The sequence below is a fragment of the Coffea arabica genome, chromosome 2c, assembly GCF_036785885.1.
Source record: "Coffea arabica cultivar ET-39 chromosome 2c, Coffea Arabica ET-39 HiFi, whole genome shotgun sequence".
In the NCBI taxonomy this organism is placed as follows: domain Eukaryota; kingdom Viridiplantae; phylum Streptophyta; class Magnoliopsida; order Gentianales; family Rubiaceae; genus Coffea; species Coffea arabica.
Window position 1 is genome coordinate 26,371,784 of NC_092312.1, and position 66,311 is coordinate 26,438,094.

The following is a 66,311-nucleotide window of genomic DNA, read 5'->3' on the forward strand; positions in this document are numbered from 1 at the left end:
CAATTGATTTAATAAACTTGAAGTGAAAAAAAAAAAATTGGATAGGAGTTTATTTGGATGATTTATTTGAGATAATTACTGAAGCATATTTTTATGATGTAATATATGTAAGATAAAAAAGTGATTATAATGAAAAAAAAATTGTTGAAATTTGTGAAGCAAATTATTTTATTTCAAATCATCTCAATTCAAACACACCCATTAAGTGAAAATAGATTGCTATTTAGACATGTTACCACATGGTATTGTAATGTCTCAAAATATTCACATAACTATTGTATTATCGTACGTAATTGGAAAAAGAATGGTAAAGTAAATTCACTATAGCAATTAGCAGATGAACCTCAGAATTATAATTTTTATTTAAATTCCTTATTATTTTGCATATATCCATGTAATTGTTCTATCATTATATACAAAATGGTTAACTCTCCACCACGATGTTAAGTACTTAACTAAAGACAACACTCATATTTCAACTAATAACATTACAAAAGTTGCTTTGTGTCAAATTTCACTTTACATAAAAATACAACGAAGTTATATGGATATTTTAAAAATAATAAGGATTATTTAATAATAAGCGTAACCACAAGAGGGTGCAAAGTAATTTACCCTATAACAATAATGAAAATCCCTAGTAATTTTAAAGCTCATAAGTAGATACAAATGTCTAAATTGTTACTCTTTGTCTCCTGTCTTTGATGAAAACCTAGAATAGGTAAGTGTGTAGAAATAAGGGATGGATACACTTAAAATGTAGAAACAAGAGAAATAGAAAAAAAAAAAAACAAGTATAGGAGAATTGAATTGTTGGTAAATTTTATAATTACAGCTTGGACTAACTCCATTTTGCACCCTTCAACTTGTATCACTTTTTTGTTTTGTATCCTAAACTTTAATTTTGGATATTTTATACCCTAAACTTTTAATTTTGGATATTTTGTACCATCAACCCTTAAGTTTGTCCCATTTAAATCCAATAATTAAATATGTTTGCAGAATTAATGAGATAAAAGATGGTGAAAATTAATGATAGCATATAGTTTTGTCCTAACTACTTATATTATTAGCAAAATTAACGAAAATGTATTGTTTTACTTTTGCAACAATATCTAGGCAACTTTTGACTGCTTCTAGCATATTATCATTGATTTGTTACGTCCTCTATGCTGTCAATTTTGCTAAAATTATTAGTAATTAGATTTAAATAAAATAAACTTGAGAGTTTAGAGTGTAAATTATCTAAAATTGAGAGTTTAGAATGTAAAGCGTTGAAAATTAAAGTTTAGGGTGTAAAACAAGTTCGACAGTGCAAAGTGGATTTAGTTCTTATAGCTTTGGTGTATGTATATATATATATATATATACACTTCCACATGGGGAAAAACATTGCATTATGTTGATGTGTTACAAGGGAACTAAAACCGTCAATTTGGAAACGAAGAAATATATATCAACTGCCAAGTCTTAACGCTATGAATGTTGACTAGCTCTGATGTGCGGATAGAGTCAACAGAGAAAATAGAAACGAGAGGCAAGATCAAACTGCCAGGTCCCAATCCCAAAAAAGTAAGAGTTAGAAACAATACCTACCGACGTGAAATTCCAGCTTTTGATGTAAATATACATTCAAAAGAATAGTGAAAGCTGCATAACTGATTTTCTTTTTTTTTTTTTAAACATACAAGAGAACTTATTCCCGATTGCTTCTGATTCTCGAAAGCAAATTCTCAGAATCCAAAAGCACCATCTTGTTGCTTTCAATTTTTAATAGGTCTTCAAAGTAATTAAGAATAGAAAAAAATATATTGTTTAGAATTAAAAGCTATGATCAGGTCAAGCTTTCAAAATCATTTGAACAGGCCCTTTCCACAGTATTCATTGACTGAATTCTAACATAAATAACTACTAATGATTTCATATAGGAAAATTTTACTATAACCGCCGTACACGAGTAATATGACAAATACAAATTAAAAGATGATTCATATTATAATTTTTTGAAAGTCACGTGTTCATATGACATGAGTAAATCTTATACACACTGACAGTATACATACTGTAATCATTCGATCCATAACACATGTACAAAAGTTAAAAATTCAAATTCAAATTTTGTACATTTGTCGTTCGTTCAAAACTGACAGTGCATTCACTATCAGTGTAGAAAAGATAAATCCACGTGAAGTAAGAAAGTTTTATATACGCTGACACTATATACATATCCTATTTTAAAAGTTACTTCTTGTAAATGAACTCTTTTTTTATTATTATCTAATATAATCAGTTGTGAATACGATCGAGAAATGAATTGGATGGTAGGAACGGTCCGAAATGAATTGGATGGTAGGAACGAAAAAAAAAGTGTAAGTGAGAAGTCGAAATGAATTGGATGTTAGGAACGAAAAAAAAAAGTGTAAGTGAGAAGTCGACATGCACAGGTTCAGAGTTCCGACTAATACTACGAATGTTGTACAAAGATACAAAAACGTTGTTGTCTTTGTCGTTAAACTTAACGCTATCTAAAACTTTCGAGATTACGAAGCTTAGCTTAGGAGCCAAATGACCCTACACTTCGATCCAATCCAATCCAATATGAACGCACGACTAAACGTGCCATTCCCGTGTGCTCTTTGACGGCCAGGAAGAGCCAAAGCTGGCGGCTTTTCGTAATTAAAAATCAATCCGTGTTGATAATTAGCGGCGCTTGGCTCCTCCTGAGAAACAAGAAACCTCTAATCAATCAGCCAAGGCTGACAACAATAATATAACTTGTGTCTGATGTTTATCTAGAAGATTTATCAAAAGTAAACAGCTTTGTAAAGTAGGTAGCAGGTCATTTTCTATTAATTATCTCGAGGGGTATACTCCAAATTCTCTTGACTGCGTACCAAGCAGAAAATGCAATTATATGATGAGTGTTTTGGTGTGATAAGTTAAACAGGTTTTCACTATATAGAGTGCGGCAGAAACGACATTTTGGTCAAATAAAAAAAAAAAAAAAAGAGCAGGTATAATTCAAAAGGCCAATAATTTATGGCTATTTGATTTTCCTTTTTTTTTTTTTGTCATTTTTGGGATGGTGAAAAATGTTTTAGGTGTTCGTAGCTTTATAAACAGAATATTTGGTGAGCTACAATATTGTGTTTTGGAAGGATACATTAGTATACGAGCATGTGTGCTATCCTTTAACAAGGTAAAGTTTATCAAAGGTAGACTAACAATTTAATTATAGATTAATCTTCTAGTAATCGGGTGAAAGCTCTTCAAATTCTTCTTACTGCTTGATTTAATCTTTTAGTGGTCAGACGAGAGTTTTTAGAGTTCTCCTTATTGCTAGGTTCAAGGTTTGGCCGAACCCTGCGGTTTCCCGAATCTAGCAGCATGTCGGAGGTGTGGAGAGCGGTTCATACACTGGGAGTTGGTTGTCGTTCGGGAGTGTTTGAACAGCGAAATTATCCCAAATAATAATATTTTGCTTGCATCATAAACACATTTTTCGATCCACTTTTTTATCTCACTCACATACATCATATCACAAAAAGTGCTATAGTAATTATTCCAAATAATATCTCAAATAAAACTCTACCCAAACAAATGGTTTTGCAAGCCTGAACGTGAATGAATTGATACAATAAGTAATAAAGAAAAACCCAGTGGATGAAATAACAATGGTCCAAATAATTGATAGCTGGACCTCAAAGTCAATGGAGATTTTACTAATTTGATGAACATTGCAAGTTGGTAATTGATATATAAGGAGAAGAGACAAAATTGCACTTTTCCTTAGTAATAATGACCACCCAATCAAAAAACAACATTTCAACAAAATCGACGGGACATGAATGCCAGCGCTGGATTGGTCTGTCGGTGGAAGTAGCCTTTTTAGGTGAGTTTCACCTGTGTTCGATCCCGGGCAGCAATCCAGTTGTTATTTTCTTCAGCATCGTCAACATCGGTCGGCCCCGCTCTGCTAGAGCGTTGTGGGATTAGTCAGGTGTAAACCCGAATACCCACAGTGTTGACAAAAAAAAGACAGGAACATGAATTGCTGCATATCTTCATACATGCATGAACTCAAAACATTAAGGTGGGCAAACTTCCATCCCAACCACCCCTGCCATTGAAAGCTTGAGGTTTTTTAAGAAATCGATTATTTATTGGACGGCTTTTATTCATTAATTGGCATACACATTTGATCCGTAATGCAAAACACATTAATTGGCATACACATTTGATCCGTAATGCAGAACATAAATGAATGGACAAATAATTGAGATTCACAAATTAATGATACATAAATATGACCCAATTTCTGGTTGGAGAGGTGGAGAGTCAACCCAGATAAATAGGGTTGTTTGACTTTATTCGCTTTAGAAGAAGGTAGGAGAGATAGAACCTCTGGTTGACCATTTTAATGCTGCTACCATCCATCACATATTTTCTCCCTTTCAACTTTCTGGTTCCTAATTCAAACTGTGGACAAAAAAATGTAGTGCAAATATATGTTTCTTCGATTCTTTCCAATTCTTCTTCTTTTTTTTTAAAATTTTTATTTTGGGGTTTTTCTTGCCACAATGTGTTTTGACTTTTCTCCCCAAATTCAACAATACAAAAGTCAACACTTAAAAAACCAAAAAAAAAAAAAAAAAGATGCAATAAAAAGATTCAAGTATTCAATAATGAAAAACAATAAATTTTGTTGGCCAAAATAAACTTACCGTCGTTCCCATTTTCTTTACTTTGTTGAACATGTATTTTGCTCTGGCAAGCTAACTAGGAGGATCTCACCTAATGACATAATCAATTCAATATAGGCACTTAGCTAGGGCACTGATTAAGTTGACAACACACTATTATATGCTAAAGCACTATTATATAAACAGAACATGACAAGTGAGGCTTCTTATTCTAAGTACTTAAAAGATTAGTCAATAATCTCAATTCAAGAAACCATGTGAGGAGTAGTAATGCCCCGCATTTGATGGTTTTCCACCATCCAAAACAAGCAAAACTTCCGGTCAATAACTCATTGGGAGGTTCCGAATTCGGAACCTTTAATTTACACACAAAAAAATATATATATGGTCATTGAGAATTTTGTTTGGATGCTGGCAACCCTCCAAGGTGCCATAGCTTTATTTGCTGTACAATCAACTGCTAAGTCAACAGATATAATGATGCTAATGACAGTAAGAAGCATAATAATTAATGCAGGATTAGTCCTAAGGCAAACTTAGCAATAGTTCTTGCCTTGCCCTCTTTGATGTTTCAGTATTTAAAATGTTTAAGAAGATAAATTTATTATTTGGCAGAGTACTTAGGGGCAAAAGTGAGACCGTACAGCAAATAAAGCTATGGCTGAGAATTTTTTTTCCCTTAAAAATTAAATTTCTATAGAATTGAAGAAAAGGAGCATGTTTTTATCATTTTGTCCTTTTAGAAACAGTCGATTCACTTATAGGTATCTTTTCTTCGTAAATATTAATTCTTGAGGAACGTTTTAGTTTTTTTTTTTTTTTTTTTTAACTTGAAGAAAGTATTCGCTCCATTTAAATCTGCGCTGCGAAATTAGATGATTTTTCATGGATACCCTAAAAAAAAAAAATACTTTAGGAATATGCCCTTATTCTTGGAAACTTTTATGAAATCCATCCCATGGCAATTTATTGGAGCATAATAGCATATAACATATTCCATGATAAATTTCAATTTGATCTTGTGCAATCTTTTTCACTCTCTCAACTTCCATAAAGATTGTTGTCGATTCAACAAGGATAATATGATACAGTATAGTTCAAGTTAACGTGTTGTAACTCAAATAGTAAGGTGTTTTCATCCTGTGTGTTGAAGTACCAATTCGAGTCTTGTCTGTTTTCATCAGCTAGTGCGTTGATGGTATTGTCTCAACTTTTTGCACCTTAACTTTTTTTGGCGTAGGAAAGAAAATGGGAAAACGATCCGTTTTATCCTTTACATTTTAAAAAAATATTTTTTTTTTCATCTTCACTTTTAAAATAAAGTGAATTCGTTCTTGACATTTAAAAACTAAAGTTATTACATCTTTGAATTTGAATCTAATCACCTAACAACCCGATTACAAATTTCGGGAGTATAATTGGTAAATCACTTAATTAATTCAACTTGATATCCATGCGAAAATTAATGAACCCAAAAGGAAAAAGTAAAAAAAAATTATAATATAAAAAAGATGGATTAATCTTTCCTATATTGTCATTGTATATGCTGACGGATCTGGATATCTGCCATATCATTTCAATTTAAATTTAAATATCAAATTTATATGTATGGTATACATCTAGATTCACAAGTATATATACAAATGGTGCATGAAAAAATTTATCTAAAAAAGAAATCCTACTATTTCAAGACACAGGAATAGACTTTTCGGCTATAATTTTTTATTTTTTTGGTTCAATAAATGTCATGTGAATGTGATGGAGTTAACTGAGTGATCCATCAATTCTATTTCCAAAATTTGTTACTGAATTACTGGATGATTTGATTCATACTAAAAGTTGGTTTCAGAGATATAATAACTTTAATTTTTAAATGTCATGGACAAATTTACTTCATTTTAAAAGCAAGGAATGAAAACAACATTTTTACAAAATGTGAAGGATGAAACAAGTCAGTTTTCCAAAGAAAATCATATATAAATTTCATATTTTTCTCATAATCACAGCCTCCCTAAAGAGTTATAATGGGAATAATCTAGTATGGAATCTATTTCTCCCTCTTATTATTAGCGTTCCGGTGCTTATAATAACGAATCCCAATTGATGCAATAAAAAGGCTCTTAAATTTGTTTTGGTGATCTATTTATTTAGGAAATAAAGAGCAATTACTCACTATTTAATGTTGTGTTGTATCCTTTTGAAGTTCCTAAAGTACTTTTTACCATTCAGATGTTGGAATCAGCAGACACAAATTCATGCAGAAAATCACGTGGCGGCTCAAGTTATCTAATGTTGACGATCATTGAAATCGACTGCTTCGTGTCAAGAACCTCATCTCTTAAGTTTTAACCACTAAAGAATCTCTCGTACGAGACCAAAAGAGAGAGAATCGAACGAGCATTCTGACTAATGAAATGCACTAATTAGAAACTAAAAAATCCTATACTAAGCAACAATAATGCAATTTAGCGGCAGAAATAAATTAAAAGATGATTAATCTTCTTGATTTTAGAAATTTCATATTTGTGCCTATCGTTTAGGATTGTCGTGATTTTCAATTGCTTTTTACAGGTAGACTCTTAGAAATTATAGCAATTAATTTTTTTTCCATAAGAATGGAAAAATGAAAAAGAAAAAGTCCTTTTCCAGGAACATGAATTATTTGGAAGAATTTATGCTTTGTGATCAAATAAAGGAATATTTTGTGAACGATAAATTGGATTGTTCTCCTTATCTGATAAGCACTTGCTAGAGGAATAGTAGATAGGCACATTATGGGGTGTGCTTCCCAAGAAAAAGCTCTCAAAATGGGAACTTTTTGTTTTTGTTTTTGTTTTATATGTCTATAATCATGTAATAAATCTGTGTTCTATTCATGGGGTGTAACTTTTTTAAAAAGACAGACTCAATAAGCAGAATTTCCATTAGACTCGCTTTGATTGAGGAGCTTAATTATAGGTCATAATAAACTCAATATTAGAATTTGAAAAGCAAGATTAATGTTGCTCTTATCAATGCAGACCTGGTGATTTTTATTTGATTAATTTTCACAAAACCCCTCTAGATTTGAAATATGTAACTGATCAGCCACTAAAGTTTGACAAGCCGTGCATTCACTTGTAGTATTTGAAGCTTGATCTGTTTTTAGTCGGTTGTTCTTTTATTGAACAGCCAATTAAAGTCGCGATTAAAATTAGAGTAAATCTTATATATACTGACAGTGCATACAATATCATCATTGGATCCATGACACGTGTGCAAAAATTGTCATTCATTCAACGCTGACAGTGTATACATTGTCAATGTAAAAAATATTAATCCTAAAATTAAAAGTCCAAGATCCTCATACTTTTATAGCTAAAATACTACGCTTGACTTAGAAGGAAGAAAGGATAAAAAGGGTCTAAATGCCACTTTTTCAAACTTGTAGCGGTTAACCTGCATCTTTTTAAACTTTGAAGCATTTTAATGAAAATTGCTCTCTCTTTCTATTATATTCCTTTTTCTTCTCTTGTCTTTTTGGCTACTTTAGGGTTGACCAATGCTTTTTTTTTTTTCATCAATATTCCTTTTTGTGTGATGTAGAAGATAGCTAGAGCCTAGAGTGACGTTCTTTCTCAGCTAGTTATCTTCATGTAATTTGAGCAAAACCAAGTAAAATTTGACCCAACCAGCTACTCTAAGTAGTTGACTATTAAAAGAGATTTAAAATTTTACTTGAATTGAATGTAAGGGATCGAATTTCTTGACTTACATTTTAAAAATCTAGAACTCCTCCCCCCCCTTGGATTTTTCCATTGGTCCCGTTGGATCACCCCTTCTCCATAGTACAGAGTAGGAGTAGGTCTATCGTGTCTTAAAAAAAAAAAAGATAAAATTTGACCCACCCTTGGTTGATTTTCTTTCATGCTGAAGAATTGTAGTTAACTCTACCCAAATCTCATATCGACCTATCTAATCAACTTCACTTTTAATTTTGACAACATTGCCTCCAACTAAAAATATAGGTGGATGAAAAATTGAAATGAGAGGAACTTGGGTACCCTTTAATTGCGACCTCATTAATTTATGATGCAGGTAACTTCAAATCTGTTGACCCAAGAAACAAGGTGCCCTCGTGAGCTGTGACCCTTTCTTCCTGGAGTGGTCCAAAAACACCTTAAAGTATTCTTTCGAGAGAAAAGACTATTATATATTTTTATATCTGTCAGCAGTAAAGAAAATGAAATGGTAGCTTCGTTTCTACTTCCTTGGACGCTTGATGCCCTTGATCAGGGTGGATTGCCATCCCCATCTTGTCATCTTCCAACTCCAACTCAGCAAAAAAAAAAAAAAAAAAAAACTAAAGAATTATGGCTTTCTTGAGTCATAAAAAAAAATAGTGTAGTTTCTTGAGTCATAAAAAAAGAAAAAAAAAGTGTAGTTTCATGTGAACAAGATTGCCAGTCTGTCTTCCATTGACCCACAAAAAAGGGCAACAGATGGAGAGGAAGAATAACGTAAAAGAGAGAATTATTTAGTCCATCCTACTTCAAATCTTATTTAAAGGGCAATCATTCTTCTTCTTCTTTTTTTTTTCCTCTCTCGTTTACCCTTTTTTTTTGGTGGTCAAACACGTGAATTGAGATTTCGGGAGGTCAAACAAAGTTGCATAATTGAACTCTAATTTTGGGATAATAACCCGTTATTTAAATATGATAAAGTCGTTGTTCAATACTTAGGTGACAAAATCAAATTAAAATCAAGACTTTCCTTTCTTGCTCGTATATGTCTAAGTTAAGTTTGATTCTTGGGATAATTTCACAAATCTCCTTTTAGGTTTCTGATAATTTCATTTAGCATCCCTGAATTTTGAAAAATATCACTTGCCTTTCGTACTTTTGATTTTTTTTTATAACATTATTATTATAAACTCATTTCAAAATATATTATTAAAAAACTCATTTTTGGATGGAGAAGATATCTTCATTCCAAAGTGATACTCCATCCGTCCCACTTTGATAGTTCTGTTTCTTTTTTCACACAGTTTAAGAAAAAGTAATTAACTTTGTTGGAAAAGTAAATTTAGATTGCTATTTTCCTAAAATACCCTCACATTAAATATGGTACAACTTTATGGGAACTTGAATTGATGGTAAAAAAAGAATCAGCTCTCATTAAATGGAGTAGGTTTATAGTAATAACTACTTACATTGAATGAGGGTATTTTAGGAAAATTAAAATACAACTACAATCTTCAATTGAGAAGTGTACTATAATTTGGGACAGATGAAAAAGAAATAGAGGACTGTCAAAGTGGGACGGAGGAGTATATTTCTCAATGCTTAAAGGTGGTATTAAGTGAATCTCATGAGAGTTTTTTGAAATTATCCCTTGATTCTTTGTCTCCATCCTTTTTATTGGGCTATGGGATTGCAGAAAAAGCCACAGGAACTTTGGCGTGCGGCTAGTGAAAATGGAACTCCAATCCCTTTGTCCTATTAGCGACCTTTTAATAAACATTATTGTAAAAAGTTACTAAAAATGTCTGTTAAACTTGAGATAAACAAAAGGCTAAAACTTGCAAATCGAGGAACGCACGAGAGGTCTTGAGATTTTCCTATTGCCTCGAGGAGACAAGAATGAGATTCAAACAAAGTTAACTTTAACTTTAACCTTAGGCTTCAAAATATGTATATTCAACAATAAGAATTGGTGTTCGTTTGGTGGGTCGCAAGGACACGTGAAGGCAACTTTTTTATCCACTGACTTGCTTCCAAAACTTGGCTTTAAGCAAAACTGAGATAATCTTTATTTACTTTGCGTTTTTTTTTTTTTTTTGTAAACGAGCATCTAATTTGGCATTCATTAATATATTTAAATTCTACTTTACCTACCCTATATACACATATAGTGATAATTATTATCCTCCCTTACATTTATATACTTTCTCTAATTAATCTTATCCTTTTAAAAATCTAATTCCTGAAGTGAATAATCTTAACGAGTGTTCAATAGGCACCTCAGACGGGTTCATTTATTTTTATCAGTAGACTAAGCAGCCTTTATTTTCCAAATTAAGGAAGAGATGGAAATAGAACGAGATCTTACGGGGCAAGCCCATTCTTCTCTTTTCACGATTAGGAGATATATAGCTTAAATACTTAAAATGAAATCTTGAAAACCCTACTTCGTGGTAACTCATATCTTGGAAGAGAAGCCAACCGTTGTGTTGTTGAAATGATGATGATTGCAACGAGGAGCTAATTCTACTTTATATGTTAATAATAATTACACGCATCTTTCATACCAAAAAAAAAAAAAAGAAAAAAAAGAGAGAAGGAAGTATTCGCACCAAAATTCAATTCATTCAGAGGGAAAAAAAAAAAAAAAGAAGCAAAGTTGCAGTCAAGGCATCTACTAGTAGTAGGGATGACTGATTAACGAATTCCACTTTTTTGGAGTCTAAAGCAAAGTTGATTTCATGGCTTCGGTCAATGTGTAATTTTGCTGCTGCTGCACTTGGAAATGAAAAGGGGTACCAACAAACAGGAATGCTGAGAGTGAACTTTTTTCTATGCCAAAATTAGAAAATCGCGTGTATGTGTCGTGCTGAAGCTAGAATATGCGCGCGCACGTTGAGGAGAATAATTTGTGTCTCTGAATTCTGATCATATCTCTTGACCCCTCAATGCATTTAATTTTGGCATGATAAGGTCCGTTTGGGTTTTGGCGGCCCCACTTGATTCCAATTATTGGTTACTGCCCTGCTAACATTAGCCAACTAATAACTTCCATTTCCTGTCTTCTTTCACCGGGGGGTAGCCTGGGGGGGGGGGGGGGGTTGCAGGGGATAGGAGGGGCAGAGGAGGGCGGGCAAAGGTGGCGGGTGAGAGCTGAGGGGCAGCTGGTGGGTGGTCTTTAAGAAAACACTCTAAAAACACCCTATCTCAAAAAAAATTAAAAATATATATTTTTCTAAAAACACATAAATGGCAAAACACCCCCAAATAACACTCAATCCAAACATACATCAACCAAAAGCCCAAAGGCAAAGTTTACCAAAAAAAAAAAAAAAAGCATGGAGTGCTACTAGAAAAGGCAATAAATGGGATGTAAAACTATTCAAAACTAATTGGCTTTATAAATCCAAAAAAAAAAAAAAACATGCAAGTACAGTGTTTGAATCTAACTTGCGCAAATTTCCACAAATGACAATACATTTGAGTCCAAGTTATTTCAGCAGAGTCTTACAAGTAGATTTGCACTTGGAAAAGAGTTCTTCAGTAATATGCTTTCCGAGGATTGTTCTGCAAGAAGAACAGCAGCATAGTCACGAAGTAAAGTTTAACCCACAAAACAAGTTTAAATTGTAGCAGCAAAGCAACATAACCGAAGAAATGTTAAAGTCATACCAAAGGGTTCGGCCGGTAACGATAGCCGAGCATCATCCGCTTCTTATACTGTTCGTAAATGTCATCCTCGGCTGTCACTTCTCCCGGATTCTGAGCACCAACGCCCAGGTTGTCCTTTTTCACACCACCTGCCATAATTGGATCAGCGATACCACTTCTGGAGCTCCCAAGGCCTTCGCCTGCAATTTCCAAAAGTGTCCACAATATCATGAATAGTACGTACGTACTTCTCTCAACCACAATATTACATCAATCTCTAAAATCAGAATGGATGGATTGCGCCCTGCAGCACCAAACGCACACTTGACGGGTGCATCTACCAAAATAGGCCCATGTACAGAGGTCAAACCTCATTTAGAGGATTGACACCGGTATTCAAGATCCATAGTACTTGATCGCGGTTATACAATTTATCACCAAATATAAAAAGACATAATCTCACTAAAATAGATGAAGAAACCATAGATTCCTTTTCCAGAATTAATATGTCCCGAGGGAAGATATCCATATGCATCCCCATCCAGGGAAAGAGAGAAATTGCGAAAGAGTGCAAGAACCCAGTGATTTTTTATCCATTTTAAAGTGCAAGACAAGGGAAGCTTAAATTAGAGAAGAAATGTAACTCAGCCTGATAGAAGAATTAGGGGGGAAGCAAAAACCAGACATAAGACTATGGTAGATAGGCTTGAAAAGGGTAAGCAAAGGCGGTACCTTCTTTCCAACCCATTTTTGACAGAAGTTTGTGGCCAATGTTATCTGCCTGAATTTTTGCCTTCTCTGCAGCCTCCTTTGCAGCTTTGCGCGCAGCAACATCATTACAACTGGCTAAGAACTTCTCAAGTTCCTCAGGAGGAATATAGTCACCCATGTGATGTCCTTTTTTACCAGAAGCTGAAAAAAAATCGCATTCATGCAATTTTTGCCATTCACATTTTATGCAGTTAATTGATATTAGCAATTAATAGGCATAGATGCGTACAAAGAATATAACTAAAAGGGGAGATCTAGTCCAAGATAAGAAGGTTGAGACTTATATTTTATTAGCATAAATTGTACATACCTTGGAGTGAAGCAGGGGGAGGCATCTCGTCCTTTGATGCTTTTGGTGGCCTAAATTTTTCTTCATGAGCTGCCTTCTTCATGTAATACTCCATCATGGCAATAGGGTCAGCAGCTGTTAGCGCACTAGATTCCCCTACACGTCAAAACTTGAATTAACAATATAGACCAAGCTGCTGATAACTGGACATGAACACTACATACCACATGAGGTAATAGTAAAGTAGTATTTTACAGAATATCTAATCAAAAAATGAGAGTAGTCCAAGAACTCAAAAGCTCTCAAAAGATGTAAACCCAAAAAAATAGGTCAAATTCCAGCTATCTTTCACTCCAGATCCTACTATTTTTCTAAGAAGCAAGGCCAGCAAGCTGCATCCTACTTATGAGGACATTTCATGGTTATATTAACTGTTCCCAAGTCATCAATTGATGCTACATCAGTTGTAAATTAAGTACAAATGCTCTTTCAATGTTGAACAGTCAATGATGCACAATAACAGCAGTAAACGCATGTTCATAAAATCATTCTCTAACCAACACAACTGCAAACCCAGTTTCTGGCAAAAAGATCCACAAAAGGATACTACTGCAGGAAAAATGAAATTCTCTATACTTTGGCTTTTATACGACAGCAAACAAGAACATCAACTTATAAAACTACATGCACTCAAAACCAGAATTCTAAGAGCTAGTTTCACATTATCATCTACAGCAATGCAATCAAATTTAGTTTCTCTCTGTTCCCTATCTTTGTCAGAATTTAACAATGCACCTAGAAAAAGCAACAGTAAGCAGGAAGAAACTGAGAAAAAGAAAAGTCTGGTATATACCTGATCTTCCAGTTGATGATTCTGGTACTGATGCACTAGAAGCTGCCATATTCTCTGCTGTTTCATATAAAGCTGAGGCAGGAATTTGGTAATTTGACTGTTGTTGATATGACCTTTGAGAACCACTTGTTGCAGTACTATTGGCACTAGCCATATTACCTGCTGAGTAAATGTTCAAATTCAATTCAATAACCAGTTATTTACCCTTCCCTTTTTGGTAATTAAACAATTCACCATTAACTAAAGAAATGCTAAACTTCTCATACACCAAAATCTCCATTTTCAAAAATGACATACGCATCAAGCATATGTGACAGTGCATGAATTAAAGGCAAGAAGGGGCAAAATCAATTGATCCTCACCATTTCAAGATAAGACAGATAATGCATACATCAAAAGCTCACAATCTACAAACAAACTAGGCAGACCAGAAAACAGAGAAGACAATTGACACTGCAAGAAAATATCCTAGCCAAACCCCATCAAGTGCAGAGCAATACAATAAACAAGTCACAGCTATTAAAGGCACAAGTTTTAGACGCAGTGATATCCTCATCAGAGCACCAACAGCACTACTTTAAAGCAATCCATCAACAACCTCCAGCTAGGAGCATGATGAAATAAACAACACCTCGGGGACTGAAATTAAGGCACTAACCACTTTGGGGCGTTTGGTTATCCATGGATTCTGACAGAGCCTTCTCCTCTTCACTAAGCCGATATTCATAGTACTTATAATCAGAACAACTTTGATCGAACAAAAACCTGCAAGAATGGCCAGGCCAAGATATATTAATTGCACCAGAAAATCCGATGAAACATGTGATAAGCACGTCATTCAGTTTTACCCCAAATCATTTCAGTAACTATTAACAATTCAACACAAATCATGCCATCACCACACACTGACAAAATTTCAATGTCCTTTCATTCTGTCACTTGAGGACAATATCTATCATACCAAAAAGAGTGTACCGCTAAAGTTCATTGCAACTACATTAAAACATGCCCCGGGCCATCTTTATAGGTAAGTAGGTAGGGAACCACTTGGACCGACTAATTGGGAATGTACTTTTGACCACCTGTTAAACTTGGGAAAAATAATTTACTAATACAGCACCCAAGAATTCAAGGAAACGTACACTTAAAAAGATTTTCAAAGTTTCCCTCTAATATTGATGTAGACCATCTTGACAAGCTAGAACTAATCAGCTTAAGAGTATGTATGTGCAGAAAACTGCACTTTTAGGAGCTATGAGAAGGGGATCTCTACAGTACCATTTGAGACCACACACTTATTTTGCTTGGAAAAGGGAATGTTAACAAGTATCTGCCCATATACAAATAGGAGTCAATCAGGCTCTCTCAAATCTCAATCCCCTCATTTCTGTTAGTTACAAAAATCATCGAGTTACTAAAGGTCTGGGAGATTAAAAACAAGTATAAATAAGAAAGAAAGAGCAATCATGGAAAAGAGTAGATAAGAAAAAGGACCAAAAAAAGAAACACAAGTAAATAAACAAATAAATGAACAAAAGGACCAAACATACGCATAAGCCACAAAATTTCTTATCCAGAGAACATTCTGCACTCTGAACAACTACCAGCAAATTGCAGAAGTAAAACACATACTTAAAGGGAGTGTCTCCAGGATTTTTTTGACGTGTAATATGTTCAAACTGCCTCCCATTCTTAGCCACAAAACTTGCTAGTTTGTCTGCAACTTTCTTCACTGTAGGATCACTTGGGGAAGGTGGTGCTGCATGCACTTAAAGAACTGGTTAATACCAAGAGCATGAACAAGTGAATGTAAATTACTCTTGTAGCAGGCTTGCCACATTTTCCAAATCTTTCATTGAACATCCCTTTCCGGCAATGTTGATATGGGATTATAGTATACACTGCATTCATCAGATAAGAATAATTCAAGAATGTTTTGTCCCTTTCATGACTACTTCATGCCTAGACAATTTTGAAAAGGTAGGGCAAGGGCGACAATCAAGCTAGCATTGTGCAATATGAGCGTATTGTCTAAAAGCTGCCACAATGACTTATAGTATATCAGCCCAGCCCAGAGACAAAGAATTTGAAGTATCAGACTGGTACAGACATTACAACCCAGTCAAAGGGAAAAAGAGATCTGTAAAACTGCATGAGGAAGAAAAAACACTAGATAGGAACAAAGCAGAGGGCCTAGAATATTTAACACATGGATATTACTATGCAACAGGGGAGATAAGTAAGCAAAGCGGCCAGCCTAGTGAAAAGAGCATCCAACAGTCAAAAACCTTAGCTGAGAATGATAAAATGTAAGCAATTGTGCAAAATCAATATATATTTATGGTATAGCGTAACAAAATACTCTACAGGACACTAAACCAATCCATCAAGGAGCAGTTCCCTCAACATGTAAGTCTACCATGTTGAAATCCTAATATCAGGCAAGACATCCGTCTTCACTAAGAATATTGATCCTTGTCAATGTCTGTGGATTTGAAATCTTATGGGTAGCAAGTCATGCCCAATATCAACAAGAAGGGCCAAAAAGGGAAGCATCATGCATCACAATTATCTATGCTTCTCTCTGCTAGAGCAAAGCACTTCAGTGCATTGCTAGTTAAATTTGTGCAGAATCCTGCTATATTTTTAGCCCTGAATAAACCAGATGAAAAGAAAGGAATTACCAACATCAACTTGTCTGGATGATTGCTGAAAAGCGTCAGGCTCACCCAACTTCTGCCGCTTTACTGGTCCATCATCAGATGGATTTCCGGCTTCTGTTTTTTCTTCATCCTCATCTTCACCTAACTTAACAGGGGGTGCCACAAGTTTCGATTTTTGTTTCAAGCTGAACGCAAGCTTACCACTTGAAGCAGCTTGAGAAGTTTTACGAGAATCATTTGCCTTAATACTCATCATTGGTTTACCAATGACAAGCTTAGGTGTTGAAGTTCCTGATAGATTTGGGCCTGATTTAAGTTGCTCTACTGGCACAAGTTTCTCTTTTTCCTTCTGCTCCTTCTCCTGTTGAAGCTGCTTGAATCTCTCCATGAATGAACCATCATTAACAAACAGACTAGATTCTTTTCCCTTCTCCATTAGCAAAAAACCAGGTTTCTTTCCTGCTGTTTTACAAACTGCTTGACAAGCAAGCTTACAAGCTATTCAGCAAAAGAATAGATAGTTCATCTTTGCATAAATATTTATTTAGTGCAGTCTCATGATGTCAATTTAAATGCTACCCAAATCAGCAGAACAAAGTGTTAAATGACAGTATAGACCGTTTGGCAACCTTGTTAGTTCCAGCAAAATACCAGAGTAGTTAGAGATTCCAATATCATTCAAAGCCATATGGTTACATACTTTCAGTTGCTCAGTATAAAGTATAATTCTTCTAACTATCAAAGCCACATAAATAAATTAGAATCTCCAAGGCAACATTTCCAACAATTAGAACCCCATTTTGTATCAAATTAATATCCGATACAAAAATTTTAAAACCAAATGCATACATACAAGTGTTGGATATAATTTTGGTAAAGACATGCAGGCATTTCAAGGACTACCATGGAAACATATAAGTTAGCCTTGATACAATCTTGAAGAAGCCGTTAATTACTCTGCGCTAGGTCCTGTTCATTTCCATCTCAAAAATTCCCATTGTCACCCAAAAACAAAAAATGAGAAACATGGGTAATAGACATCTTTAAATCATCATACATACAACTAGCCTTTACTGTCCCCCAAAATTATCCAATCTTTCATCCACTGATTCAGCTCCAAACAGAAAAACAAATTCTCAAAAAATAAAAAATCAAAATCAAAAAGAAAAAGAAAAATCCAACATTTATATACCCTTATAATTTTATTTTTTTAAAGAAACAATTCATTGCTCAAATTGCCACATAATCCTCAAAGATTTCTACTTTTTCCCCACTTATTTGGCCAGATAAATAATCACAGCCCATCAAACTACAAATCAAAAGCTCCAATATTACCAAGACTATAACGAAAAACCAAAAAGGAATGCCAATTATTAAAAAACCAAACAGAGATCGATCAAGGAGCATTGAGGTTAACAATTTCAAACCCTAAAACTCTAATCAATTTCATCAAAGAAACTAATGAAAATCTCAAAAAGAAAAAACAAATTTAAGATACTTTCCGTCATAATCGTCAAAATTACCTACCTGATTAAGAAATTCGATTGTCAATCGGAACCCTAAATCGAAGCAGAAATATATAGATTTATTAACAGATATATATCTATATATATATATATGTACATATTCTTCGTACCTCAATTTTTTCTGAGGAGAAAAATGTCAGCCAGGTCTCTGTAGAACAACGGTGCCGGTGAATAGAACTCACGTGATTTCGATTGCGCAGCATGCTTATATAGGAACTGAATTTGCAAGCCCGGTCCTTGGAGTTTCTTTTATTTCTGTTTTCTACATATATATTGTTGATATTTAGTTTTTACTGACATATTTTTAAAAAGAACTTTCACTTAAAATCTCAATAAAAAATTTACGATTTTGATATACTTGATTTATTTCAATCACGTTAGTGTTATGAAAGATTTTACTAACTTAAAGCCTTAAAACTTTTTCCCCCATTTTGTTTTAATCTTTCATAGATTTAAAGGGACAAATATTTGATAAGAACTTTGAAAACCAAAAAAAATTATAAACTCCATCAATATTTCTTTTTTTTTTTACCTATTTATGATATTGGAAAACTTTTTCCATTTCTAGACAATGAATAATGTATATGAAATTAAACTATTTGTGCTTGTTATTCAGTTCAAGAACAAAATTTTAATTTCTTTCTCCACTAACTTAGAGTAAATTTTCACGCCATCAACATCTTTTGTAATTATTTAAGTGATTTAAAAATGTGTAACTTTTCATTTCTAATCCATAAAAAAGACGCTACCAAATTAAAAATAAATATTCACCTAGTCAAATCAAAACTTCGATAACCACTTCTTAATTGGTGAGCAAAATGCTGCCATTGAAAGAATACAAAAAAAAAAATTTATTTTTCAAAGTTATATTCAATAGACAATATGCTCTTTGAAGAAAACCTCTGAAGAAGCTATCAAAAGTTAACCAAAATTTGAAAATGGATCGTACTAATTATTATCATGACAATTCTTAATTCTATGTGACAAATATATAAAGTTTTTTTTTGGACCTAAAATACAGAAAAAACGAAGGTGCCTCGTACACAACTAATACATATATCCTAATTAATCAAATACCTCAACCGTCAACACAGTGTCCTTCCTGAATTTGGGCTTCAAATCAAATGTTCCCTTTTCCACGAAATTGTGTATGTGAAATTAAAATGGGGTAAAAGTTAACCCATTTCAAAATCTTGGGAATTTTTCAGATTTACTAGTCTAGGCTCTAGGCTCTAGGCATATTCTAGTCTTCTTCCTTGCTGATAAACCAAAGCATCAGGCAACACAGTCCACTTCTGGAAATGAACTCCAAAACAATAAACATAACAATAAGTCCACCGTCCAATTTCCGCTACAATGCTCCAATCTTGCATCCCTTTTTCTATTTTCCACGGACAAAGCCTAAATTCCAAGTTTTCCTCTATTCGCGTTCTCATTCAATCTCCTCTAAAAGTACGTTTAGAAACAGAAAAAGCGTATTTTGTTTAGTTTTAGTAGAACCCATTTTGTTACTTTCGAAATTGATTTTGTTAGTTCTACTGTAGTACTAATTTTCTTTAAAATTTTGCATAGCTGAAAGGGGTGGTGTGAAAGCTTTGCCTAGTGGAGCTGGGGAGGCCGTCAATGAAGTTTCCCAGAATAGACTTATTCAAGTCGTGTTGGTTTCTCCTCAGGTACTACTTGATCTCAAAACGACCGTTTCTAATTCGTTACTACAATATTCAAGAAATTCTTGCATATTAAAAGGGACCCCTCCACAACCCCCCCCCCCCTCCCGCGGGGGAAAAATCTGCTAATATGTTGCTTTTTAGTACCGTTGTTCAAAGTTTCCTTTTTTTTTCTTTTGGGTGTGGGGGGTGAGGGTGGAGTTGAGGCGGTGGGAGGGGCTTGATATCCCAGGGTGCAGAGGAAAATTAGTCTTATTTTTTCTGAACTGAAGAATAATCATTTGACTACATTTTCTGTTGCTTTTCTATTAAGGGCATGTTCTTGTTCCTAGCAATGTCCTGGGTGCTTGCATCTTTTATTCCGAGCAATTTCTTTCATATAGAAATCCACCGTCACATATGAGAATCAGGACGGCAATGTTCAACTTTTCGTTGGAAAGGTTAAATTTTTGTTGTTTCACTTTGCCATTGGGTTGATAGCCCGCGGTTGGATGGCATGTCCGCGTACGAGTTCTGGAATACTTCTCCTGGCTTACCCCACTTCTAGATTACTAAAGAGAAGATAGCAATAAAAAAAAAAGGCTGGATTTTTGTTAAACTATGCGTGCTCATCCACACAATTATAGGCTTGGAAAACACATGGAAACGTTCAGGCAATAGACATCATACGAACTATCATGCACACACAACCACATTCCCACACCATCAAATGTATATGGAAGATGAAATGCAAGAAGAAAGTGCATGATAGAACACAGGAGTATGAAATGTAGAAGCAAGATAGAAACGCAACAGCAATTTACTGGAAGGAATACAGAAATTACCAGTTTTGCAACTATAAATATAGTTTAATACTAAGGCTAGATTACTAAAGAGAAGATAGCAATAAAAAAAAAAGGCTGGATTTTTGTTAAACTATGCGTGCTCATCCACACAACCACAGGCTTAGAAAACACATGGAAATGTTCAGGCAATAGACATCATACGAACTATCATGCACACATAACCACACTCCCACACCATCAAACGTATATGTGAGATGAAATGCAAGAAGAAAGTGCATGATAGAACACAGGAGTATGAAATGTAGAAGCAAGATAGAAACACAACAGCAATTTACTGGAAGGAATACAGAAATCACCAGTTTGGCACCTATAAATATGGCTTAATACTAAGGCTAGAAACCACAAAGAGCTAAAGCAAATTAAGGTAAAGGTTGAGACTAGAAGGTAGAGAGTGATTTGAAGATAGAGAGAGGGCAGAGAAAAAATGGCAGACAGGGAGAGCAACAATAATGGGGGAGTGGGAAGCAAAGGTAAACCTGCTAGCATATTTCCTGCAAAGAAGAAGTCGGTGACGGGAATGGCTGTTAAGAAAGTGGCTGAAATTGTTTCTGGACCTTGCAAGAAGAAGAAGATAGAGCCTAGAGGTGATGGTGATGATTCCGCTTCAAACTAATGCATTGAAGTGGCAGTGGACAAGAGAAAATTAAGTTTTTAGTTATTTCTCATGGAATAGGTTTCCTGTTAGTAAATAAGGATGTTCTATAGTTAAAAGGATTGTATTTGTTCAAGTTTAGTGTGTTTGTAAGAACTTTGTCATGTGATTATGGGCTGTAGAATTGTATTAGTTGTGATGTAAGTGAATAAAGATTGTGAATCATGTGTACTTTTCTTGCAAGTTGTTGTATCAACAGTTATACTTCTCATCTTTGAGTGAACTGCTCGATGTTTTCCAACTGTTCAGCTTCTAGCTTATGGAAAGAATTTTGATCTACATGCTTCAAGTGTTTTTTTTTTTTTTTTTAACAAGCAGGACTAAACAACAGGCAGTCAAAAAGCAATGAATACTAAAGAAACAGTCTGTTTATGGGTTTTTCATCCAAATATTGATACATGTATTGGAAATTATTGGAAGAGGGATGGCTTTGGTTTACTTTTACTCCTGACGATGAGAAGGGCTTCTGAGGTGGTCTTTATGTTGACAGTGGTGGTGAAGAGGGAGTTATTGGGGGTGAAAGAGGCTGGAGGATACATGCCATGCTTTCTGCTTTAGTCTTCCCTCTTGATGTATGCATAAAAACTTGATGGAGAAGGGGGGGGGGGGTGTGCAGAAGAGCAGTTGTTGGGAAATTTTTTGAATCCACATAATGTGAACAAAAATGTAAGTCATTGCACCGAAAAGATAAGGGAAAATAACCCAGAACCAAGAAGTGACAATAAAAAACAAAGGAAAGATAAAGTGGTGTAAAAGGAAAGAAGTAATCAGGGCTAGCAGCCAAGGGCCTTTAGGGAGGCAAAGAAATATAGCTTTTATTATCCAAACCTCAAACTTATACAAATATTAGTGGTACATATTAAGATTGGAAGTGGATCGGCAAACTTTGGACTTGTGCTTAGCCGACTTAACAAAGCATCAACAAAAAGAAAACAAACTGCTTAAGAAAGCTAAGTAGCTGGCTAAAACATGCTAAGGAGATAACTTATCCAATTGACTTCCTTAGTGATCACATGCCAACCTCCCCTTCTACCAATTATATTTTGACACATAAACTAACAAAGTAATGAAGCTTGGTTTAAATAGATATTCTAAAATCAAACCAAGCTCTTTATCAGAATTATGTCCAATGCCATCTCAAGTAACGATCTAAATGGAAAACTCTGTCGCGCTGTGGGTGATGAGTAACTCTAATCTAATTCTAATCCTCTAATCTAATTCTGATGAAGTGCTTGGTTTCAGGAAGGTAATGTTAGAATATTTTGTAAACCAAGCTTCATTATTTTGTCTATTTAGTTTGTGTGTCAAAAAGTATATTTGTAGATGGGGAGCTTGGCTTGCAATCACTTTGGAAGTCAATTGGATAAGTTGTATCCTTAATATGTTTTAGTCAGCTACTTAGCTTTCTTAAGCAGTTTGTTTGTTTTCTTTGTGTTGAAGTTTTGTTAAGTTGGTTAACCACAAGTCCAAAGTTGCCAACACAATTCCTGTATAAATATGTGCTACTACTATTTGTGTAAGTTTTCAGATTTGGAGAGTAAAAAATAGTCCTTTTGCCTCCCAAAAGACCCTTGGCTGCTAGTTCTCATTACTTCTTTCCTTTTGCACCACTTTATCATTTACTTGATTTTTATTGTCACTTCTTGTTCATAGTTTACTTTCCCTCATCTTTCTTGTCCCTTGATTTATTCGTTTGTTCAATTTATGTGGATTTAGAAATTTTCCAACGGACAGAGTTTGGTAAAAAAAGCACAACGGGGAAGAAGGAACAACAACAAAGAAGAATAGGAAGTCAATTTCTAGACTTATTTTGGGAACAAATAATCCATTTATTTATACATATAAACTAAGTTGTCTTTAAATGATGATGCTGCATGACTGCAGCAGGCAGTCCTTTCTTTTATTCTGACCTGGGACTTTGAGATGCATATATCCAAGAAATAAGCAGAGTAGAGCTTATTTGCCTTTTTGTGCGTGATTCTTGGAGATGTTCTAGCAATAAGACTTTCATAGATTATTTATTGTATTTTCGTTGGTGATATATTGGGTTATTATTTGGAATGTAAATGTTCCAGCAAATAAGATTATGGTAGATGAGTTATTAATTTTTCCTCTGTAATGCTGTTTGTGGATTTGTCTCACTGTATTGCATGTTGTACTGGCAGAGAGTCCATCCTTTTCAGCATGGGCTGTATCTTGACTGATTTTGATATTTTGTGATCGTGATGGACAGATACCTGGAAACACTGGGTGCATAGCCAGAACTTGTGCAGCATCAGCAGTTGGACTACATCTGGTTGAGGTATCCATTAATGTTGTTTTTTTTTTCTCTAAATTTCTTTTCCACACAACATATCAGAAAATGTTGCTTTCATCCACACAGTTTCGGTTCTCCAAATTTGATAATATTACTAGTTCTTCTTTTTCAGCCATTGGGGTTTCAGGTTGATGATACAAAATTAAAACGTGCTGGACTTGATTATTGGCCGTATCCTTCTGGAGTTTACAATAATGCAATGCCTGTGTTTCAACTGAATGTTACACAGATACAATTCCTGACTATAGATGTTTTTCTCTTGTTCACCTTCTTTCATGTTGTCTTAATTAGCATTATCCACATCTTACCCCAATAAGTTTCGAGTCTCAGGCTTGACTTCTGCAATCAGCAAACTATGCCTTATTGAATCTTTGCATCTGCAGTAACATTTCCATATTCTTTTGTCTTTCATGATTGTTTTGTGCTTTAGTTGTAGGATTTAAATTACAATTTGTAATACTCAAATTTGGAGAAATGTTGAAACCTTGATATTTCATCAGATATGTAGTTGTTAAAGTGCATGGCTCATGGGGAGAATTCCGTGACTATTTCAGTCAACAGGTTATATAGCTCCTTGAATTTTATGCACTCTTTTCTATACTTTAGATTAAGGTGCATTTACTTTCTCAGAATGGGGAAAAAAGGCTGCTAGCATTTACTAAGAGAGGAGCTACTGTTCATTCTGTGAGTGCTTTTATCCTGTTAATAATTTATCAATTTTAAGAACTTGACTGTTCATTCAGTGACTTGGTGCTTCATTTTGTCCATGACTTTGTTTAAGTTTCATTTCTCATGACATCATTTTGCATCTTTTGGTTTGGTAAAACACAGGGCACTGAAAAGTGAAAACTTTCTTGGCTTCTTGAAATCGTAGAAATCTCTATAATATATTGCATCATTGCTAAATGTGGTGATTGAATGTACAGTTTTGAAATTGTGTCCCATTGCTCTCACAGCTTTGACTTTTCTTCAGTTCTCCCCCCCCCCTTTTTAGTAAATATAAATAAATGACAAAATTAACATGGAGAGCTTGATGGAATGCATCATGAGTTATCAGTTAACTATTGATTTTGTTTAAAAGCGAATTTAGGGCATAAATTTGAAGCAAAGTGAAGTGATCATTGGCTTTTCTGTTGTAAAAGTTGCTTACTCTATAAGTCCCTTAGCTGTGTTTTTATCTGGCAGATCATAGTATTTAATTAGTGTTCATGGGTTGGCTTGTCTTAAAAGACTCTACAATAATACAGTCCTGTGAGGGAGTTTTAGATATGTCAAGCGTGGAGTTTATGTTCAGGACCATATCTCAATCTCATGTTTATGCATTTGCCTAAATTCCCTAACATGAAATATTTTCCAAACTAATAAATGCTTGTGCTTTCTAAAGTCCTGATTCTTAAGTTCGTATATTGCATGCCTTAAATCTGTGGTATTTCTTAAGATGTCAATTGAAGTAGAAAATGGGGAGTGGATGTGGTGATATACACATACTGGACATCTCCACTAGACCTGCTTCACAATTTTCCTATTGTTCAAAAATTTTCGTCTGATTTCTTGCAATTTCAAATTCATGCAAGTCTTTAAAAATAGTTCTCTGTCTCAAACTATTAGCAAAGACTAAATAGTACTTATTAGCCCTCTAACAGTGTTACCATTTCGAGTCACCGCATACAGCTCTCTATCTGATTTTAGCAAATGTTTTAGTTTTCTCACAATCTTATTTTAGAAAGCAATCAAGATTTCATTTCTCTAAGTTCACATCTTACCAGATTTCACTTGGCACGATTACCTACAGTTTATGACTTTAAAATCCTTCTAGGAGGAAGGGTTGTTTGCATGTTGCTTATACCTCTTTTTGTGAATATTTTCCTCCCAATGAAATCTGTTTTAGTGTTCAATCCAAGGGGAGTTGGATATTGAAACCTGCTCCTTCTTAATGTGATTTGTCCAGAATTTGATTTATATTGGTGCAGGAAGTTTCTTATAGGAAGGGCGATTGGCTTGTATTTGGCTCAGAAACCAGTGGCCTGCCGCCTGAAGCCCTTCTTGATTGTAAGACAGAACCACATGGTGGTGGTGCTATACGAATCCCCATGGTTGAAACATACGTTAGATGTCTCAATTTGTCTGTGAGTGTTGGCATCGCATTGTACGAAGCATCTAGACAGCTAAATTATGAGCAACTTCAATGTCCATCAGAACCTTATATGGACACTGAATCATCATTTGTTACTGAAGACATTTTTGCTTGAGCTGGTACTAACTTTGACAAATTGGTCAGTTAGTTAAACTTGAGGACAGGTCGAACACTTTAACGATTCTAAAAGCTAACTTTGCAGTTACAGATGATGCTGCAGTCAAACATATGTTTTTGCTCTTGCACAAGATTATTTGGAGCTGGGATCATTTCTCCTCAAAGATGGTAGAACACTTGACACATCATGATTAGTGGTGACAATTAGTTATACAAATTTGTAGGTCTAGTTCCTGTACTTAGTCAGGGTTCTTAATTTTTCTTTCAACTTCGGTTCTCTTTGGCTTTCCCTTCGGGCGTGTTTTGCCAGCGTTCTCTTGCATGAACGCAGTCATCACAGGATCAAACTCTTAATATTACTAAGCGGCGCATCTCTTTTTGCTGGAAATTCTTGTGAGCTAGGAATGGATATGGATGTGTACCACTGGAATCCCTTCATCTGTATTCAATGGAGTTTATTTTTAAGAATTAGAGATTGCTTTTACTCTGGCGTTTAAGATGATGTTGTTGTGTATTGTTCTTGTGTAATGCAATTATTGCTCTTATTATTTAAAAGGTTGAAAACCAAGAGATTCACAAATTTGTCTAATTCTTTTGATGTAATGGTATCCGTGTGTCTACTTGTCCTGACATAAGTAAGCTGGGCTCTTTGTAGTTATCTAAATGATCAGTAGCCAGAAGTGAAAGGCACCCTGTCCTTGTACCAAGGGCGTCCAGGCCAACTAACCTTAGCTTTTTGTATATCCAGACAACAAAGTCCCACTCCCATGTTCTCCACAGTGGCTGGTTCTTTTCACCTTGAGAAAGTGCATATGAGATTGTTCAGTTAGTTGTACTGGATCTGCAACTTGTTTGGAAAAATGAGATAAAGGAATTTGTTACCTGACCTGTGTTTTTTATTTGTCTAAGAAGATCCCCTGTTAATAAGTTCCACTTCTATGGCCAGAGGGATACCACAGCAGTGATATACATACTTAAAATCTCTACCACATGCTTCCCCAGATTAGCTCTTCAAATGTGGTTTGTCAAAACAGAAAACTCTCTCAAATTCCTGGAGATTATCCTGTAAACTGACAAGATCAAAGCCATAGTTTCATTATGACCGCAAATTTGCTGCTAGTGGGCTTGTAGAGTAAATGCACATTCAATTCTGTCAAGCTTCTCTATGAAATTCCATCAACATCACATGTCACATATGACAGTGTTGTGGACCCTTTTGTACTCCTCCATTCATGTAATTGGATGTAGTATCATGCTTGAGTTGATTCCTATTAAAAGTTTTCCAAAAATGAATGCTAGTATAGTGAATATGTCTAAGAAGTCAGCTTGCTGAGAGTATGTGTTACCTGTGGACTAGAAAATGTGTAAAAGGATGAGGAAAAAATGTTCAAAATCCTTTTGTTTGTTGGCATGCGTGATAGAACAATTAGAATCTCTTTTAAACATAATAAGTTAAACATGACTATTTTAATCTTTTCCTCTTTCCCTCTCATCTTCTCCAACTTCTTTCTTTCTTCTCAAAGGCCTTCGTTTCAAGGTCTCCTTCCCATGATTTCATCTTTTTTTTTTTTTTAAATAAAATCTCACCTAAATTTTTTTAAAGAGAGTTTTCTGTTTTTCCTTGAGGTTGCTAGTGAGAATTTTCTTTTCTCCTATAGGTTTCTATGGAGATTTTTAGATTCTTTTTTCGCTTGTTTTGTTGTTAGATAAAAATTTATTTCAGGTAAAAATTTTCTGGATCTTGGATTCATTTCAACAAATCTAATCATTAATATTTTGGAGTTTAAAATCATTGATTAACAGATCTGGCGATTGCAACATGCATAAAATGAAACTTTGTACATTTCAAACCTTTCAAAACTTTTTAGATTGATTGCGTTTGCTAATTTTTAGATAGATTTTAACCTGTCATTTGGATAGTGACGCATATGACGCCACCGCGAGTTGACTCGTGCAGTCCTAATCTATTGTTTGTTTACATCCTAAGTATTATAACTAAGTACAAATTTAGCTTTGATAAATCTTCATGAAAGAGTAATTTCACGTGAGCGACGCCGTATAGTCCCCACTTACAACCTGAAAACGCCACAACATGAATTGAGATACCAGTACCACCATTTGCCCCCTTTATTCTTCTTTTTGGGGCAATAGCACTTGCCTGATTAATAATGCAATTCGATTTCCTTTTGTCTTGACATTATAAATTTCAGTTTAGACAAGTAAAATCGTACTTTTGAGGTGCAAAAGGGACTCTTGAGATTTTATTACTAATGAAGTTATGACAATTCTAAATTGTCTTGTCAAAGTTAAAAGTTTACACGACAAATTTAGTGTAGATAAATACAAAGCAAGTCTTGAGTCGCTAGATATAATTTTCCTAATGGTGTGTTATAAATGAAAAAAGGGATTTGTGAGTCATTCCCTCGGAATTTATAAGTCATGCCCTCAATACCTATTTTGTCTTTCCAACCTAAGTAATATTTTGACAACTTTGAAAATGAAACCAATTTTCACTAACATCTAGTTTGGGAGTTTAGGATAGAAAAGAAAAGAAGGGAAAGCTTAAGTTCGGAAAGAAAAGAAAAACGAGATTTAGTTTGATGTTGTTTAGAAGTTTAGAAAAGAAATGAAATGATATTGGATACATATGTCAATAAAATTTTGTTCAATAGACATCTAGGAATAAAAATGATAGTTTAAAAGATTTTATAAAGTTTGGTTCAACTTTTTTTAAAAAATTTTTCAACTATTATTGTCAAAGTGATCCATCTAGGGATGTCAACGGGTCGGATTCGGATCGGAATTGAAAATTCCGGATCCGGACCTTTTTTATGTAGCAAATCCGAACCCAACCCGTATATCAAACGGCTCTTCACCTTGGAGTCTCGGAACTGGATCCGATGGGTCTGGGTTGGATCGGGTTGGGGGTCTAAAAGGTTCAAATTTAAATGTTTCAAAATTAAATCTAAAACCAATCACAAATCCAATCTCCAAACTTAAACAAATCAAATTACAAAACTAAATCAGAAATAACTCGCAATAGTCAATGCAAAACTAACCACAAATCAATTTACAAAGTCATTTTCAAATTGTTAATTTGGTAAAAGAATGTATTTAGAAATATTTATATTTTATAATTATTAATATATTGTTCGGATCCTGATCGAATACGGGTTGGAATCCTAGTCGAATATGGGTCGGAATCTTATATTTCGTATTCGACCCATTTTTATTAGAATAAACGGATCCGAATTCGGATCTGAGTATCGAAATTATTTTTTAACCCAAACTCGGAAAAATTTATTGGATCTGGGTCGGGGTCCGAGTCCAAATCCGATCCGTTGACACCCCCAAATCCATCCAAATCTTTCTATTTCCTTTCTTTTCCGTCGCTTCACAACTTCCGAACATATCTTCTCTCACTTTCTTTTATTTTCTCATCAAATCTAAGCTGCCAAACTAAGCCTAAAGTACCAAAATGACGGCAATCAAAAATCAATACATAGTAGCAAGATGTTGAAGACAGGCAGAGGAGGTTGAGCAATAAATTCTCGGAAAAAGAGACCACAAATTCGGTCACACCTAGAGCCATGCAAAACGCGTAGACACCTACTCCGCCGTTCCGCTTATTGTGAAAGTCGGTCTCTACAGCACGCGACTCTAGCACATTTCTTGCGGGTAACTCCACCCAATTCATGGGTTCATCTGCCACTAATTATTCTCCATCAACTATAGCACATTTTAATCATCAGTTGGAAATTTGGAATTGGCGGCTCATATCTGGTTTTTGATGGTACACATATGAAATTTGGAATTGTCCCACTAACTAGTCAGCATCCGGAGCCTTAGTGGCCTCGTTCCCATGAGCCCTCTTGTAGGTCAGGCTTGCACACATGAAAAATAATTGAAGAACGATTAAATGGGAAAGGATTTTCTTGTAAGCATCTTCAAGGCTAGTAAATAATCCATATGCATATTAGTTCTATCTATAGGTAATTAGGTAGGCTTTACGCAAATGAAAGTAGACGCATAATATAAGGTTGTTTTTCTAAAGGGTGGGGCTAAATTGACACCACTCTAGTCTAAATTCACACCTTTTACACCAAAATGTCTATAAATCCCATTCTATTTACTAGGATTTCATAGGAACTTTTTCAATACCAAAACTAATCTTTTGTGGTGGGAAAAGATGGCACCAATTAAGTTTATTGTGTCCTTTCATCATCCCTATTTCTGACCTTCTGATATTCATGAACTATAGTAGCAACTATTATCATCAATTGGAGAATTTCGAACTACTAGTTCCAAGTGAATATGAAATCATTGCCATGATCATCATTTGTTTTTTATTATCAATAGATGTTTGAAAATCAAGTATCACTCTTCAATTTTGATCCTGAAATTTTTGTTTTTTATTATCAATGATATTTTTTTTTTGTAAATTTTTGCTATGCTCTAGTATATTTTAGTTGATGATGATAGTTGTTACTATAAGTCTTCAGTATTGGAATGAAAGGATAGGGGACGATAAAAGGATGCAGTAAAGTAGAGGAAAAGATGAACTTGATTGGCTCCATCCACCACAAAAGGTTAGTTTTGATATTGAAGAAATTCCTATGAAATCCTGACAAATAATGTGGGCTTTATAGACATTTTGGTGTAAAGTGTGGGATTTACACTAGAGGGGTGTGAATTTAGCCCCACTCTTTTCTAAAGAGATTATAAAATTTGTATCACAAATTAAACTTTCTTATGTATTTTGGTTTCTATTCAGGTTTGACGAAAAAATGCAATGAGTTCTAGTGTTATGCTTTCTAGTTTGCTTTTTATCCTTGGATCTTCCTCAAAAGTATATATAGAAAAAAAAAAGAGAGAATATAATGATCTCAATTACAAAGCAAGGAAAGGTATTTTTATGATTAATGACTAGTATTAATTTGGAATTTATTGTTAGTATGTTTTACGAGTAGATACATATTGGTTTATAAAATGTATCAATACACTAATAAAATTTCGTTATCCAAAATCAATTCCTACTGGACTATTTTAGCATTTTATGTAATAAAACTTTTCTTTTTATAAGGAAACGAAAATTAGATCATCAAGTAACAAAGTGACTCAAAACACTAATGCGAAACCTCTATATTTTATTTAGTGACGGGATTAATTCGTAAAAATAAATGAAAAAAATTTACAAATGTTACTAATCGGATTTCTTTACCTCGATCATAGAATTGGTTGCATTTGGATTTAACTTATTACTCCACGGTCAATTACGTGCCATGTGATCTGATCTGTGAAAAGGACACATCATATGCACTGCAAATCGTAGCAAGCTTATTGTCTTTGGAATGCCTAACCTAACAAATGAACAGTGTGGTGCTTGTGAATTGCCAAGTACTTTTAGGTATTTGTATCCAAATTAATAAATCTATGCATAGGGTTGTAAATGAGTCTAATAAAGCCAAACGCTTAATTATTATTTGCTGAATCAACCTCAAACGAATTTGTCAAACACTTGTGTATTATTTGCTGAATCAACCTTAAACGAATTTTTATCGAGATGAACTCCAGTCGAGTTCGAGTAATTTGAAATTTTTACATATAAAATCGAATTTTATACTAACCAGACTAAACTCAACCGAGTTTATCGAATATAAAATATTGTTTGAACTTGGTTTGACTAGTTAACGAACCATATTCGAATAATCTCTTACCAATTCAAGTTCGATTCGAATATCGAGTAATTTTGTCCATCTTTCAACCCTCTCTATACATGCATTAGAAAGAATTTGATTCAACTAATCAAATCGACATCGGATAACAGATTCCATACAACCAAAATAAGAAAATTAAGCTCCCTGTCGTCTTATGATCAGTCTAACTGTTAATTGACCAATGAGACCAAGTGTAATCTCTCACTAACATGCTGCAGATTACGTACTAAAAATACAATTAATTCTCGTGTTGTCGGTCGTTGTTTTATGTGTAAAGTTGCAGGCCCCCCTCACGTGCCTTCTTACAATGTTCAAATATTATGGGTAAAAATCTACCTTTTCATCTATGTTTATGGGGTTTTTCCCCTTGAAATTCGTCACCTGACTTTTTGGTCTCCATTAACTGCCGTCTAAAGTACCGACGATAGATACATTATAGTAACATGTAAGATCATGTCTGGTCAAAGTGCGAAAGAATTTTGTTGATGATTTTCATAATGGTGGAAAAGTTGTAGGGCACTTTTAAGTTTGTTAGCAGGGTATGAATGTAAGGTAGGGCCTGTTTGGCAAACAGGTTCTTGGCCAAATTTGTCGTCTACAAGTTTTTAAATAACTTTATCTACAATAATTTTAAAAAAATTTTTAAAAATTTTAAACTATATACTTCAAAATACCCAAAAATTTATACATCTTAAAAATTTTTCCTACAACTTCTATAATAAGCTACAGTCTGATTTTAGACAAATGTCAAAAAAATTCATTTGCCAAACGAGGCCGTAGTCTACTCTACTCCATTGAAGTTTCGTATGTTTGCGGCATTAATCCAAGACAAAGGACAAAGGATAAAACTTAATCGATACATTGACAGTATATACACAAACAGATTAAAGTCCTCAGTTGGGAATTTGGAATTGGCAATTTATATTCTTTAATTTTCCGGTTTGTGATGGTCGATGTATAAGTGAAATAAAGTTTAAGGACTATTTTAGTTTTAGCATAATAGTCGAGGGACTATATTGGCCAATTTCTCAATTATATCCCTTGATCAAAAAAGTTGATCAGGAAGGTAGATGCAAAATGAGGTTGACAACGGACATAAGCCAATTCCGAGTAGATTCCATTGAAGCTTGAATGTGTATATATGTATTAGGACTTACCATGTGCAAACCAAATCTTGAATAATTGCTCTTGAAATTAATCTTCTTAGTGAACATGGTAGAGAACAAATTAGGCCAGCTTAATTAGCATAACAAAATTCTTCAAAATCAGGGATACATATTCACTTTACATTTGACAAAATTGTGATAAAACCTGTAAACAATTAACGTCAGTAAAACATCTATCTAAGATACTAAGAATCCCAAACTTGATTCTGATGGCGATGGATCATCAACCATCAAGCTCATTAATTATAAGGAACATCTTCTTCTATCTAGCTTGAGCCCGACAATTGAAAACGTTCACTTGGCTTTATTAGACTAATACTGTCAATGTACTTTGGATTTTAAAAGAGACTGATAAGGAGGTTGCTCATTATTTAACTCATCATGCAAAAACTGTCAATTTTTTCGAATCGATGTCAAATTTCCCTCTAAATTTTGTCAAACAAATCGCGTTGAATGATTTCTAACAATCTCATTAATAAATTACTTTGTTTTATTAAAAAAATCACTAAAACATAACTTTTAACAATTGAAAGTATCATTTATGCCCTGTACTTAGGCTTGCTAGCTAACTCAACTTCTTCTTTTTGTTTTTTGTCGCAATGACAGAAGTCGTATAATTTAATCTAGCATGATCTAGGGAGAAGGAGAGGAGAACTCGACGCGAGTAGAGACTCCGTTGAAGAAAGCTAATTAAGATTACCACATAAAGTGGCAATTGGTTCCTTGACCTCTCACCTCCGTCAAGGCTGGTGGTGACCACCGGGCCAAAGGCCTAGTGGCTGCTAGCTACCTCAACTTCAAATCCCAAGTTCCCAAATCCCAACTGGAATTCCACCCCACTTCCAGGGGCATCCTCATCCACCTCGACTTGTATATATAACCATGCATACATTCACACTTCATGCTACCCCAAAAGTTCCCATCTCCTCAGTTCCCACTCAACTCATAAAACCCACTAGGCCATTACACTCTCCATTATTACACGCACAACACACAGTCTCACAGACCCTCACAAGTCCCAATATCACTGCAAAACAACACACAGTCACACACTGCATTTCGGCTTTTCTTCAGACCATACAAAGAAGAGCTCAAAACAACAACTGAAAGCAAACATGGGGAGAATGAAAGTTTCCTTGGCCGCCTTAGTAACATTGGCTTTTTGTTTTTCCGCTAATGCCTGCCCGCCTGGGGATCGGGCAGCATTATTAGCTTTTAAAGCTGCCCTCAACGAGCCTTACTTGGGCATCTTCAATTCTTGGGCGGGCACCGACTGCTGCACCAACTGGTACGGTGTCAGCTGTGACCCTGACCGACGGGTCGCCGACATTGTCCTCCGGGGAGAATCCGAGGACCCCATCTTTGAGAAAGCCGGCCGGTCCGGTTACATGTCAGGTGAAATAGCAGCTTCTGTTTGTCAACTCGACCGGCTCACCACCCTCGTCGTCGCAGACTGGAAGGCAATCGCGGGGGAAATCCCGGCTTGCATTCCGTCCTCGTTACCCATTCTCAGAATCTTCGACATCGTCGGAAACCAGATCTCCGGCAAGATTCCGGCCGACATAGGCTCACTGGGTCGACTAACTGTTCTCAACCTCGCCGACAACAAGCTCACCGGTGCGATTCCGCCGTCGATTGTCAACCTCGGGAGCCTCATGCATCTCGACCTCACCAACAACAAACTCACAGGAGAAATCCCCTCTGACGTCGGAAAACTAACCATGATGAGCAGGGCACTGTTGAGCCGTAACCAGCTCACCGGTTCAATCCCCAGCTCATTTGCTAACATTTACAGGCTGGCCGACATTGATCTATCCATGAACCGGATCTCCGGTTCGATCCCGGCTCAACTCGGAACAATGCCGGTTCTGTCAACCCTTAATCTAGACAGCAATCGACTATCCGGAAGCATACCGACGAGCTTATTGAGCAGTGCCGGGTTAAACGTTTTAAACATCAGCCGAAACAGTCTGGAGGGCAATTTACCCGACGTTTTTGGACCGAAAACTTATTTTACGGTCCTTGATTTATCGTATAACCAATTGCGCGGTTCAATTCCTAAATCACTATCATCGGCAAAGTACATTGGGCACTTGGATTTGAGTTATAATCACCTTTGCGGACCGATTCCGGTTGGCTCACCTTTTGATCATCTTGAGGCCTCTTCATTTGCTAATAACGATTGCTTATGTGGATCACCACTACGTACTTGTTAATTGAATCTAAATCATGGGGATTAGTAGTAAATTGTAATTAACCGAAAATGTCGGTTGGTTATTATTGCTGCTTGCTTGTGTGATATTTCCTGCAACGGTCTGTAAGGATAAACCCCTCCCCCCCCCCCTTTTTTTTTGAAGTATGTAATCTCAATTGTGTATTGTTTATAAGAGTGCATCAGTTGCATGCAAGTGTAAAATGCGTGCGAACTTCTGTACGAGAATCAAATCTATCTATAGTAAAGAAAGAGATTATATATGTTTTTGTATTGCTGGCTTTACTGGCATTTTCGTTCATGAGACTGTGTGCTTGAATCATGAGTTTATGATAAAGGTTATGGAGCGTTCATGATTTTGATGGCATGGTTCTTGGTCACAATGGCAATCATTGCAGCGGTGAATTGGTGATTTGGTGTTGATGAAAGCGTTGACATATATATGCATAAAGTGATCACGCCAGCGTTATTTGTAGGTCAATGGGAGAGGTGGAGATTGATTTGCCTGCTCCATTATAGTATTATTATTTTTTGAAGCAGCCTTTGGAGGGGGTGAAAACCTTTGGCTAAAGAAGAAAGGGAAAAATCCTTGGCTACAGATAAGCCCTTTTTTCATTCGGCAAAATATGGTCACATTAATTATTTTCCTTCTGGAAAAAAAAAAAGAGAAAAGAATTGCAGCATTTGAGAGTTAGATAACGCAGCTGTCCTCTAGACAGTATAGGATCTGTTGCATAAATATTAGTAGTATTAATTTGGTTGGTGAAACATGCATGAGAGATTCAATGCGCAGAGCATTAAAAAATATGGTACAACAAATTTTGGGGGAAGCAGCAAACAGAGGTCAAGTTCTTGCCAGGGCAATGCATGTTCCTAATTTCCAGTCCCATGTGACCTGCCCATACATCAACTGTATTTATATATCCTTCGTGGTCCCACTACATTTTGTTTCTTTCCAAATAGGAGGATAAAACAGGTTGGTAAACTTTAGCTCAGCTAATACAGTGATAAGACTGACAGTGAAAAGCCAGTGGATCCATTCATGATTCAAGCAAATGCAAAAGGGGATCCGTTTCCAACATTTCTAGTGACAATTCCAGACCAAAATAGCCAATTTGAATGTTGTGCAATAGAAAGTGAAATTTGAGAGAATTTGGGAGGCCTTACTTTAGATTGTAGTTGTTAGCAGAAAAATTTTGATGTTCCGTGTAAATACATTTCTCAATCAACTTTTCACCTCAAATACACAAATTGAGCATAATTTTGTAAGTACTTTTTGTTTTCAGTTGAGTTCTCTTCCATCCTATTTTATTTTCTTCTTGTTCACATTCCCCTGTACAGATAGATGGCTACAATCGGTTAAATGTTTGTAACTTTTAGCTGCGACTAGCTATTATCTTGTCTGTCAAACAGAGCAAATGTCAACTCGTTTTAAAATGGTTTTAGACTCTTAAGAAAGCTGCTGCAGTCAGGTAAGTTCTTGCTTCGCGTTTAGCCACAACGAAAGGAATTGAGCAGCTTCTAAAGGTTGATGGCCACTTGGGAGTGTCCTGCCTATTCATTCGTATTTTGCGGACTCAAAGGATTTGTTTACTGTTCAAGGTTTCAGGGTAAACTTCAGCTGTTTCAAATAATTGTAATCACTCCAAGGAGGATCAGGAGAAAAGAAGCAAAATTAATTTGAGGCAAATATAGAAAGGATTATCTCTAATGTACAGATCAATGAAAGATTTTGTCAACATTCTTAGTCATCCACTTAAAATACTAAAATAGGGGTGACCTTTTCAGTATCCTGGACTTTTCATGCATTCTAAAATTCGGCTTTTTTTACCTCAAGAACCCTGTATCAGATCAGTTGGCCCAAATACGGAGTGTTTTCAGTTATCTAGCCCTCATTCTGACTATCACTGGGGAAGAGTACACTACTTCACAGAGAATTCTTTACATGAAAAGGATATTAGAAGGAAATAGCTGGGCTGTTTTAAGATACAAAATTTTTTTCAAGCACCAAGTTCACGAGTTCCCGGCTGCTATCTTTGTTGTGTCAGCTTATTGACTTGGAGAGTCTAGAATTTGATGCTATTAAAAGTCGATGCATGAACAACTGTTGCACTTTGGACAATACAGATGTTATTTATTGAAGATTATGTGTTTAAATTTCTGTATCTGTTCTCAATTGACCCAAAGCTTAATCATGAAAAGAGGGTATGTTGTGCCTTCAACTAGCCCTTCCAATTTTCAGACAAGTTATCAATAAAAGTGAAACCAAAGTGTGATTTTTTCATGACCAGTTTGAAATGCACATCAGCACATCAAACTCACATCTCTGACTCAAACCCTATGTTCCAGAATCCTTCAGGAGTCAGAGGAGGAGCATACCTGTAACGATGTCTTGAAACTCCATCATGATGCTCACACCGCATGTTTTGTCCATTGCCATTCTCCTCCTTACATTCATTGGGAAGAACAGCATCATAGAACTTTTTGCATTGCTTGCATTCAATTCCTTTCAGGTTTTCCCTCACAGTTTTCTTTCTTACTGGTTCCACAAACTTGAAATTTGATGTTCCAGGCCTCTGAGGTGGGATTTGACACTTTTCACGGTCAACATTCATGTCTTCTGTCTCGTCATCAGAGCTATTGAATTCTATGTCTTTTTGAGCTGGTTCTGGAGGATTACAAATTTGATCCTTAATGGCATTGCCTAAGTCTCCTCTAATTTTCTCCAAGGGGGTATCAAGAAAATCATCATGGAGATCAGGTCCAAGTTTACTCTGGTTAGACCTCGTATTTCTCCAATAAGACACAGGACGTTTTGTTCCAGCTGGTGGGCAAGATTTTACACTGGCAAAGGTTTTTGGTTGGATAGAAGTTCTTGACCTAGAAGGGGAGACAGAGTTTGATCTTTGATTTAACTGGACTTCCTTGTCATTCTTCAACTCTTCTCCCTCACCTTTCCTTCTTTCTGCTTCACCACTAACACCAGAGGCATTTGGACCTTTGTTGACATCTATATTGCCAGATACCAAGAGTTAAATGAGGATAAGTGCATACTAATTTCCAAAAGGGGCCAGGAGGGGGACGGGAGGATGTAAAAAACAAGAAAGCTAAGCATATCACAGTCATTAACTGTTTGTAGAGTCATCTGGATAATGTTCTGTGGCACGATCATCATAAAACAGTGGAACATTTAGAAGATTTCAGCACTAGGGATAGAGAAAAAAGGACTTACCAACCGAAGTTAATGGGCTATGATTCAGCCCCAAGGTGTCACTCTGATCTTCCATTCTATTTTGGGGCAGCGCATTTCCTGTAGTAAGACCATACTTTGAACACAAAAAGTTGTACTGAGATTTGAGATTCTTATAAGCAACAATGACTTCCTTTCGTTTCTGCTTTTCAGACATTAACTGGGAGTCTTTTGCTTCAATCTGCTGAAGCAACTTCCCGTGTAATTCCATTTCTTCTGAGGACCCCTGGCTTCCCTCTTGCAGATTGGGTTGATGTATATCAACCTTCTCTTCCGGGCCTCTTCCTAGTTTCTCCAGAAGCTGTCGCTTCTCCTTCACAAGCTCTTCAAAATCCTTCTGTATTTTCAACTTTTCAAAATTGTATGAATCAATCTGCTGCATCAGCTGTTCTTGCAAAATTCTTCCTTCTTCCACTTCATCATTTTTCTTTCCTATCTCCTTCTCTAGAAAATTTATATCATTCTGTAAATTTACTAGTCTTGTGGCGAGTAGCCTTTTCTCCTTCTCATATTCGTTCAATTGCTGCTCATGCTCCATTATTTCCGAGGCCTGTGATTCGACCTTTTTCAGGAGATTCTCCCGCATTTTTCTTCCCTTTTCAATTTCCTCATTCTTTTTTCTCAGTTCCTCCTGAAGCTCGTCAATCTTCCCATTCATAATCCCAAATCTTCTAATAATTAAATCTGCATCTCCTTGGTGATCTGTCAACTGTTCCTCTTCTTTATCCATCATTAGGGAAGTATTTGATCGAACCATTTGGAGAAGTGTAAGCTGTAATCCCATTGCAGCATCAAATTCCCTAGTCTTGTTTGCTAGCTCTGATTTCAATCCCTTGACTTCCCTCTCCAGATATGTGTGCTCTGTAAATAGCTTCCAATGTTTGTCATCAAGTTCTTTCAGCTCCTTGTCTCTGTCTTCCACTAGCTTCTCTGCGACATTATACAAATCATGCCACTGTTTCACTTCTACCTGCAATGCGCCTACTTCTTTAGTCTTCTGTTGCAGGTCTTCTTGGAGACTGCGAATACTATCTGGAGACAAGCCAATACTAGCAAATTCTTCCCTCTCCAACTTCAGAGAGCTGATTTCAGCACAAAACTGTTGCTTTTCGAGCTGAAGCTTTCCAATTTGAAGTAGCAGATCTTTTTCTCTCTCTTTGCAAGCATTTTCCGCAGATTCTCTGGCTTCAGAATACAACCTCTGAAGGGTCTTAGATTTTGCCTGAAAATGCGGATAAATTTGACTGCAAAATACATATTCAATCTGGGAAATCCTATCTTTAGCTTCCTGAATTGTGGCAACCAGAATAGTACTGAGCCCTGATATATACTTGAACTCCATGCTGTCATCAGTAGACCCTAATTGTGGTGACTTCTGCAAATTTCCATCCATCTACCAAATCTAAAAGAATCTAATCAAATTTAGCAGCTGATAATTATTCCATATAAACATTACTCTAAAAAGAATTAGTTCCTGAAGGTAATTATTAACATGAATATCCGCCTGATTCCTATCATAAAACTCATAGAGCTAACCAGTAACATAATTCTCTGCAAAATTTCAGCAACTGTACTCTTACTTAAAATTCACTACGAATAAAATGATTAGCCAACAAAAACATCCCAAATTAATCCGTAAGTACAACAAAACCTTGATTTATTCAACTTCTTCTGCACAACAAAACCCAATCTTCAGGAACAACGAGACCACACCTTGATTTAGTTTTACAGTTTCAGCTCAAATTGAACAAGCAGGGATAAGTGGATTCTATGCACAAATTATGCACCAAAACTGCAGAGAAATCAATACATTTCACCTCGGCGCCATTTTTCTGAATCAAAAAATTGCTTCAATTTTGTAATTAAGAACTAAATCTGATTCCAATTGTACAGAAAAACGCATTTAAATATCAACAATGAACCGAATGCAAACTGAATTTCTACTAGTGTGCGTTGTGTGCGTGTGCTCGTGAGTGTGAGAGACAGAGAGAAGGAGAGAGCTGAAACCTTGAGCCCGAGGAAGAAGCACGAACGACGTCGTTTTTGAGCTTATGAAAGAGAGTGAAAGGAAGAGTGCTGGAGAAGCTTGTTTGGTGTAGGTAGGTATACGCTCCTCCGAAAGCAAGAAGAGTGTCAGAGAAGATTTGAGGCAAAAGCGCGCCAAATATAAATAGTCAACGCGGGACGAATTATTTTCAAAATTATTCCTTTTTTTTTTTTTTGGTTTCCACGAGATTAGTTTAGTGGGCTTGTGACTTGAATAGCGGAAGTTTGCATTGGTTATCCTGTAATGTTTGGTTCGGCCCATGCATAAAAATGTGTTTTTATTAATATATTATTGTATTTCTATATATTGGTTATTGAATGCCTTCATAATTATTTTGCAGTTTGTGCTTGTTCAATGAGGATAGGATATGGAATATATTTACACTAGTGGAAAGAAACGTTACAAATAACAATTATAAATTTAAGAATGCGTTTGGATTGCAAGTTTTTCAAAAAAAAAAAAAATTGGAATATTTCCTCTAAGACATTTTTTTAATTATTATTTTACTTCACATACATCATAGGACTATAATATATATATATATATATATATTTTATAAACTTTCAGAAACTCCAATCTAAATGGGCTTTAAGTATTTTTGTAAGTTCAGGCACAGGTGCCTTACTTTTTTAAGGTCAATAAAAGTTGCTAATATAATACTTTTTTTCTTCTTAATTTGTTGTTTCATTTTATGGTTTACTTTTTTTAGTACAAGCAGAAGGGTTCGAATCTGAAACCTTTTAATCACATTCCCTCCCCTCCGACCATCTAACCCACCCTCCCCCAATTTTATGTTATACTTTATCTCTATGTAAGTTGATAACATAAAGCTATACTTTTTTTCTTATAGGAGTTGTTGTAATTACATTAACCATACATTTAGCTTTCATGCATAAATTGGATTTTCACTATCAGCATATTGGCCATTAGAAGAGAGAGACCATGAAAATAATTTAAACTCCAGAATTTGTGTGATGAAAACACATTTGGAATTGCAAGAGAAAACTGATTCGTAAAAGTCTTATTAGCAAACTTAAGAAAGAGGAAATCAACTCCTCAAGATTAAATTTAGCCTCCTAAACTATCAATTACAGGGTTTTTTATTCTGTCACAATAGTGCAATAGCCATAATTTGGCGAGCCTTTTATGTGAAGTTCAAAAAAAAAAAAAAAGTACACTTGATGTTATCAATTGCTTAAATTGATCCTTTTGCATCAATTTTTTTTTTTCCGGAAACGATAGATGTTTGTATTGATATGTCTAAACTTTATATAGTATTTGAGCAACGGCTCAACCAACTTTACAGAAATGTAACCCAACACTTAAAGAGTGACAAAAATTCTCTCCGAAACTTTTGCATCAATCACCCAACCATCAATTGTATAAGAAGACAGTGTGCCAAATTTGATACTTATTTGGCTTTTTAGTCAAGGAGGGGAAAAAAAATAGATCACTGGTTTGGCAGTTGGCACTTAAGGATTATTCTAAAATGGGCAATTTGTAAACTTACAACAGAGGAAAGTTGTTTGTTGTCATTTGACTCTTAATAGGCAACCCAATTTTTATCCGTTATAATATCAAATGACTACTACTTTGCAAGAAACTAAAAAGTGCTAGTTTTTGCAACTGACAGTTTAGGAGGCGAAATACAATGACCAAAAAAAATTTAGGTGGATTATTGAAATTTACCTGGGAAAAAAAAAAATCAATGTTGTCATTAAGCATTGATCTCTTGTTCCATAATGGCATAATGCATGTAAACTTTACATTTCCTTATATTAGGACATCAGAACAGTAAAAGGCATGTCATGTGCATTCTGATTAGCCTATCAATTGAATAGATCATACCAAGTTTCTTGAAAAACATTTACTATATATTCATCAGGCTAGGGACGATCACCAGCAGCAAAATTTAGACCCAAAAGAGGGAAATAAAGAAAGAAGAAATCACCAGCAGAATACTACTCAGATTCAGCACATTAATATGCTCAGACAACCTGATCTTGACACAGTCAAATTAAAGCATTCCTTATGAATGATCTAAGGTTCTATTTAGATGAACTGTCATCGGTTGGCTAACTTGCTGAATCCTTGTTGCCTCGTTACTTTCACGGTTCATTCAACAAAATTAACCACTCATATTTGCTGTATTAGTCCTCTCTCCCCACAATCTGAACTATCCATTTAGGAAGACTTTAAAGTTGGTGTCATTCAATCGGAATACAAGGGATCCAGCAAGGGATGATCCAGATGAGTCTGCAGATGTCACTGAACAGCCAAATTTGTGAAGATAGGCAAGCATGAACGATTCCTAAATCCAAAAGATATAGGGTCTCCAACAAATTTTTTGGTGATGTTAGGTTTACATAGATTGAAGATAAAGCAAATAGAGTTCAAGACAGTGTATCTCAGTGCAGTTGAAGAATGTGGCTTTCTTTTCCTTGAGATCCAACAAAACAGAGGCCATTACTGATCAATTGAAGAAGCTGAATCTCTGACCCGCTTTAACTTTCTTATATACATCCATTGCTTGCTTCACCATTTCATCTTGGGCAAGAATTTTAGCTCTTCTTTCACAAGATGGATGAGTTGAGAATGCATTTTCATCTGAACCATACAGGCTATGCCACCATCTTACCATTGGAGCATATCGAGGGTTGTAGCCAGCTGCAGCCATTAGCATCATTCCAATATGATCTGCTTCGAGCTCATCCCTTTGAAAGAAGAAACAAAGACAGAGGTCCTCTTTTATGGTTTCTATGGAGTTGATGAGGCATAAAAGTGCAGAATCAAATAAGAAAAGGGAAAAAATGACAAGTTCACTGATCTGAACCATGAGAGCATTGCAACACTGATGCGATATAGAAAATGACCTCTCTCACTGGAATATAGCAAAGTGTTTGCAAGAACGACTTACCTCCTTGAGAGGAAAGAGTAAATCAAAGCCAACAACAATCCAATTGGTAGCATACCAACATGACGGAGAAAAGGCGAAACTAGAAGGACATGAAGCCATAAGCCCCTCATGAAAAGCTCCGCTTTATGGTGTGCCAATCCGTGTCCTACCTGTTATAATCGGAAAAGCAATATATATCACCGCAAATTCTTTGTTCTGCTTGTTTCACCATAATAAAAATGGAAAATAGTTCCACCTGAATACCAAGGGTACACGACCAAATTATTGGGCATAACTAAATAGGATACCATCCAATCAGCAAGTCAATATGTAAGCAAGAGAGACAATCAACTTGTATATGAGTATAACATCTAGAGAAAGTGGTACATCAAAAAGTATTCAACGCAAACAGCCATTCCGCACCTCATGCGACAGGCTAGTTGCTATAACAGCATCAATAAACGCATCAAAGGAGTCTGCATGTTTGATCATCCTTCTACTTTCTTCGCTTCCTGCCAACGTTAGCACCCCAGTGTAAAATACAATCTTTCCATCAGAAAGATACTCAGCATTATGAAAATCAGAATCAACCAGCATCACTTCCCAATTCATTCCTTCCACATGCTTAGTACCATATCTTATCCCAAATCTTCCATCCCTTCTTTGTGGGCTTATCTTCTTCTGACCATCATCAGATTGAACAGCCATGCTAAAATGATCACAATCAATTTTCTCAGGAGAGTAAATAGAAGCATGGTAGTCATGTTGGAGCCCCAAACCATCATACATTCCTTCAAGTATCTTTCCTAAAATCTTCCCCACTCGAACACCTTCTGGGCTTGTTGGGGAGAGTATTTTTCCCCTGTATTTCCTTTGATAGTTCTCCCATCTTACCCTGTCGAAGAACTTTGACAGCAAGTCAGTACTTAGCACCAGATGAACTCTATCAGAACAAGGAACCACCTGCAAGCTACCAAAGATCATAACAAAGACCACACATTTACCCACAGATCTCATACGAATCCTAAGCCATTCCCGAAAGGGAGAAGAGGGTTCTTCGCCATTACTAGCTTGGGAAGAGTAACACATTCTTCTTCTTCCATTACTTCCAAGTAGTACTAAAGTTGTATTATTGCTAGTACTAAATGATTTCTTAACATTTTTCAAGCCAAGCCCAGATAAAGACGTAAACCTTGAATATTTTCTTACAGGCATTATGATGGACTTCTCTATTTGAAGTCTTTGCTGTTGCTGATGACGCAGAAACCTGAACTTGGTAAAGAAAGCTGCATTTTGGTTGAAAGTTGGAAGCTTTTTCTGGGTTGTGCTGAGGAAATTTGGGAGCTTTGATCTGAAATGCGAGAAACCCATTCTGCTACAAACAACTATATAATTTTCAGGAAGGAATAGCAAGGCCTCAGGTCCGAGCTACATTTCTTTTGTATCAGGGTTTAATGCGCAGAGGATAAAAGGGTTTTAGAGATGCCTACATCTAGCTCAACAAGAAGGGAAAAAACACAAAGGACTTTTACATAGTTGTCTGCCAATAAACTACACGAGAATGGCTCCAAGAAAGAAGGGTTCGTATGATCGTATCAATCGCGTTTGCGGTTCGCATCCGTCTACCGGAAAATGTTATTTGCATTCCCATTTTTTTTTATTTACACTTTCACTGCCATTTCTATAATATAATTTTTATTTATTAAATCATATGATAAAATAAACGATTAAGGTGCAAATAACCAAAAATAGAGTGTAAATAACGTTTCTCTTACCGTTATTGTTATAGTTCCATCGCAGGAAAATGCAAAACGGGGGATGTATTAATGTTGTTTATGTTAGGCAGTTCATATTGCACGACGTAATCCACATAGGACTAGGAGGTGGTGCAAGTTGATGCTATTGAAACTATTGATGTACTACTATAGTACTAGCCCAAAAAACTATTTATACACTATTAATTTTCTTGTATGAAACTTATAGTTTATACTGCCATATAACTCAAGTTTGAGTCGGTTGCAGGAACTCGTGTAATCTACATATTTAATGCCTATAATTTATAGCTCGCAAATCAACCCATTTAATTAAATTTATTCATACTCGCTCGTGAATAGATGGGTATGAGTATCTTAAATTTTTGCATATGGGTATAAATGTGTTACTCAATTATACTCATTTATTAAATGGGTATTATTGGGTAACCCATGAAACCCAATTAACCCATTTAAAATTGTCTTTCCTCAAGTCTCCTCTCTTTCCCCGCCTATTTTTTTTTTCAGATTTTTCATTTTGTCATGATATTAATTATTTTTATTTCATCATTATTATTATTTGTTGGTTTTATCTTATCATTTTATTTTCTCTTTGTTTGATAACTTGCTTCTTTTTCAGCATTACCAATTTATGATAAGTTTTAACTGCTTTTCCTACTTTCCAAAATGAAATTTTAAATTTATACATGAAAAAATGTTAGGGGTTCAAAATTTTTGAATTAAGTTTTTATGTTAACTTTTACAGCACTTAGTTCAAAATTTTATATTCTTATTATTCAATTATTAAATAGCATGTAATTTTGCGATATAAAGTACAGATAGGAAAAAAATTGATAATTAGGCTTATTGAACATTATAAGTAAATATTTGAAACTAATGATGGGTGAAAAGGGCGGTATAAATTGATAATTTAATTTGCAAAAATGAATTTAAATGAGTTTACAAAAGTTAAAATAAATGGGTTATAAATGGATGATTGGATTACCCAATTCATTTTTTGACTTACCCATTTATACTCATCTAATTAAATGGATATAAATGAGTTAACTCACTTATACCCATTACCCATTACCCATTTTACCCAACCCAAACCCGCCCAAATCACCCATTTTGACGCCTCTAGTTGACCGGGAATGGAAAAGAAAAGATTTGATTCTCTAGAGAGTCTTAATTGAGGTTCTGATTCTACTTACCTAAATGTGTGGGGTGTAATTGTTTATCTTGCATTCAACTGGGTACCGTCATTGATGTAGAACTATCTTCCTCAATTTTTTTGATTTGTATAACTTTTGGAAAGAACGAGATTTGTATTTTTTTTTTTTTGGTGTCAAGTTGATAAAAACTGTCATTCTTCCAATCACAAAAGTGGATATGTTGCTTAGCTATTTGAAATCCATTATGAAGATGAAGATGTTCTATTCCAATTTGCAGCCTGGGAAGAATTATGGAACATTCTTCTATTTCCATTACTACCGCTACTAAAATAGTGGTATTGGGAAAATGCTAGTTTCCATCTCTAAACTTTTGGTTATGAACACATTTCGTTCTCAAATTTTTTTGGCGCAATACATTTAATATCTAAACTATCAATTTTTTTTACCAATTTCATCCTCAAATGAGAATTTAATCAATTTGATCAGAAATTAGACACTTGATGAGCATGACCCCCTTAAGTAAAAAGTCTTGCACGATTTAGAATCAACAAAATAGAATGGTTATCTTCACTCTCTCGACTCCAATACCTTTCTTCCCAACTCCAATCTCCGTTCAAATTGATTCATTTCCCATTTGAGGATAAAATTAGTAAAAAATTGGTAGTTCAAATATTAAATGTGTTATACCAGAAAGTTCGAGAATGAAATATGTACATAGCTCAAAGTTTAGGAATGAAAACTGGTATTTTCCCTGGTAGTGGTAGCATGAGTCGACACATTTACACTTTTCAGACCACGCTCCGAGGAAATTAGGGAATGGAGTTGTACCGCCGTTTGTAAGTCGGAAGCCTTTTGGTTCTGGTGAGAAAACATGGGAGCTTTGTACCCAAAAAAAGAGAAAACTCGGGAGCTTTAATCTGAAACGAAAGGAGCCCATTATGGTATGTGACCAGTCAATGAAAAGAATTTCTTCTCAGCCAACATTGATCTGTTGTCTACATATATTCTTGATCCTTAGGGATGGATTAGAAATGGCTCTGTTTCGTACATACGTTTCCAGTGATTAAGCAGGCATACGAAAGGGTTTTGGAGTCCTTAATCTGGCTAGCTTGAGAAGAAAAAAGATGCGTCAGACTATTACCGGAGGTCAAGGCAGAAATGGAAGAGAATTGCTCGGTCATCGAATAATCTTTAACCCAATGGCACAAGGTTTAGAAACAAATACGAAATAAAGTGGATTTCTGTTTATCCAGACCGTTAGACATTTACCAAAACCGAAGCCTTTGGCTTCTTCACTTTTACTCGGTTATTTCAACCAGCCAAACATTCTACAAGTACAACCAAATGCCCTTTAAACTTTGAGTGTCTGGAGAACAAAACAATGAACTTTCCACTATAATAGATTATCATAATGGCAAGTAATAGATGGAGGCTGCAAGCCTGCAACATTTCGAAAATTAATTGAGAATATACGAATTGAATGCCACAATCAGTCTTAAACAAGCAAACGGCTGATATAATAATTCATTCAAGTCATTCTCCTGTAGTAAGGGAGTCAAAACTGAACTAACATCAAAATGATCTAATAATACAGCCAAAATTGCAATGGCATAGAAACTGAGAAAATTATCACTCATCATCATCATCAATAACTTTAGTACCCAACCCCTTGAATCCCTCGGGAACTTCAGTAACAGTAACCAAGGAGTAAAGCTCCTCCTTGGCATCTTCATCTTCATTTCTCTTGCGTGCAATTCGGACACGGACTCTTCTTGGCACACTGCGGATCCCACGGCTCCAAACGAACTTGTTCAGCTTCACATCAACTCTAACATCAGTTGTTCCCATGGCCTTCTGGGCAAACTTCCTGATTTCCTTGATGGCTTTTGGAGCTTTCTTCTTAAATGTGCTGCATATCAAGAACCAAACTTATTACAGAAGTCAAAAGGCATCGCTCAATTGAGCAACAAAAAAAACTAATCAATTAAGACTCCAAACAAGAAATATGGTTTACAACAAAGCGATCTCAAAGATACACTTCCCAACGAAAAACTGTTTCACGTGGAAAAATAGAGCTTCCTATAAGATTCACAGTGAATAAAGTTTGCTATCCTCCAGTGGCTTCTGTTTTACAAATCTGAAATTTCAAAGGCCATTAATCCACTGGACAGAAAAATCATCTGATGAAAAAAAAAAAAGAAAACTTGGTTCCAAACAGAGACAGAAATAACAAAAAGTAGAAATTGATACGAGCTGAATCAAGACCACAAGAGCTACGGAAAGAAGGATGAAAGCAGCAAAGAGGATCATAAGGTCCTTTCACAAAAGTTACTGTTTGAACCAACCATCATCCAAGTGTCCCAGTATGACAAGACTTTTTAACTGTTGATTGCTTCTTCGAACTAATAGTCAACTGTGATATATATTTAGTTAGGTACATTGGTCTTAAACTTACACTGGAAAGGGAAAGATTCAAGTTCCATATACAGGAATATTAACTCAGTAGAACAGACAAAATCTTAAGCAGAAAATTAGTTTTTAAATCCTTCAAAAAAAACTACATAACTGAGACAAATAATTAAGACAAACTGTTGAGATCTATGTACAGAGAAAATTTCAATCTGGTTTCTAGCACGGCCAAGTTAAATTTTTAACAGCACGGAGCTCATCAATATCTGGTTTTCGTCCTGTCATGACCAAATTAGTTGACCTAGTGTAAACCATCAGCTGCAGTTTTAATCAAATTTTCTAAAATAAAACTTCTACACATAGGTGAATGCTCAACAATATCCACAAACAAGGCAGCAAATGACAATAAAAAGGTTTGAACAAAGCTCTAATTTTGTCAATCACAGCTATAAAAATGCTTAATTATGATCAGCAATAGAAACTCCAAATTGGGAGGTAGCTGCAAATGACAAACACAACTCAGTCCCTTAGATGTTCATAAAGAGTTGCGATCATGTTCGCAATTCATTACAGGTCTGTAGAACTCATCACTGTTGTTTCATTTGCCAACATCCACCGAAAAGCTCAACAAGAGGGTGATTAAGGACACATCCAAGGAGACATGCATGATCGCTTCAGCTCAATTGTTCATCCTATACTTGCACAAATAGCAGTAAGAAGCAAAATTGCAAAACCCACAACTACTAACAACCAAAATGTCAGGCCTTGTACATATAACCTCGACTCATCAAAAAAATTATGACAGAGAACCCATTTCCAAATATTAAATTTTTGATGCAAAATGCAACTTTTGATAGCCATCCATGGAATTCAGAGATTTCTAAATGCAATTAAAAAAGCAGCCAACGGTTTGGACTAAAATGTTTCGCAAGACCGTATAAAAACGAAAAAAGTCATGAAATTATCAGATCAACAAAACCTAAAGCACACAAAATCAATCATATAAGCATCTAACTGTGTGTTGTGTGTGTATTCACACTCGAGACAGGAGGAGAAAAAGACGTAGAAGGTAGGGTTACCATCCATGGAGGCGTTTGTGGAGGTTGATGGTGAACTCCCTGGTGACAACCTCCTCCTTCCTGGGCTTACTTCCCTTCTCAACCATTTCGCCTACCTCTCTTTCTCTCTCTAAAACCCTAGACGCCTCTGTGGTACTTCGGGAAGCTGAGGCTGCTAAAGAAACCCTAGCTGTGCGATGACAGGTATTTATAGGGATTACTGAGACAGCAAGTGAATATGTAGGTCGGGCTGATTTCAGCTGGGTTTCAAATGGGTTTAGTGGTGGAATTAAAATGGGCTTTGGGTTTTTTGGGTTGTCCACGGTGTCCAATTAAATTTGCATCATTGGGTATCACGGGCTGCCGGAGGTGGAGGGTGTCGGTGCTTGCGTATACTCCAAAAGTTTAAGAAAAAAAAAAAGGTCACATTACAAAAATACAAAGGAGAAATGAGGGGTGTAAATGAACTCTAGTGTTCAAACTTGTTTCACTTATTTTTTGACAAGCTTGAAAATGTACATCAATATTGACGTATTTATTTATCAAGTCGAACTCAAATAAGCTATTATTGTATCGAGCTGAAGTAGCTTGGGCATTTTGCATATAAAATTCAAATTCTATGTTAATTGAGTCAAATTCAAGGCAAAATGCTATTTGTATTTGGCTTAATTAGTTACAGCATGAAACTAATATAAACTCTTTTTGAGCTGAACTTGATTCTTGCTCTGTATTTTTGTCTTGGATGCGACGAAATCTATGATAACCCAAACATACCTATTAGATGTCTCCAAAATTTAATTTAGTTCTCAAAAATATTACTTAGAGTAACTTTGAGATCAGTTGTTAAGAGTCTTGGTTCGACTCTCTAGTCATCCAAATTTCTTTTAGTTGTCTTTTTTTTCCACAACAATGGGATTTCTATAACCTAAACTAGCCTAATCTAGGGGGGAGAGAGAGAGGCATGGGACTTAATGTGAGTAGAAACTCCATCGAAAATGGTCAATGAAAACCATCACATATTGTGACAATTTTGGTGGGAAGCAAGGGTCGAACCCTTGACCTCCCAACTAGGGGTGAGGTGAGGCGGTGAGCAGATTCGGTTCGTACCGAATTCATAACCGATTTCAAATTCAATTCGATAATTTGAAATCGGGTATTTGGTAATTCGGTACCAATTCGGTGCATACCGAATTCACTGAATTCTAATATGGTATAAAATAGGTAATGAGATTATGAATTTGATAACAATCGATTTCGAATTCAAAATTCGGTAATTGAAATCGGGTACTGCATTACCGCATTCGAATACCAAATTGATATATAAAATTATATAATATATAGATAAATGCTATTTAGTATTAGTATATACTACTAATACTTTATTATATTATATAGGTAAATGCTATTAATAATAATTAGTATATGGAATTATCATCATATCATGTACTTATAATACTAATAATATATAATAATGTACAATATATTTATTTTATTTTAGTATTTATTAATTGTTATATGACTACAATAATGCATAGTAATACATTACAATATAAGATAACTATAATACTTATTATTTTATACATGAATAACATACTAACATGACTAGAATTAGATAATAATTAATACATATATGTATAATACTAAATATTAAACAATAAACATAATTAGTAGATTTAGATATTGGTAATTTGATACATCATTCATGTTTGAATTATTGAATATTTGAATGCGTAATCTATAACTTGCAAATATTAGTGTACTCTAAATTTACATTACATATTCACTAATCTTAAGGCTTTAAGTATAGATAAGACAACTAAGCAGTGTAAGTGAATGTATATGAATTGCAAATCACTGTATTAGTGTATTGACTTTCACAATAACATATGTAAGTAAATAAGTTTAATTTTGATTTGAAATAAATTATAAGTTTGTAACTAACATAACTTATCACTAATCATTGTAATTTGTAAGTTTGTAACTAATATTACTTATTATTAATCATTGTAAATTATAAATTCATAAATTATTCTAATCATTGTACAGTCTAAGGTTTATTCTAATTTAAATTAATTACTTTTTATGTGTTCCTTAAATCATAGACTAATATTAAATTGTAGGTATAAGTGATCAAATAAGTTAAAATTCATATTATCTATTTACTAATCTTAAGGCTTTAAGTATAGACAAAATAACTAAACAGTGTAAGTGAGTGTAAGTGAATGCATGTGAGTTGCAAATCAAGTAAATAAGTTTTTTTTATTTGAAATAAATTATAAGTTTGTAACTAATGTAACTTATCACTAATCATTGATTCATTGTAATTTGTAAGTTTGTAACTAATATTACTTATTATTAATCATTGTAACTACTAACTAAATTAGTTTAAATTAATCACTTTTTATGTGTTTCTTAAATCATAGACCAAGGATTTTAGGTATAAGTGATCAAATAAATGTCAATTAAACCACAAAATGATTTGAACATAAGTAATGTGTTCAATTATGAATAAATTTGGGGATCGAATCAGTAATAAATTTTAAATTATTGAGGAGCATAATGAATGTATTATAATTTAGGAGACCCAATTTATAAATTAAAAATTACAAAATCACTTCATTTGGGAAAAGTCGGATTTCATCTTCAGCTGATGAAAAGTGAGAAAGCAACCGTTGCAAATTTGCAATAGGGCAAATTATCCAATTGGCCCTTTAACTCTTTGTCTAAGTAAAATTAAGCCCCTCATCTATTTTTTGCTGACTTTAAGCCCTCGAACTTGTAAAATGGGGAACCCGTGGCCCTTTCAGCCAGTTTCTCCGGTTTTGCAACCGGATGACCAATTCACACGAACGCAAGTGTGCTTCTTTCAAGGGTATTTTTGTCCTCACATTCTAAGCAAAAAGGGCGCACATAGTCCACCTTTCTATTTGATTTCCCTCACTCCCCTTACTCTTCCCTGCGCAACCCCCACGCAATCCCATGGCCGTCTCTGTCGCCACCGCAGTAGCCGCGGCCGCCGCGGCCTCCCAGAAGCTCTCTCTGCTTACAACCCCTCCTCATGACAAGCCCTTCTGCTCTTCCTTCTCAAAAACCCTCCTAAAACCCTGCCACCCCGTCACCCACACCCGCAAAGTCCACTGGACCAGTGTCTCGGCCGCTTCCAAGAAGTCTTTCTTACCCTTGGAACATGATCCAGCGATCGCATCCCAGTGCAAGCCGGAGTTACAGAAGCACCTCCGGACCCCACTGTTCGAATTTGGGTCGAGTCCACAGGTGGATTCCGAGTCACAATCCGTTTGTTTCCGGCAAATGGGTTCACTAGGCGAAACCCACTGCAACTCCAGGCCAGGCTGCGGCCACCTACTCACGGGCAACGAGTAATCCAAGTTGACAAAAGCCCGGTACGCCCGGCAACCCGCATCTCTCACCCGAATGGAATAAGAAGTCGCCGACCCGCCCGCCCTGAACGTGCAGCATATCTTCGAATTCTCACAAGCGCCGCCATCGCTGACACTCCTGGTCCCGTTGATAAACGTATGACAGAGACTGCTTGAGGTACAATTCAAAGGAGAGATCAACAGAGTCTGGGTACAATTGTGGTACAAGATGGTGTTGCTGTTGGTGATGTTGAAAGGCAAGGAAGGGGGAGGGTTGAATGGTGAGACGCTGGAGTTGAGGGGAAACGGAGGTGACCGGGTAGGTGTTGTTTAAGGTGTCGAATAAAAGTGAGCCGGCGCTGCAGCGGAGCTTGTAGAGTTGGTCGCCGCAGGTGGGCCCGATGCTTAGTGGGTAGGGAACCGGCGTGGCGCCGCAGTCCGGGCAACGCTGAGCGGAGAGTGTAGGCTTGGAGAATGTTACCAGAAGCAAGGTGCAGGTGGCCAGGAGGAGGAAGTGGTGGCGAGGGGCTGAAGAGATCGCCATTGAAAGAGAGGTATTGGTTGTGGATAAAGATGGGGTTGGATCCTTTTGTCTGATTTCTCATCTGAAGCCTAAGTCTTGCATCTTTGAGAATATTTATTTTTCTTTACCCAATTCAGTAGTTTTTGGGAAGTCCGTTTACGAGTCTAGGCGGGCATTTGGGGAAATTTTGGCCACTGTATTCCCCGTTGATTTCTAAGCCAGTGGAGGGAAGGTGGATTATGTGTGCCCTTTTTGCTTAGAATATGAGGACAAAAATGCCCTTGAAAGAATCACACTGGCATTCGTGTGAATTGGTTCTCCAGTTGCAAAACCGGAGAAACTGGCTGAAAGGGCCACGGGTTCCCCATTTTACAAGTTCGAGGGCTTAAAGTCAGCAAAAAATAGATGAGGGGCTTAATTTTACTTAGACAAAGAGTTAAAGGGTCAATTGGATAATTTGCCCTTTGCAATATTGCATAGTGCCGTGACTGCCGTCACCTAGGGCTTTCACAGCACTAACACTCCCAAGTCCCAAGTCCCAAGTCCCAAATCGAAGCTGCTCTCCGCCTCTCCGGCCTCCGCCAGTCCGCCGCGCTCTACGTCTCCTGTCGGCTGTGTCCTGTCGTGCTGGTTCATCGCTGCCGAGTGTCGAAGACGAAGCACCAATATCTCACTGGTTCATCGCTGGTTCATCCCTGCTCATCTCTGGTTCGCTTAGGTAAGTGCTCCTCTGTTTTTGGCTCTGTGTCTCTGGCATTAAAATGGGCCAAGATCGACTAGGAAATTTGTTATCCTGAATTGATAAGGGGACGAAATCTGAGCTTCCAATAGCAAACTCTAACTGTTGTAGTAGTTTAGATTAGGTGTGATATAACATAAGCTTTGTATTTTATACACAAGAAAGCTCTCTCCAGTTGTGCAGCCTTTAAAAGTTAAGGCCTTGGGGAAAAATTCCACCTTTTATCTGTTAGAAAAATTAAAAAGGAAAAAACTTGCTAAAATGAAAATTTTACCTCCTTGTCTGTGGAGATTCTCAATCTCTGGTGCACATCTAGTGAAAGTACGGCTCCAGAAGTTGTACCTAGGATTCTGGATATGAATTTTCTGCAATGTGTAAAAGAAGAAACATCTATGTATAAATAAGCAGAAAGGCCACCTTAATAAGCTCAATAAAAGTAATCAGCTCCTGAATAAGTAATGGAAAGCATTGGAGCAAGTCTAGAACATATCGAAGAGAGCAATTTAGCTTTTATAACTACAAACCAGTAGAAGGCCTACATATGTCTAGCTTCTTTACATATTTTCAGTCTAATATTTGTAGCTTTCTCATGGCTTGCGGGGGTTGGTAGTTGCTGAACTATAAAGATTGGTTTTATATATTCTCTTAATTTGCTTCAGGGGTTTTTTTTACATAATAGATGAATTCGGTTAGACCGAATTCATTACCGTTTTCGAATTTGAAATCGGGTACCGCATGAATTCGGTAATGCCCAATTCGAAATTGAAAACGGTTTAGATTTCTATAGGTGCAATAACCGAAAAAACCGAATTCAGTGCACCGATTTACCGCATTTGCACTGAATGCTCACCCCTACTTCCAACACCACCAAGTCTTAGAAGGCTGGGCAGTGACCACTGGATCACAGGTAACCTGAAAAGAGTCTTTACCCAAAATACCCATGCTCTACGTGAAGGGGTTTCAACAAGCATAAGGGTATGGGATCTCACATTACTAGCCCAACTTACCAGCTACCACAAACCAGGGGGCACACAAACTTGAAAGTATTTATAAAAAAAAATAAAATTGAAAGTTAGGTGAGGCCAATGTTGAATCAAAATTAGATCGAGGGGGTTGAATGCAATATTATTTACTAAAATACTTTCCCCTCCAAATTCCGCCCTTGGTCACGCTATTTATCGTTTTCTAGTCCAACAATCTTCACACCTTCCTGAACCTCTTCACTTCCTTCTGTTCCAATTTTCTTTTTCACCTCCGGCAACCGGTTAAAATTCTGGCCAGTCTCCTCTTGACGCCAGTGACTACCATTGGAAGGTAATACTAAAACCTCCTCTTTTCTGTATTTACTTTTTTTGTTGAACATTTTTTCCAGATTAGGGTTTAACATTTGGGTTTAGGTAAAACTGTTGTAAAATTTTTTGTCTTTAATTTTTGCAGTACAATTGGTATCTCTAAGCCAATTTAAGCCTGCAGTGTAGAGTCATATCAGCTCTGAAAACATGGTACATTTCTCTCTTGATCTCTTGTTAATATGTTTGCCATCGTATTTACTTGATCAAATTAACTGTTTTTAGTATTAGAAGTAGAGATTTATAGAGTTAAATATGATCTTTTGAGTTGGGAGTTGGAAAGTGAGATAAAGTGAGTTGGCACAGTTGAGGGCCGGAATAAGAATTGTTCATGTTAAACATAGCTTTATTAGAAAGAGTGATTTTTTTTTTCCTATTTCTTGAATTACTAGTCTTTTGTTTCAGTCTGGAAGAAAAGAAACGGTTCTGGATTTGGCGAAGTTTGTTGATAAGGGAGTACAAGTGAAGCTTACTGGCGGAAGACAGGGTAAACTTTATGCTCACATTACTTGATACTGTAAAACAAGTAGTAATTTCAAGGCCTATACCCTGTGAAAGCAATGTAAATAATAGGCATTCTTGTCAATTGGTATTATTCAGTTATGTTTTCAAGGCTAGCAAAATTGATCCATTGAGTTTTCCACCAATCTACAGAGAAATGCCATGGCTTCATAAGGGTCTTGTGAAAGCTATTGGTCATCTTTAGGAATTTCTTTGGCTTTTATGCTTGTTATCTTGGAGGATTTAGGAGTGTTACTTGTTGTTTTTATCATGATGACAGTTATAGCTCCCTATGTTACTTGTTCAACATGGCTTAAAAGCATCAGATGGGACCTTTTTAATTTTGTATTGTCTCACTCCCAGCTTTGTATACCACAATCACTGACCAGGCTGGAGAACAAGCAGGGAATTAGGTAGTGGTGAGGAATGTAGACGTGAAGGAATAGAGGGAGAGTTAGACAGGACACCAGATAGAGGGGAGGTGGCAAACTGGAAGAATAGAGGAGGGGGATCAAAGAGGGGGAATCAGAAGGACAGGGAAGAGTAGTCTTGGCAGCATGCAGATTTTGTGCACTGAATGGTGTTTGGAGAAAGTGGCTGCTTAGTAGCATAGACTGGGGACTGCTCCATGTTTTTCTTTTTCATTATTTCATTGCTGCTCCATTTACCATAGAGAAGGCAGAGGATGGGGGGAGAGATGGAAAGGGTGAAGGATAAGTTAGACACAGAAGAGGAGGTGAAGTTTTCCATAAGGAAATAGAGGGGAAGTAATAGTGGAGGTGTTACAGATCCATGGCTCTCTTTTTGAAGGAAGTAACCCAAGTGACAGTAGGAGTTTATTTTAGTTTTCAGATTTAGACTAAAAGACAAAGGTAAAATCATAAGATGTTGTTAAACCATTGAGTTTGCGTAACCTACTTGATTTGCTTCCTTTCCCTCTCATCCCTTGATCCAAACAGGGTGTTAACTTGCAAACTTGACTATTGTAGTTTTCACTTTTCTTAATGTAAGATCAATAGCTGCACATTCAGAGGCAAAACCTTTTGTTTCCATTGCAAAGCTTCTCCTGCTTTAAGTAGGAAATTGTTAATTGGTTCTTATGTTACAGTGACTGGAACACTAAAAGGGTATGATCAATTGCTAAATCTTGTCCTGGATGAGGCCATAGAATTTCTCAGAGGTAATCTTCTGTTGCAATGACTTTGTTTGATGTTCTTTTACATAGAAGCATATCAGTTCTTCCATGGCTGTATTTCTTGTACTCGTGGAGTCGACTATTTGGAAAATTTATTCTGTTTATTTAGTTACACACTGTGCTTAAGCCTGAAGACTGCCAAGAGCATGCTGGTTGTTCTTTGTCGAACCTATTAGACAATCTGTTGGTTTTCATAAATTCCAGTGTCTTGGCTTAGTTCTTTTATGTTGTCCTGTTTTTCCTATTTCATTACATATATTTCCCAATGCTTATTTGGGCACTTGTGTATAAGCATCATCACCATGGAGAATTCAATTATCTATTTCCTTTTTTTTTTTTTGGTGAAAGATCAAACTTGATGGTCTATGATATTCAACCTTGCAGCACAGTCTTATTGTCATTATGAGACAAAGTAAGAAAAGCATCTTTTCATGAGAAAGATAAATGAAAAAAGAACATAAATTATGTTGTCATCCCAAATAACAAAACCAAAAAAAAGAAAGAAAGAAAGAAAGAAAGTGTTGTTATGGCTTTTGGTGCATTTGATTGAATGAAAATTGTGAGTGAGTGAATGCATCCAGTTGGTCCCAGTTTCCAATGTTTAAACCAATTTTCATTGATACTTCCAGAAAATTGTGTATACCCAAACACGTCTGCTGTTCTTCCTTCCATCCTGATAACTGTGTTTTGAAGTTTATTTCAAGCTAAGGTATACTTCCTGGTATGAAGTCGTGTAGACTCTGGATTTCCCTATATTCATGTGCTAAAATGCTGTATTGCTCCTCAATTAATCCTGGACGACTCCCCTTTCTAGTCGAACTTTTGTGCTGAGACTCTCTGTTTCCTGTAACTTTTTCTGTGTCAATCTTCTAAGGCAGGTTGATAATAGTAGTGGATTTGAAGAATTACTTGTTATACATGGGAGTCATGAAAATGCAAGTTATTTTTTCTGGGTTTGTACTCAGATTATCTCTAGATCTGTGGCAAATGGCGTCCTAAAATTTCATCAATGACATCTTAATGATTGACTTGCAGTTAGTTTTGCCAACAGCCAACTAATTTGAGATCAGTATTACCTCCAGTTGCTTGTTCTTCTAGCGATAGTTTTTCATTTTGTATGAATTATGCTTTTACCTTCAAGGATATACAGGGGTTTGAGTATTTTTCTCTCTGGAGAGAATTATTACAGAACTTATTGTCTTTTCTCTTCTGTTCATCACATTCATTTTGGAGCAAATTATCCTCTGAGATTATGTATGTGCTTTCAAAAGCTGGACCACTGCCTGCATTATTTCTTGATTACTATTTTTTTGGGTGCTTTAGTGGGTGCAATGCCATAATAAGTTTAAATGACTATGGGCCATCTGATTCCAAATATGTCATGACCTTAACACTGAACTCTTGTAATTTTATTCTTTTCATGCCTATTATCATGTAACTGTGTGTGAAGAATATATTGGAACCTTTATTTTGCAGATCCAGATGATCCCCTCAAGACTACTGATCATACGCGACGTCTTGGCTTGATAGTATGTTTTTCTAATTTATACTTACTTTAATTTGTTGCCAAGATGTGTCTCATGGATCAGAAGCATAGCTACGTCTTAAATATGTCCGTATATGTAAATGCAAGTAGAAAATGGAAATCATTATAAAATCAGCACTTAGTTCTGTGAATTAACATCAGTTGTGCATCTACTACCGCGGAGTTCTGTTTTGTGTCTTCACACTTTGTATGGAGATTGAAAGTATACAAGTGATCCAGTATGTTGTGTTTCAATTCCTAGTTTATTGCCATGGTGTAGGAAAAACTAGTCTTTCGAGTACAGTTAGTTTTGACCTGTAAACAGTATTCCTTCAATCTTTAAAATACTCATTCTGTATTCTTTTCCTCCTCCTTCCTCCATGTCCCTTTCCATGCTATCTGAAGTTTTAGCTCGTAATATTTGAGGGATTGTTTTGATTTATTATATTTGCTGAATTCAGATGAACTTCCCCCATCTGTTCTGTCAACACAGCAATAGACATTTAGGTTTTATATTTCGTTCCTTACTAGTCGTTCTGCTTTTGTTTCAATGCAGATATGTAGGGGTACTGCAGTGATGCTTGTATCACCTACTGATGGCACAGACGAGATTGCAAATCCTTTTGTCCAGCCAGATGGTGCATAAATCACTTTCGTTTTCAAGCTGAATTTAATCATCATTCGCTTCTCCACACCACCAGAGGGAATCTGCTTTATGACTTTTAAGCAGCAGATTGATGGAAAGGTTTAAGCTAGTTTTACTTTGTTAACCTTGGAACTTATTTGGTAGGAAAATATTGAAATGTGAATTGGATCATGAAAATTCTCTGTTGTAATCTTCTTAAAGGCGTTATCATAGCCTCGTTCATGATTTGAATGTTCATGGCGTTTAACTAAAGATACTTACTAATCTAATGCGTCATCGTGTTACCGAATTGAGGAAGCGATAGCATTGTACCTTGATCAATTGCGTTGTATACGTTCGTTCAAACAACGTTTCTATACTCAGTGGGTTGCCAAAGCCCATAGGGGTAAAGAATTTTCCTCTTCTTGCCTCGACCAAAGGAGACTCCGCGCATTGTAGGAGCAAGGGAAAAGTATAGAATTTGAGAATTAAATCAGAGCCATTTTTTCTAAGGGAAAGTGCCAGTTTTCAGCCCCCGACTTTTTGTCATAGATACATTTCGCCTTTAAACATTTTGGCATAACATGTTTGATATCTGAACTATCAATGTTTGATCAATTTCAACTTTAAATGGGACATTATCAATTTTAATGGAATTTGGGCATGTGATAAGCATGAGCCCATTAAGTAATTTACTGTGTGACTTAAATTCAGCAAAACTAAAAAGCATTCTTCATTCTCCCTTCTACAGTTTCCCGAGAAAAATTTTCAGGACTAAACCCTCTCTTCAAAATCACATCCTACTAAGAAATTGTAAAGAAATGAAAGCCTACTCAATTTGATCAAGCAACAATCTTCCTCTTCCATGCGTATTTCCATAAAATGAGATCCAGGAGCTCGGAATCATCAGTGTAATCCAAGAGTAGCCATCGTCTTTGCAGTTGTGGATTGAGACCAAAATTGGCAAGACGATAATCCTGGGAGAAAATTCTATGATTGTCCGTGATGGCTAGTAAAAAAATTCCTTATTTTGTTACTATTTTAACTCAAATTAAATTATGGCTTTACTTTGCTAATGTTGAAGAATGTGATTATGTTTGTAGAGAACTGATAAATGCAAATATTTTGAATGGCTTGATGAACCAATTTGCACAAGGGGAATGATCTTTATATAGGGTTTGCTAAAGGGTGAATCAAATGGAAGAAACAATTGCAAAAAGAAATAATCTACTGTTGGCTATGCTGTTGATTCTATCTTTTGATGGAATAAAGAGTGGACACGCAATGGGGGGAAAGTTGGTGCTAAACTTGGAGTGAGTTACCGAATGGGAGCTGCTGATTCTAGTTTATTTTAGTTTTTGTGTTATTTTGACTGGATTTGCAAAAGCAGAAGTAGCCTTGGGTTGGTTCTTGTAAATGATGGCATGCATTGATTTAACTAATGTGATGTCGAATGTAGGACATAGGTACTAGAGTTAGAGAGTAAAGACATCCGTTCATTTTGCTAATTTTAAGTCGTGAGTTAGGACACCTTACGAGAGATTTTATTACACACAAAAGAAAAAAGAAAGCGAGAAGAGGAAGCTGGTCTTAGTGCAATGGGAGGGTTTGCTCTAGAGAGAAGGAGGAGGATTTTGTTTCAGTGAATACAACTATTGCCTTGATCGACCATCCTAACAGGGAAAGGACACCTAATTGCTTAGTATCATTTTAGTATAGATAGTAGAACTAGAATCAAATCTACGGAACTTCCTTGTTGAAAAGAATATTTAGTTGGTGAAGAGAAGCCAAACAGGATCTTCTTTCTCACATTTCTTCAAAGAAAAAAAACACATTTTTTTTTATTCATTCAACTTCAAACAATAGGCTCGTACCTAACTGCATTAAGCTTCTTTTACAAGAAGAAATAGTAGGGCGAGGAGAGCAATTTCTCACATTTCTTTTACAAGGTTGCCTATTTCATCAAAATCATAGAAAGAAATGATCAAATTCCAAGATAGAGTTTAGCACAAATTCAAGTTTTTTTTTTTTTTTTTTTCGGTACAAAGGAGGGCTTAAGCCCATTACATATTAACTAGACGAGGTATTGCCACGCCACAGACATCACGGCCCAAAAGTGTTCGTAATACTTGTGGAGGATCCTGAAAGACAGTCATTCCCGGAGCACAAATTCAAGTTAGATGCGACCTTTCCAATGCTCAAACTTACAAAACTGAAGAATTGACTGCCGAGCTTACAAAACTAGAAGAAACTGATAAGAGGAGTGGATCAAAATAATGACTACTTAGCTTTCTAATGACCACGATGATGATGACAATAATCAGAGTTGCTAGCAATTTGGCTTCGATTGAGTGAGTGTGAGGGCATAGATAAAATAGAGGAAATTAAGCACAAGTAGCAGAGATAAGAAGATAGAGAAAGGAGACTCGAAGTGGATTGTAGAAGGAGAAAGCGGAGAGTTTTGAGATTTGAGAAAAAATGGATGAAATGATGAAAATAAAGAATTTGGAGAAATTACATTAGTGAAGATAGACTTAAAACAAAAATTCAATGGATGAAGGGAAGTAGAATCAAATTCTTATTCTCACATTTTTAAAGAAAGTTCTGCTTTGTTCAACAAATAGGGCTTATTAACGAGGCATTTGTCTAGTGTTAAGATCGTAGAGTTGTTGGTTTCAAATTCTCCTTTATATACTCGCTTTTTATATCCTACTTCCTTACTAAAAAACTGTGTTAGTTTCTTTCTTAAAAATTATGCATCAGACAGTGCAAGTTAGTGTCTTTCTTGAAACTGTGTCCAGGTTTTTTAGCCATCACGAAAAAAAAAAAAAAGAGCATTCTGGACTTTCTTTAAGTTTTCTCCATGAGATATCAATACCCAATTTCGTGTACAAGTCCGTTGACAATCTCAAAAGTTTTGAAAAGGCATATTACTGTATATTAGCCAATTTGAGAAGTATATGCAAGATGGTACTATTGGACACATCCAACGCCAAGAGAGATCAAAACCCCTAATAAAGATAGCATCCTTACAAAAACACTTTTTTCGTCTAATTGAAAGTGTCATAAACATTCTTACAAAACACTTTTTCAGTCTAACTAAAAGTGTCATACTTCTTATTTTTTGGATGGTAATTAAGATAGAAAGAATTATAAGTAGAAGGCATCGGATTCAAAACCTCCCACTTACTGAAAGGCAAAAACAAGAAAAAATTTTTGGACGTCCAAATTCTTTATTATCTTACAGAAGTCAAAGTTGTTTCATCTCTTTCTCAATATTATCCACATGTTTATCTATGTTTCGTGCTAGATTTAAATTTAAATTTTGAATTTTAGAAGAAAGGTTTGAAAATAAAGCAGTAATATCACAATCAAGACATTATTTTTAAATAGTTAGAATCCGGACATGCAATCAAAAATTTGGGACAAAAGGAATACAAAACGAGTACAAACCCAACCCCTACAATAATCTACGAATTTCTAGGAAACCAATGCTTCAAATATATCGAGCTAAACTTTCCATGTTCTGTATCAAGAATCAAGATCATAAATGACACTAGAAGGGATTTTATACTTTTTGATCAATAATTGGATTTTACCCTCGTGAAGTCGTTCCTTGGCAAATGAAAAGCCACGGATATTGCTAGCCCAGGCCTTATAACATATTTCGTAAGAAAATTCTCATTTTTACATTTCTTATTGAACATCGTTTACAAGGACATGAAATAGAGCAAGAAAAGCAATGTTTGTACGTTGAACCGTTCAACTTGAACGTATTGAAAATTAGGTTTCTTTCATAAAAACTATGTTCAAATTTTTCATTACATTTTCTCCATGAAATATGCTACCAAATGTAGTCACAAGTTCATGCACAAATCTAGAAATTTTAAATACCACCATGTACTACTATCCTTCATTGAACTTCCTTCCTTTACAAGAACATCACAGAATTGATCTTCTCGATTACTGAAAGTTGATTTTGCAGGTCAATTGACCTAGTAGAATCAGTTTCAAGTGTAAACTTCATATTAGTCACTAGAGCAGGCTCAAAAATTTTAAAGCCAATTTGCAAAGTGATGCATGTTCTAAAAGCACAACTGTAGATGCTGCAGGAAATGGGGCCTGTCTAGATCCCTATGTTGTATAATTTGACAGAATTTTGATATAAACTAGTATAATTAATTTTTGTCTAACCCATAAATGTGAATGATAACTCGGTTGATGTAAACTCATGATTACACCAAAAAAAAAAATTTTTTTTTTATTAAAAGCAAATTTCATTAACATCTAATCCAAACCTTAAAGAGAAGGAGGAGAGTTTAACTACTTGCACTTCAAAAATGTTGATGCATGGAAGGCCTTCGATCGAATTCCATAATTAAGATGCATCCGTAGAAATAAAGTGTACTTGGAATAAGTTCTAAAAACTTTTGTTCTGAAATTTAACATTAATGCGATGGAGTCTCTCAATTCTTGAAACTTGGTTTCTTCCTGGCTGGCATCAGAAATGGAACTCTCAAATGCAAATTGACCGAATAAGCTAAGATGAAGAAGAAGAAGAAGAAGAATCAGGGATTAATTTTACGTAAATGGAATTTGGATTGGATGAAATCATGGAATGGAAGCATGCAGAGTTTAGGGTCAACAGCATAAATGATTCGCCAACTTTACCCTTCATTTACGAGGCACGTGATGGGTTTAGTGTGACTCCTTCTTGTTAAAAGTGACCCAATAAGGTATCTAAAAATGAAAAACGAGCACATTTGGTATATGAAGGACTAAAATTACTTGTTTTCAGTTTTGAAGGACTAATAAATTTTCTCCTACGTGATAAGTGAGGGACGATTAATGCAATTTTTTTGACGAAAAAATCACTATTTTCCATGGATCGGAACTCCATAGTGACCAAAATTTTTATGGTGCTAATTAATTTCTTTATTAATCATGAATTTGATCACGATGATATAATTAACTAATCTCTTTATAAATCTATTTAACTAAGCATGTTCTTTAATCAAGTGGAGATTTGTTTCAAAGATTTGAAATTAGTTGTAATTAGCAACAGTAATTTGTGGAGTCTATAATCTATGCTTCTTTAGCTAAGTGGTCTGGAACAATTGATCAGTACTTCCACCATGATCGACCATCCTAGTAGGGAAAGGAAAATCTAATACTGATCAGCTCATTGCTTAGGATAGAATCAAATCTATAGAACTTCTTTTGTGAAAAGAACATTCAATTGGTGAAGAGAAGTCAAACAAAACTGTCTTTCTCATGCTTCTTTTAAAAAAAAAAAAAATTTTTTTTTTGCATCATTCAATTTTTGACAATAGGGCTATGCTCAATTTTTTTTTTTTTTTTAGCATTCTTTACAAGAACAATTGATACAACAACAAGAGTAATTTTCGTGCATTGCACGTGCGGAAATTTAATTTCTTGTTTCACAAACAAAAGTTGTATCAATATGTTTACTATTTCCCTTGTAAAATTACTCAAAATTAGTGGTCACCATGGCTAGCATTTTAGCTTCAATATTGAAGGATCCGTAAATGTGAGGATAAAGAGAAATTAATGAAATTAACAAGTAAAAGAGAGGGAAAAAAAGGATAGAGATTAATGGAGATGTGAATTGGATTTGAGAAGAAGAAAATGGAGGGTTTTGAGATTTGAGAAAAAAAAGGATGAGATGATGAAAAGAAGAATACGAAAAATTGATGGAAGTGAAGATAGACATTAAACAAAGGTTTTTTTAAACCAAATTTATTAATTTCATTTACAAGAACATCAAATAGGCACAAAAAAGAACATCAAAAGCATTTGATGTGAATTGAACGTGGAAAGTTAGTTTCTTTCTTAACAACTATGTCTTTGAATTTTCTGATGAGATTTTCTTTGCAAGAAGAACATTCGATCAATGAAGGGAAGTCAAATCAATTTCTCATTATTGTAACACTCTAAACCATGCATGGATTAGCTTTTGAACCTACAATATATACATGTCCAGAACCTACTTTTAAACCAAACCATGATCGACGAGAAAACTCGGGGTGTCGCATTTACTCTCCATTAATGCCTTTGTATCCCTCACAATTAACACTAGCTAGATATAGGGCAAGAAAAGCAATTTCGTGCTTTGAACGTGCAAAAAAATTAGTTTCTTTCTTAACACAAATTTCTTCATGTTTTCTCTATGAGAAGTCGATAACTAATGTCATCACAACAAGTGCATGGACTAATCCAAAATTTTTGAAAACACACACTATCGTACGTATTAGGGGTGCTGTCGAGTCGAGTCGAGCCTCGAGACAAAATAACTAAGTTCGAACTCGAGCTCGAGCTCGTCAAGCTTTTAAAATTCGATCTCAAGCTCAAGCTCGATATCAATTTATGGAACTTGAGCTCGAACTCGAGCTCGAGTTGAATTAAATGTAATTAATTCAAATCAAGCTCAATCGAGCTTATTCGGGCTCAATCAAGCCTAATCAAGCTCAAGTAATAAAAATTAATATTTTATATATAATTTTAAATAAAGGATATTATTGACATTTCACAATAATAAAAATTAAAATATATATTATAAAAAACTCGATAGAGCTCGTCGAGCTCTCGAGTATTATATTTCCAAGCTCGAGCTTGACTCGATAGCTCTAACAAGCAGCTCGAGCTCGAGCTCGAGCTCGAGTTTGGTCAACCGAGCTCGAGCTCGAGCTGCTGACCAAGTAGCTTGCGAGCTCGAGCCGAACTACTTGGTTCAACTCCAGCCCTAGTATGTATATTAACCAGTTTGACAAATGTATGCATTTATATGACAATATTGAATCCACTCATGATCAAGAAAAATTAATTGAGAGGCTTCAAACTTATGAGAGTTCGAAAATGATCTGGA

General features: G+C 35.6%; 7 protein-coding genes and 1 non-coding gene across 13 annotated transcripts; 3 read left to right on the forward strand and 5 right to left on the reverse strand.

The window, feature by feature from the left end:
- Positions 1 to 11,804: 11,804 nt before the first annotated feature.
- Positions 11,805 to 18,433, reverse strand: LOC113727060 (SURP and G-patch domain-containing protein 1-like protein). 4 transcript variants are annotated; one of them, XM_072075545.1, is made up of 10 exons: positions 18,289 to 18,386; positions 18,180 to 18,211; positions 16,674 to 17,126; positions 15,622 to 15,748; positions 14,648 to 14,754; positions 13,990 to 14,151; positions 13,158 to 13,292; positions 12,809 to 12,988; positions 12,098 to 12,276; positions 11,805 to 11,992 (listed from the first exon to the last, which is right to left on the reverse strand). In XM_072075545.1, exons 3-10 carry the CDS (start codon positions 17,086 to 17,088, stop codon positions 11,966 to 11,968), a joined length of 1,332 nt encoding a protein of 443 aa, XP_071931646.1. In that variant the 5' UTR covers positions 17,089 to 17,126; positions 18,180 to 18,211; positions 18,289 to 18,386; the 3' UTR covers positions 11,805 to 11,965. The 4 variants fall into 4 exon arrangements, with proteins under 4 accessions (XP_071931646.1, XP_027106835.2, XP_027106833.2 ...); XM_027251034.2 differs by lacking the exon at positions 18,180 to 18,211 and having other exon boundaries at positions 13,990 to 14,148; positions 18,289 to 18,433; XM_027251032.2 differs by lacking the exon at positions 18,180 to 18,211 and having other exon boundaries at positions 18,289 to 18,433.
- Positions 18,434 to 19,285: 852 nt separating this feature from the next.
- On the forward strand, positions 19,286 to 26,490 carry LOC113727061 (uncharacterized). 2 transcript variants are annotated; one of them, XM_027251036.2, is made up of 8 exons: positions 19,288 to 19,630; positions 19,751 to 19,851; positions 23,576 to 23,644; positions 23,772 to 23,830; positions 24,160 to 24,220; positions 24,290 to 24,343; positions 25,630 to 25,912; positions 25,996 to 26,490. In XM_027251036.2, the coding sequence occupies exons 1-7, from the start codon at positions 19,480 to 19,482 to the stop codon at positions 25,906 to 25,908; spliced, it is 774 nt and encodes a 257-aa protein (XP_027106837.1). In that variant the 5' UTR covers positions 19,288 to 19,479; the 3' UTR covers positions 25,909 to 25,912; positions 25,996 to 26,490. The 2 variants fall into 2 exon arrangements, with proteins under 2 accessions (XP_071931647.1, XP_027106837.1); XM_072075546.1 differs by lacking the exon at positions 24,290 to 24,343 and having other exon boundaries at positions 19,286 to 19,630; positions 25,630 to 26,490.
- A 7,193-nt stretch (positions 26,491 to 33,683) lies between these two features.
- Positions 33,684 to 35,278, forward strand: LOC113727062 (uncharacterized). Its single transcript, XM_027251037.2, has one exon. The coding sequence runs from the start codon at positions 33,909 to 33,911 to the stop codon at positions 35,007 to 35,009; it is 1,101 nt and encodes a 366-aa protein (XP_027106838.1). The 5' UTR covers positions 33,684 to 33,908; the 3' UTR covers positions 35,010 to 35,278.
- Positions 35,279 to 37,118: 1,840 nt separating this feature from the next.
- On the reverse strand, positions 37,119 to 40,384 carry LOC113727063 (protein gamma response 1-like). Its single transcript, XM_027251038.2, has 3 exons — positions 40,263 to 40,384; positions 38,238 to 39,657; positions 37,119 to 38,015 (listed from the first exon to the last, which is right to left on the reverse strand). The coding sequence occupies exons 2-3, from the start codon at positions 39,646 to 39,648 to the stop codon at positions 37,324 to 37,326; spliced, it is 2,103 nt and encodes a 700-aa protein (XP_027106839.1). The 5' UTR covers positions 39,649 to 39,657; positions 40,263 to 40,384; the 3' UTR covers positions 37,119 to 37,323.
- A 1,932-nt stretch (positions 40,385 to 42,316) lies between these two features.
- On the reverse strand, positions 42,317 to 44,298 carry LOC113724162 (mitochondrial metalloendopeptidase OMA1-like). Its single transcript, XM_072077260.1, has 3 exons — positions 43,622 to 44,298; positions 43,220 to 43,368; positions 42,317 to 43,016 (listed from the first exon to the last, which is right to left on the reverse strand). Exons 1-3 carry the CDS (start codon positions 44,285 to 44,287, stop codon positions 42,776 to 42,778), a joined length of 1,056 nt encoding a protein of 351 aa, XP_071933361.1. The 5' UTR covers positions 44,288 to 44,298; the 3' UTR covers positions 42,317 to 42,775.
- Positions 44,299 to 47,572: 3,274 nt separating this feature from the next.
- Positions 47,573 to 49,798, reverse strand: LOC113727065 (large ribosomal subunit protein eL31). Its single transcript, XM_027251039.2, has 2 exons — positions 49,613 to 49,798; positions 47,573 to 48,033 (listed from the first exon to the last, which is right to left on the reverse strand). The coding sequence occupies exons 1-2, from the start codon at positions 49,696 to 49,698 to the stop codon at positions 47,754 to 47,756; spliced, it is 366 nt and encodes a 121-aa protein (XP_027106840.1). The 5' UTR covers positions 49,699 to 49,798; the 3' UTR covers positions 47,573 to 47,753.
- Positions 49,047 to 49,131, reverse strand: LOC113728337 (small nucleolar RNA SNORD25). Its single transcript, XR_003458061.1, has one exon. It is a non-coding gene; the product is annotated as a small nucleolar RNA SNORD25 (small nucleolar RNA).
- Positions 49,799 to 54,000: 4,202 nt separating the features above from the next.
- Positions 54,001 to 59,677, forward strand: LOC113727066 (sm-like protein LSM7). 2 transcript variants are annotated; one of them, XM_027251041.2, is made up of 7 exons: positions 54,069 to 54,209; positions 55,512 to 55,544; positions 55,668 to 55,732; positions 55,985 to 56,066; positions 57,189 to 57,260; positions 58,752 to 58,804; positions 59,357 to 59,677. In XM_027251041.2, the coding sequence occupies exons 3-7, from the start codon at positions 55,730 to 55,732 to the stop codon at positions 59,444 to 59,446; spliced, it is 300 nt and encodes a 99-aa protein (XP_027106842.1). In that variant the 5' UTR covers positions 54,069 to 54,209; positions 55,512 to 55,544; positions 55,668 to 55,729; the 3' UTR covers positions 59,447 to 59,677. The 2 variants fall into 2 exon arrangements, with proteins under 2 accessions (XP_027106841.1, XP_027106842.1); XM_027251040.2 differs by lacking the exon at positions 55,512 to 55,544 and having other exon boundaries at positions 54,001 to 54,209.
- Positions 59,678 to 66,311: the final 6,634 nt, after the last annotated feature.

What these genes read in the sequence shown, in the direction of transcription:
- LOC113727060 (XM_027251032.2), bottom strand. Translation starts at nt 17,088, where the DNA reads ATGGAGAAGGGAAAAGAATCTAGTCTGTTTGTTAATGATGGTTCATTC. An exon ending in TCCCCCTGCTTCACTCCAAG is followed by an intron (nt 12,989 to 13,157) that starts GTATGTACAATT and finishes ATTTTTTTTCAG; the next exon opens with CTTCTGGTAAAAAAGGACAT. An exon ending in AAAAATGGGTTGGAAAGAAG is followed by an intron (nt 12,277 to 12,808) that starts GTACCGCCTTTG and finishes TGGAAATTGCAG; the next exon opens with GCGAAGGCCTTGGGAGCTCC.
- LOC113727061 (XM_027251036.2), top strand. Translation starts at nt 19,480, where the DNA reads ATGAACTCCAAAACAATAAACATAACAATAAGTCCACCGTCCAATTTC. An exon ending in TCATTCAATCTCCTCTAAAA is followed by an intron (nt 19,631 to 19,750) that starts GTACGTTTAGAA and finishes AATTTTGCATAG; the next exon opens with CTGAAAGGGGTGGTGTGAAA. An exon ending in TTGGACTACATCTGGTTGAG is followed by an intron (nt 23,645 to 23,771) that starts GTATCCATTAAT and finishes CTTCTTTTTCAG; the next exon opens with CCATTGGGGTTTCAGGTTGA.
- LOC113724162 (XM_072077260.1), bottom strand. Translation starts at nt 44,287, where the DNA reads ATGTGTTACTCTTCCCAAGCTAGTAATGGCGAAGAACCCTCTTCTCCC. An exon ending in CAACTAGCCTGTCGCATGAG is followed by an intron (nt 43,369 to 43,621) that starts GTGCGGAATGGC and finishes CGATTATAACAG; the next exon opens with GTAGGACACGGATTGGCACA. An exon ending in TACTCTTTCCTCTCAAGGAG is followed by an intron (nt 43,017 to 43,219) that starts GTAAGTCGTTCT and finishes CTTCTTTCAAAG; the next exon opens with GGATGAGCTCGAAGCAGATC.
- LOC113727066 (XM_027251040.2), top strand. An exon ending in GCTTACTGGCGGAAGACAGG is followed by an intron (nt 56,067 to 57,188) that starts GTAAACTTTATG and finishes CTTATGTTACAG; the next exon opens with TGACTGGAACACTAAAAGGG. An exon ending in CGCGACGTCTTGGCTTGATA is followed by an intron (nt 58,805 to 59,356) that starts GTATGTTTTTCT and finishes GTTTCAATGCAG; the next exon opens with ATATGTAGGGGTACTGCAGT.
- LOC113727062 (XM_027251037.2), top strand. Translation starts at nt 33,909, where the DNA reads ATGGGGAGAATGAAAGTTTCCTTGGCCGCCTTAGTAACATTGGCTTTT.
- LOC113727063 (XM_027251038.2), bottom strand. Translation starts at nt 39,648, where the DNA reads ATGGATGGAAATTTGCAGAAGTCACCACAATTAGGGTCTACTGATGAC. An exon ending in TAGCCCATTAACTTCGGTTG is followed by an intron (nt 38,016 to 38,237) that starts GTAAGTCCTTTT and finishes CTGGCAATATAG; the next exon opens with ATGTCAACAAAGGTCCAAAT.
- LOC113727065 (XM_027251039.2), bottom strand. Translation starts at nt 49,698, where the DNA reads ATGGTTGAGAAGGGAAGTAAGCCCAGGAAGGAGGAGGTTGTCACCAGG. An exon ending in CACAAACGCCTCCATGGATG is followed by an intron (nt 48,034 to 49,612) that starts GTAACCCTACCT and finishes CTTGATATGCAG; the next exon opens with CACATTTAAGAAGAAAGCTC.